Source organism: Columba livia, chromosome 13 (genome assembly GCF_036013475.1).
Source record: "Columba livia isolate bColLiv1 breed racing homer chromosome 13, bColLiv1.pat.W.v2, whole genome shotgun sequence".
Lineage (NCBI taxonomy): Eukaryota > Metazoa > Chordata > Aves > Columbiformes > Columbidae > Columba > Columba livia.
Window position 1 is genome coordinate 7,703,711 of NC_088614.1, and position 60,948 is coordinate 7,764,658.

General features: G+C 46.5%; 1 protein-coding gene and 2 long non-coding RNA genes across 4 annotated transcripts; 2 read left to right on the forward strand and 1 right to left on the reverse strand.

Moving 5' to 3' along the window:
- Nucleotides 1–13,233: 13,233 nt before the first annotated feature.
- On the reverse strand, nucleotides 13,234–48,186 carry LOC135575347 (uncharacterized). Of its 2 annotated transcripts, XR_010465927.1 has the most exons (4): nucleotides 47,809–47,983; nucleotides 31,876–32,049; nucleotides 15,667–16,629; nucleotides 13,234–15,111 (listed from the first exon to the last, which is right to left on the reverse strand). It is a non-coding gene; the product is annotated as an uncharacterized LOC135575347 (long non-coding RNA). The 2 variants fall into 2 exon arrangements; XR_010465928.1 differs by lacking the exons at nucleotides 13,234–15,111; nucleotides 15,667–16,629 and adding an exon at nucleotides 27,489–28,799 and having other exon boundaries at nucleotides 47,809–48,186.
- A 989-nt stretch (nucleotides 48,187–49,175) lies between these two features.
- FOXF1 (forkhead box F1) lies at nucleotides 49,176–53,395 on the forward strand. The gene is made up of 2 exons (XM_005504866.3): nucleotides 49,176–50,375; nucleotides 52,022–53,395. Exons 1-2 carry the CDS (start codon nucleotides 49,316–49,318, stop codon nucleotides 52,180–52,182), a joined length of 1,221 nt encoding a protein of 406 aa, XP_005504923.2. The 5' UTR covers nucleotides 49,176–49,315; the 3' UTR covers nucleotides 52,183–53,395.
- A 1,014-nt stretch (nucleotides 53,396–54,409) lies between these two features.
- LOC135575348 (uncharacterized) lies at nucleotides 54,410–59,640 on the forward strand. The gene is made up of 3 exons (XR_010465929.1): nucleotides 54,410–54,587; nucleotides 58,176–58,348; nucleotides 59,403–59,640. It is a non-coding gene; the product is annotated as an uncharacterized LOC135575348 (long non-coding RNA).
- The last annotated feature ends 1,308 nt before the right edge of the window (nucleotides 59,641–60,948 follow it).

A 60,948-nucleotide genomic window follows, 5' to 3' on the forward strand; every position in this document is an offset into this window, starting at 1 on the left:
AGCTGAGAAATTTATGCTATTGCAGCTATTAACCACTGGGATTGAAGGAACCTGGTGATACCACAACTGAGGGAGTTGTACACATGCATTTTCTGATGGTCTTATGGTGGGAACCTGAAGAACATAAAGATGACTTATCCTGAAAGACTATTTCAAGCTTTCTAACCACATTCAGTATTATTTGCTGTGACAGAGGCATGTAGCTCATGTTTAAAGAGAACTGAGGCTTTTTTTTCCTTTTGGTTGGAGGATGGTCAGATAAGAACACTGACAAATCAGCAGGTCTGACAATTACTTACAGCAGCTTAAGTCCAAAGCCCAATAAAAGCTTTTCAAATACCTGTTGATAAATAAGCGTTTCTGTAGTCTGCTCACTTACCACATATAAAGCTAACCCTGGAAACATGGAATGACTGAACAACATGGAAAAAAGGCATCACAAGACAGCTATCAGATGAACACAGCAAAGTCCGCACACACTTTTGGCCAAATTTCTCTGCATTTCAATCTGTCCAACCCAGAAAGTGGTATATGGGGGGATGGTACAACCAAGTGAAATAAAATCCCTCTCACTCTTCTGAAACTGTGTGAATTGCAAAGTTTCCCAGCTGAAATCTTCCATTAGATAGATCTGAGGATGCTTATGCCCATAGAGACCACCTTTGCACAGACATTAACATCTCTAATGACAGGATCAGACCTACCATAAGATGACCCTACCAAGACCTCTATATTATGCACAATATCATCATTTGGAAAACATACACACATTTCATTGTTGGAAAATGTTTTTTCCCTGTACCTATTGACATGTTTGCAATACTCCTTTTTTCTACTTTGCAAGCAGCATACAGAGTGTGCCTTGGGAAAATATTTGCAGAAATTTTGGCAAGGGGAACCTCAGCTTTGCCCTGTGCTTCCTGCAGGTCCATGGACAACTCAACCTCCCAAACAATGGGCTCCAGCTCTTGACCCTCAATGGTCTGACCTCTCTACATTTCGGCTGCGAATGACTCTGTACACGCAAAACATCAGCTGTACTTTCTCAGCCCCAATTGTTCGAAACTGCCTGAAAACTTCCTATTGAGCAAATGGATTAAAATGGCCACATCGGTTTCCCTCTCCACCTGCTTGGTATCTACAAAACAACTCAATCAGTACAATTTGTAAAAGTTTCTACAATGGTGGTACATTGTTATTTCCTGCTTGCACACCTGATGATTTTGAGCCTCATGCTGAGTGGGAGAAAATAATTTTTAAGCTTTATTAAGACTGCTAGTTGGGCTGAATGGAGTTTGGAGGTGAGATAGGGATGTGAAATGGTCCTTTAAGGTGATGGGAATGAAAGTAAAAGCATCAGAGCAAGCAGAAAAGGACCGTGTTGCCTAGGTTTGGAAACTTGAAGTTTCAGGACCCCTTTGGGCTGAGGTTCATTCTCTGGATGTGTTGTTCTTCCCTGATGGTGCAGCAATATAATAATTCCCTAACAGCTTTACTCAAGTAAGTCTGAGCCATTGCATCTGCCTGCTGCTCTTTGCCTTGTCCCTTTTCAACAACCTTCCCCACTAAGGATTTTCAGAAGAAACCAGTTTTCTTTATCTTATAGAAACAATTTGCTTTTTGCTGGGGAAAGGAGGATATTACAGCTCAGCACTCTGATATCCACCTCCAGCCAATGGGAAATAGCCATCTCCCTCCCTGGAAAGGCATGTGTCTATTAGCTGCACACCTCTAGGTTAATTGGTGGCTGATCTTGATTCACTGGTGAGCCACAGGATTGCAGGAAAATATCAAAGAGGATAGAAGTGACTCTGTTCTGTACAAACCTCCCTTATTTGAAGATGGTCCTTCTCTACGAACATCCTCAGCGTGTCCTTTGGAAAGCGACAAGTGAACAGCTGCCACCCTGGTGTTCCTGACTGTCCTGTGCTGAACCCAGGGAGTGGGTTTGTTTTTCTTTTCCCTCCTGTTGTGGAGGAGTTACACAGATCGTGACCTCCACACTTCTCCTGGCTTGTGTGTGTGTTTAGCAAAGCTTATAAATTAAGGTGTCTTTTGAGCAACTGGATGAATGCTGCTTTAAGCAGAGAAAGGTAAAGGTGGTGCTGTATTTCTACTTCGCCAAGGTTGGAGAAGGCTGTTTGCTCAGGACTGGACCTCTTTGGCAGCCTCTTGTAGTTTGGGTCTATTTTCTGTTTACAATTAAAAAAAAAAAAAAAAAAAAAGAAAAAAAATTTCTCCAGTTCTTTGAAAAATTGAAAGCAGAAGGCTGGAACTGTATATGAAAAACTGGAAGAAAACTTCCTCTGGAAATCACAGGCTGAGGTCCCGCGTGAAGTGATGCCATCTGCCTGATTGAACTAGTCCAGCAGTGGCCAACCTGCAGCTCCTGCTTCTCCTGCCAGTTCCCCAGCTGCTGTGGCATTGAGCCATCAGGAGCTGCTGGATCAGGCATCTCTGGTCCCTCGGGGACCCATCTGTATAATCAGCCTGGTTTGATTCTGCCAGAGAGCACTGGAAACCCTGGAGACCTGCTGGAAACCCCCCGGACTCCCATTTTTTCTCAGGCTTTCGAAAATGGGAGCTGAATCTTGATCAAATGAAGCTGTGCACATGGTCAGCAGCCCTGGGAAGGTTGGGAAACCTCTATTCCTGCATCCCCAGCCTGTTCTTCAGCTCTATTTCATGCAGAGATCTACCACTGTTGACACCCTGTGGATCCTGTCCCACCTTGATAAAACAGCTCTCCTGCCATATGCTTCAAGTAGCTTTTTTTTTTTTTTTTTTTTAAAGAAAACTGGGATTATCAAGGTTTGGATTAGCAAGCAATTTCCTGAGTTTCTCAACATCATAAATGAGGTCAAAAAGGTCTTTTTGAATGGAACCCATTAATCTCCTTGTTGTTAGCAAGGAAACGTTGAAAAGTGCAGGTGTTAACAGTCGCTGTGTTATTTTTGGGAGAATGTGAACTGAAACACTCACAGGAAGCATAGTATTCCCCTGCCAGCATCCTGGAGTATTATTTTAGGCAGCAGAACTAAGGGTTATGTGCAGGATTATGCTTTCATCACACCTTTAGGGCTAGAGCACTTTGTGGGTAAGAATTTTGCCTGGAGCGTTTCTTTTCTGTCTCTTTTGGTTTTGAAAAATTAAAATAATCACTGTGGTCCACATCAACCAGCAGTGTTATGATGCAAGTCATGGGACTTGCAGGATAGAAGTCACACCAGATAACAGGAGGGATCATCTCAGATTGCTCCAAAATACAGCAGGATGGGGGCATTTGTTCCTCCAGCCTCTCTTTGAAAGGTTTCTTCAGCAAAGCCGTTTTACAAATATACTGCTGGAAATGAGCCCAGGTAGGAGCTTTTGGATCTGGATCTGACTATAGGACCAGACTCTGGAATAGGTGAAATAAATGAATGGCAAGGGATTGGGTGCATGTGGAGGTTAAGTGACAGGATGAGGGTCACCAAGTACGTCGGTAGCAGAGGAAATGTGAATTAGGAAGCGTTTCAGCCATCAAACTGCTGCTGCCTCCTGTTACAGACTCTTCTGGTTGAACTCACCACCCTGTAGCTAAAGCAGGATTCACACCCTTGTAAAAATACCACAGGTTTGTCTTTCAGGTGCACATCTGTGTTCACCAGTTGAAAGGTTTCCAAAATGTGAACTTCTGTGTGCAGTGGACAGAGCTTTAATACATTCTGATGGCAAAGAAAATAGGGAGAGAGAATAAAATGGGAGAAAAACATCCAAATTAATGTGAAGGGTAATGAGTAGTAAATCAACTTTGTTGAAGCATGGCTTTCCAAGTGTTGATGCCTTAATATTATATGGCTGTGGAATTGTTTGTTCCTGCAAAGAATGACCTTATGTGGATGCCTCTGCGTAGCCAGACAAAGTTAACAAAGCCACATCACAGGATAAACGTCAGGAGTCATTGGTGGCTGGGTGAATGTGCTGGCTGGAGAAACTTTCCCCAGTGACATGAGACAGTTATACAAAGAACCATGTCCGTAGAGATTCATAGGGAAACCATCCAGGAACCCTCAAGAAATTAATGACCCTCAAGGATGAAGAGCTTGATGTTCCTTTGTGATACAAAAATGCTGAGTGGAGGAGCAAAGTCACCCAAAACTTTCCAATTTATTTGTTTTGGTTTGTTCTCCTTTTTAAAGGAGTTACTGGAGTACATCAGTGCTCTGGCCAATAGAACTGGTAAGGAAAGGCCACCCATGACCTGAAGTTTTCCTGTCAGCTGATTGAAATGTAGAATATAATCAAACAAGAATCTCATTTAACATGTAAGAAACTCACTTCCCAGCTCCACCAACCTGGCTGGCCAGGCAATTTTCTTCAAAATATCTAGAATTTGAGATGGGTTAGTCATCTCCAGGCACAGTTCCAAGGAGCTCTTTATTTGCTACAAGTTCTTTTTTAGGGTTTGTGGAGTTTTGATTAACAGAGGAGGCACAACTTTTAAACTGCAGAAATTGCCTTGGCTGAGGAAAGTGTGGAGGCTCAAGTTCTGCTCCAGTCATGCCCATGGACTTTAAATTGGGTGGTGGGATATCTGGGTGGCTACTAAGTCTGCAGATATACAATTAAATGAGTGTTTAGCTTCCCATTGCCTCAATAATTATCAGATTTGCATCCAGTTACTATAATTATGTGACTAATCAGGTGCATAGTAGGACTGCCTCAATTTTAGAGTTTAGAAATGCTAAGCCGGGGTGGGGGGGGAAGAAAAACCAAAACCAAACAAACAAAAAACACAGTACAGAAGCTCCCATCAATATAACTATAGCAAATGTGTAATACAATCCAAACTGAATATTTTTTCCAGAAAACAGACTAGTAATGACTCAAATTTTATTCCTCTTTTTACTTACTGTGTTAAAAGTTGTTTCCCAAGGTGATGCGTATTTTGATAGGCAAGAATCTTAGTACCCACCAGCCCTGTCATATTTCTGATAGGGGAACCAGTGATTGCTGACTGCTAAAAGGCAAAGGGAGGATAATTTCCTAGTAACCAAAGCCATAAATACTTGCTTTCACCTTAAATGGGATTAATAAAGATACTCCCTTCTCTTAAATGCACTAATTTAAAATAATGCACTAACTCCCCAGCACATTTTTTTTTTACCTGACATCTGTTCAAACATCTGCTCAGCAGGACAAGAATGAATCACATTACACTGATTATATTTGCTTAATTCTACCATGTAGCCTTTGATCCACATCAGGTTGACATGCCAAGCCAGATACCGCGAAACCCAAACTTCAATCTGTGTGTTGTTGCGCCGAACAATTACAACACACAGATCTCGATTGTTGGCCACATCGATGTGAAAAGGAGAAAAGCCATTTCTTGTTCTCAGGCTGCTGTTCCCGAACAGATTGTGTCTGTTGTGGGGAAAGCTTTTTGCATATTGTTGCTCATGCTTCTCGGGGGTGAAATCTTCTTTTCCTCATTACATCATTCCAAAAGGGATGCTGCAGCAAGAGAACAATCACAAGTAATTTGATTTTTTTTTTTTAATTTTTTTCCCCTGTGTGTGTGCTTTAACCTTTGGCATTTGGTCCAAACGAGCTCTACACATGTGACAACTCTCCATTGCTATATAGGATTTCCAGCGTGTGCCCTTTCCAAAGGGCTGTTCAGAATAATCCCCTAGATATGTGACCCAAAAGGTTTCTTTTGATTAAAAAAAATAAAAGGAGGAGGAAAGAAAAATTGAAAATCACCTAAGCCAAATTATTTTATTCCATGGCTTTAATTAGGTGGTTGGGAGCACACCAAAATTAAGTTACCGCGCATTTGGAAGCATTTCGGGCAGCCGTACAAATTACTTAGTTAAAAGTAAAAGCTTCAGAAATCCCATGGATTATCTGGAGGCCCAACTAAAGCTTCATGGGACAAGCCAGAAGAGGAAAAGCTGTTTTTATTTACATTTGTTGAAGTGCTCATCGGGGTAGAATATACAGTGCAGCAAGATGATAGTCTTCTCATATTTTTAAAAATGTGTGTATATAGTTTGGTGGTTTGCTTTTTTTTTTTTCCCTAAAACGGCATCAAAACTGCTAGAGTCTAAGGCAGTAAAACAGGGAACTTCAGAACTAGAAAAGAAAGCTGGGAAGACCAAAATAAGCTCTCTCTATCCAGTATATCTTGACTATTTTTTTTTTTAATTTAGTTTTTTTCCTCACAAGTTTTCTGTGATGTGCTATGACAAACTGGAGATCTTCCACCACCGACATTATTCACTAAAAAGTTGACTACACCTTAATTAAGAACAGTTCAAGGGCTGGGATGTCTGTAGATAGGCACAGCTGTCAACAAGGGTTGTTTTTTGCTCCAAAGGTAAAACAGAGCACACAGGTTGGAGAACATGCGAATACTTTGGTTTAGAGCATCTTCTTCTGTGTGCCAACTGCAGATGAACCCATAGGCTGGACCTCAAAGTATCTTTTGATGCCAGCTGAGTTTTCTGGTTGACTCATAACCACAGGCTTTTTCTTTTATTCTTATTTTGTTGCCCGTATTTTTGAGGGATGTTTTCACTCTTGCAAAAAAAAAAAAAAGAAAAAAAAAAAAAAGAAAAAAAAAAAAGATCAGCCCCAAACTGGCTAAAAATGAAAATGAAGAATGGATAAAGCCAAAAGAAAGAGAAACTGTGCTGTAGGAATTATCTGGACATCCCATCTCCATCAGTAAAAAGAAGGGAAAAAAAAAAACAAAACCTCAATAAAAATCCATGCCCAGGAAAGCAAATGACTTCTCCCAAATATCTTTGGTTTGTCAAAACCTTGTTCTTTTGGAAAGGGGGAAACATTTGTGATGAATACTTTCCAGCTAGTTTTAATTGGGATATCACTGGCTTATATTCCTTAGAGGTTTATGTCAGGGTCACCTCGAGTCGGGGGATGAGGAGCCTTTTGTAGCATCAGCAGGAGTCCAAGGTAAATAACAATGGATGTTAATGACACTTTTTGTTTCCAGCCCTGACATGCTGGGGAGCCTAGTTCTCTCCAAGGGGGAGCTCCAGGCATTGTAGTTTCTCCATTTTGACGTGTTTTGGTGTTTTCTCAAGCCAAGTTTCCTTGCTTTTGTCCTGCTCCCCTGCTCCTTTCCTGCTACAACTCACACACACAAAATAAAGCTGTTTATAGTGCCTAAGACGCCTCATAAATAAACCAGGAGGTCTGTAAGAATTTACTGGAGCCCTGCTGGTACCTACCAGCCTCTTGTGTTTAGACGTGGGTGTCCTTTGAAGGGATTTTTAGGTCCTTTCAGGCATGAGGGGTGTTTGGAAGAAGTCTAGGAAACATGTGGGTGCTGGAGGTTTGGAGCTTGATGCCTCCAGGTTTCTAGAGTCCAGATAGATGGTTCCCCACAGGCTCCATCTCCCCACTTTTCCGATTCAAGGTTCACTTGTAAATAGTTTTTTGCAACATATTGACTCTGTTTTGGCCTGGGCCATTGCAAATCTGAGCCTGCCTCTGGGCTTTATCATCTTATGAACACTGAGACTCCTATGGAAAAGCACTGAATAATTTAGGTTGGAAGGCACTTCTGAAGGTCCTCTGGGCTGTCAAAGCAGGACCAGCTTTGGAGTTGCATGAGGTTACCCAGGTCCATCTAATATTTTTATAGGCAGGCATCACACTGGAAAGCCTTCTGTTAGAGCTGGCTGTAATCAGAGATTTCTGGTTGAAAGGCTGAGCACTTTCAGCATCCCAGAAAGCCAGATGGTTTCATTAATCCCCCCAAAGCAAGCTCTCCAGGCTGGGTTTGGAATCAGCTCAGCAGAGAGACATGGTGGATTGAAGCTTCCATTCCTGGTTCCAAAGAGTAACATTCAGAGCACCTTGTCCAGCTCAGGAGGAAGGGGGAAAAGATTAAATATTAATGAAAAGCAAAGATCAATTGGCCAGTTAAATCATCCAAAAGCAAAGCAGATGCAAAAGGATGACAGTTCCTTGCTTTTTTTCTGGCCAATTCTGTTCCTCAGGATTTCAATTACCAATCTCAGTGCCTGGAGGTGGCAGGAAGGGCTTAAATTGTTCCACGCAGAACTGCAGCTCAGATGGGAGAAAATTTATTTATTTTTCCTGGGGAGGGAGAGGGTCACGGTGATTTCTTCTCGCTGGGTTCCTTGCCATGAACAGGCTACAGCAGGAAGTGTGGGCTCTTGTTGGGCTTCCAGAGAATTTACTTTGAAACCTTTTGCAATGCCTCTGAAAGTAAGAAAAATGTTCTCATTCATTAATGCTCTGGTGCAAGAGGGAGGGTGAGGAGAAGGAAAGTACATGGTCAACTAGAATAAATGCAGCATTGCTGGGATTAAAGGCAGAGAAAAGGCAGGAGGAACCATCATTTTTCATGGGGAAAGAAAAGAATTAAACTTTTAAAAGGAATGGTTTTGCCAGAGCTCAGTGCAGCCTTTTTAATTTTATTATTATTCTAACTGTTGTGAGTTAAAAGTGATCTTATAAGATTTATTCTAGTCTGTGGTTTTGGATTCCTAGCTGATAGCTGACCACCTCTGAAACATGAGAAAACCAGACTGGATCAAACCTCTACCCATGTGCGGATCAGTCCGTGCACTTGCCCTGGTTGTAAGTTTGACAGAGTGGGGGAAATTACATCCCCATCTGTAAAGCTTCTGTCACATCTTTTCTTTGTCACCTGAAAAGCTCTTTATCCAGGCTTGAGGAGTAAATTCCTGTCCTAATTTTTTATATATATATATATATATATATATATATATATATATATATATTTAATTCAACTGGATCAAACAAGTTTTTCTCCTGCGTCAGTGAGCTCTCTTCTGGACATGCGTGATGGTTCCATTTTCTGTTTTGGTGGAAAGAAGTCGCTGGATTTTTTTTTTTTTTTTTTTTTTTTTTTTATTATGTGTGAATAGGAGTGAAGAAACAATCGGAAAAAGAGTGATAGCTTCAGAGATGGGATTTTGTTTGGTGTAGCCAGGGATACGCTGCAGTGTCGCCTCTGCAGCCTTTTCTGTCCATCCTCATCACCTCGGTGAGGAAGGCAGGAGATGGACCAACTTTAGACCACACGTGGCACCAGGCTCAGCCCATTTGCCTGGAAAAGGACCTGGCAAAGCCAGCAGCAAAATGGGTTTTCTCAGCTTGCCAGCAAAAGAAAAACCATTATCACATTCTTCATAGCCATAATTAAGGTGAGATTAAAAGGGACCATGTGAAGCTCTTGAAGTTACATGGGGGCTGATCAAATGCCTTTATTACAATCTCACTTAACCTGCACATGCAGGAAAAGGAAAGCTTTTGTGTGCAAAAATCTGATTTACCCCTCATAAGCTGACATTGGCATTTTACAGTCTCCAAAGACCTAAGTTTATATGCATATATATACTTCTTTAAAACTTGCAAAGGAACTTCCCTGTTTTTCTGGGCATAGAAGCTTGCAGGAAATGTATCACCACATGAATTATTTTTTTTTAACTTCTCCAGGTCTGTAATCACTTAGACTGTGATGCCGAACCCTCTCTTTACACACATATTCTCATTCCATTTTACTCATGCTGTTCAATGTATATCATATCACTAGAAAGAAACTGTGGATGGAAGTGACAGGACGTAGTAATAAAATCTTATCCACAGAGCAGCTTCTTGCCCTGGTTTTGCTTTTGTTGCATGAACCAAAGCAGAAATTTCCAAGAAAATATAATTAATCTCTCATAATAAACATCCCAAACCTTCTTAAGGGTCAAGGCATTAAAAAGGCATTTTTTTTTTTTTTAACTTTAAAAGAAAATCACAGGGAGACGATAATACACCTAATCCTGAAATTGTTTCCACTGAATGGGTCCCATCCAGCTGAAATTTTGTCAGCAGCAGTTTTTCCATTGGATTGTGTCCTGTAGGGACAGTTTTACTGAAAATAATATAATAACAATTTGTATGAGTGTACCTGTGTTTGCATAAATCACCAAACAGGATCAAAGCTCTGTGGCCACACTGTCTGACATCTGTCACTCAAAGGCAGTGGCTTCTCTTGGGACTGGACATGTTTAGCTAAAGGTATAAGAAGTGAGGACAGCTTGGTGGGCAGAGAAGTGGAGCAAGATCATCTTAAAAAGAAAGCTGGTAGGGCTAAAAGAGAATTATTCCAGTGCTTATTCCCATTATTCCAAACTTACTCCTGTTGGATGGGGCTGGAGAAGATGGGACAACGATGAGATGAGGCTCCTCTCTAAGAAGCAGAGCTGGATTTTACACTTCCAGTCACATACATACATGTTGTGCAATATGGAAAAAATGGGTTAGTGCCATCCACATGCTTCTCATGGCCCTAATTCCAACCTCTGAAGTCAGTGGGAAACTTTCCACCCACCTCGGGAAGACCGGGGGAGGCCCTGCCAGCCGTGCTGTCGTCAGGGAGATGTTCAGTCCCCGCCTTGACCGATGTGCAAACCTCACGTTGGCCACACTAACAGGAAGGCAAATGCCCAGGGGGGTCCTTAACACGTCTGTCACCGCTGTCCCCGTCTGTTCCCGTAAGGCACGGAAAAAGTTGCTGCTCTCCAATGCGTTCGCATCCTCTTGAGGTTGCGTTAAGGGTGGGACTATCAAAACCCTTTATCCGGACCTAATTCTGCTCATGGTAGCAGGGGGTAACTCCAGCAACTGGGAGAATTAGCCATGGGCTCATACTGCAATTTGCTTTTTGCTTAAGAATCAATGCACTTTTTTTTTTTTTGCTAAGTTGGAACACTGCGAAAAAACATAAAAGCTCAGAAATCAAAGGTTTCCTGTTATAAATAATCTTGTATCCCTTAGGCATTGAAGGGGAAAAATATAGCCAAGATTAGATTAAAAGATTTTGGGGGCTTTTTGTGTCTTTTTTTTTTTTAATTAAAAAAAAATCTAAAAATAACCTGTTGGTGGGAGGTCGAGGTAAACATGTTTTTTTGCAGTTGTTTCAGAATATGTTTATTAGTATAGAGAGTGTCAGTTTGTCTTTCTGGCATAAATGTTAGAAATACATGTGTCTCCACCTCCAGGGATCCTGAATTTCATGCTAATGAGGTTCCTTTTTCCAGAATGAAAATGTTACACTGGTAAATGTGCAGTGCAAAGCTGATGTATTTGTTCTCTTTTAAAAATCAATTGCATGACATGAGGAACTTTAAATCAGTGGAAACAAAGCTGAGATCCAAAAGTTCTAAAAAGCTTTTAAATATATACATGCTGATTTTATTCACACTACCTGTCTGTACTCAAATTTGTAACTTTTCCTAGTAGTAGCAGAGAGGACAGTGGATTATTGGACTCATTTATATATCTGGTACCCTAAACATCCTTAGGGCAATTTTTTTTTTGCAGCATAAGATGGTGAGGTATAAAAAAAAATAATAATAGTTTGTTTCAGTGTTATTGCCCGATCATCTGATTTGAGGTTTCCAGCTTCTGAGAAATAGCAAGCAGGTGTTCCTTACACCCTTTGTCTACAATGCATAATTGTCTGCCAAATCTTTCTCTTCTTTCAGCTTTCTCTTTTCCCAAGCTGTAATTCAGGTTTTTCTCCAAGTGTGGAAATCTAAGATGACAGTGAATTTTTGTCTGCTGTTCTTTAATTTATATGGGTCTTTGGCTTCACCACTGAGCTGCTGGGTGGCCTTGGGCAATTCACTCTGGTTTCCATGTGTTGCTATTCTCGATCCCAGAAGAAAATTCTCTTGGGCAGAACCCTGCAGTCCGGTCATTCTCATCCATGGACTCCTTTAAAGCCTCCAGTTTGTGTGGCTGTACAAATAATACCGTACCACAAGACACCATGATGCTCTTCAGAGAGCCATGATGGTTCCCAGGAACATAGCTAGATGGTGTTGATAATTAGTAAGGGATGTTCAAGCCTATTCCTTCTATAAATAGTGTTGGAGAGCTTTTTTTTTTCATATTGATCACTTGTAAAGATTCTTGATTCACAGTAAAATACCCTATGTATGGCAAACCTCATGCCAAATATTGGTTTTCCTCTGACACCCAAGAGTTACTTTTTGGCAGGACCAACACTTAGACTCAGGAGGAGAAAGAAGAGATAAAGTATTGGATTCAGGACAACATTTTCCAAACTTTTGGGGATTTTTCATGGCAACCGTAGCCTCAGTTCTCGTACCTTTTGCCTCAGCATCTACAGGGGTTTGCAGTTCGAAGGCACAAGCAGCTGAGACTTGGTCATTTTAGAGTGATTATGATCTCCTGCGATTCCCACTGGCAGGGATTTCCATTCACTTGTGTTAATAGAAATGAGTCCAGTGATGTAGGTATCAGTAGAAACAAGTGTCCTTAGGTTTTTTTTTTTTTTTTTTCTGGAAAACCTCCGAAATATTTTGGTAAGATTACGTTTCTGTTTTATTTCCAGGTTTTATAGTATTATAGATAGTAGAAAGTTAAATAAACTAGTCTCAGTCCTTTGGTTTGCACTTATTTTTATATCTACCATTTCCATGAAAATCAAGAAAAAACACACACATAGGGTCAGAGTCTTATTCCGTATCAGATTTGCCCAAAGTTAATTGAATTGTAGGGAATATCTAAGAATGCTGTGAAAGTAACTTCTGGAGAGAGTAACATGAATATGTCTTGAGATAAATTTTCAGTGGGTATAAAAAAACAGTATGTGTGCATCAGAAGACTATTTATCCTTTCATGTTTTCTTTTCTTTTTTCCCTTAAGTTCATATATACACAAGAAATGCAGCTTGAAGTAATTTTAGCAAGTTGTTCTCTGGTGAAAATTAAAAAATATTAAAGGCATGTGCCAGTTTGTTGGAATGAATTACCTTTTGATACTAAATCCAAAGAAAGAAATTCTGCTTGGTAAAATGACCTGGTGCAAAATTTTTTAGATCTTGCACGTCAGACTCACAGCCGGCTATATTATGATGTGATTCTTTATTGCACAGCTGCAATAGCAAGTTATTATTAAAAGGATTAATGGTTAGAATAATGGTAATTCTCAGCAAACTATATAACATGGCAATATTGTGATATGCAATGTGAAAACGTAGTCATATTACGATAAAAAAATCTTGCACACTATGTACACATCCATATGCACACATATGGTTTCATAATATATCCTAGATTGCAAAGAACAAATGGAATTTAGGAATGATTTGGTTTACAGTTCCCTTAAGTAACATTATCTTGTTAAAGACATTAACCTCAGGCCTTTACTGTTATATATTTGCTTTTATTGTTTTCATCCTGGGGAGCAACCTGTAGGAGAGACGCTCAACAGGAAAAGAAGGTTCAAAGGGCATCAAAACATTGATTTTCAAGATGGCTGAACAGCTGTCTTGGGAGCACTGTGCAATTATGAAAAACAGACATCTCTGTTTAGCCTTCCTTATTATTAAAAATCTTTGTATACCTTTCAAGCACTAATAAATGGGGTGAGATTCAGCCTGGCTTCATCGATTTTGCTCCATGGGCTTCAGTACCCTCGCTAAGCAGAATTTAACTAGATTGAATATATTCTCCCCCCGTGCTATATGCACCCAAGCGCTGTCAGAAAGGCTGATAATGAGTCAAACAGCCTTTTTCCAAAAAGGTTTCCCGCAGCACGCCTATAGTCGTCTACACAGGATTTGTTATTTCTACATACCTTTGGGGCTTTTAGTGTTTGTTTGCTGTGAGTTTATGGGTTAAATACGCACAAATCTTAGAATATAACTTTAGGAATAGTGTTTCCATTTAAGTTGCTTGACGAGTCCAGTTTAAAACCCCTCTGGAAGCCTCTGCATGTGCTCTCCAGAATTGTTCCTATTCTTTAAAGCAGGTGTTCTTCTTTGGTTGTTCTTGCTGAAGGCCAAAGAAGCTCTTTAAATGCCTTTGGCAAACCGTACACTGGCTAACACGCTATCTAGGGGCAAATTATATCGTATGATGAGTTGCATTGTTTCCAGAGCATTTTCCACAGCTCCTCACCTGTTCTTTAAATGAGCTGGGGAAGGGGCCATGCTGTATAGTCCCAATTGCATCTTCCCCTCCTAGGCTCAGCTCTGCAAACACTCTGAGCTTAGTAGTGGTCCTAAGCTGCCTCTGGTTTGACTTGATGTGCCCATATGTGCAAATACATGTTGGCTCCTCCATTGTCTTTCCTGAGTGTGTGTCTGGAGTTCAGCACCGTGCTACAGGTAGAGGCAGGTTGACGATGGAAGAGCCTGGACTGTCTATGGAGCCCTGACTGCCAAGACAAAGCAAGTAAAACAGCGGTGGTGCTGAACTATAATAGACAAGACTATGAGAAAGGGATACTCTGGGGGAAAACCCAGCTACTCCCAATGGCATAAAAAAAGCCCCAAAACTCCAAACCAACCCACAATGTAAAATATATACATTCTTTGAGTTCCATTGCAAAAGTCATTTCTTTCCCAAATGAAAAAAATAAAAGAGCTTCCTCTGGAAAGTACTTGGTACGTAGATGCCCCAGATGCTATGACTTGTGAGCTCTTGCCTCAGGGTTTCCAATCCAGGGCAGATATTTTATGTAGTCACAGCTTCAAAGGTCATTCTGAGTATCCAATGTTTTTTTTCTCTATTTGCAGTTGTCTTCCATTAGTTAAGGCAAAGACTCTGTCAAGTGATGTCTATTCAGGAAGTCATGGCAGACAGTTCACCGGGACAAGCAGGGTCTTCAAATCTATCAGGTCTTCTTTCAGGCTACTTGCAAACTCAAGCACCAACCTCTTTAATCAGTTACAGCTGAAGGGTTATTTCTTTCCCATGACCACAAGAGATAGAGACTGATTTGGAATAGAGAAAAAACAAACAAACAAACAAACAAGCCTGAAATTGTGGGTTCTGGAACAAAAAATAGTAGCTGAGATGTGCTGTCAAATGGTGTTGCTGTCATTGCTTCCACCAGTGTGTTTGGGGCTCTGTCTTCTCTGCTGTTCCCCGAGGATGTAATTAGGATGCAGCACCATAAGTCTCCATTCATGGAGTCTCCTGGAGGCCAGCAGCTGTCCAAGGGCTTTTCCTTTTGTCTTTTCAATTGCCTGAGACTTGGGAGTTTGGAGCTATTCCTCACCATCATAACAATGTGCTGCAGAGAGAAAAAGAACAAATCCTGTGGCAATCAATTGAGGAAAACTGATGTTTCCTAAGGCAGAGATGAATAATTGTGTAGTCAGATGCTAGCTTTGTTTTTAAAATATTTATTCACAATATTTAAGAACATGATGACTGTTAAAAACATTGAATTGTGGTTTGTCAATGAATGGTATTAGGTCTGTCTTAAAACCAAAAGTTACAAAAATAGCTGAAATACAAAGATCCTGGAATGGCTTATTTGAATATATGAAGTCATCAAAATCCCTTTTTTCCCTGCTTATCCAGCCTGCTTCTATGATTTTTTCCAATGTGCTTAGGACAAAACTGTAGAATTGTGTTGTTGGATGCTGACTGGTGGAAAATGGGTTATTTAAATTCCAGGAAACGTCTGATTTTTCAACTACAACTGGCTTCTAATTAGGGAAGAATCCAGCTGTCAGCCAGGGGAGGAATTATGAAATGTGAAAGTCACTGAGGGAGATGGAGAACAATTAACATTCTCAGCCGTGTTGTCGTCATTGTACTCTCCAAACACTGGGCTGCTCACCTTGCAAACGTTTGTGGTCTGCGCGATGGACGGATCCTGTGGGAGCTGCACATGACAAGAGAACAGCTTGTTGCTTAAACTCTTCTAGGGTCAGCAAAAAGTCATGGAGGCCTGGAGTTTCTTCTCCTTGAAGTCAATAATCAAAGGTTTCAAGCCAAGTGAGTCAGGTTGTTCCAGCACAGCTCTGTTGGCTTCAGTGGGATGTGCAGTCACCAAGGACCTGACACACTGGCCTTGGTGGAGTTGGGATTACTGAAAAGCAGTTCAAGATTTCTCATCAGCCTAGTCAAAGCTGCATGTTGTGGTCCAAGGCCTCAGGAACCAGAGCCAAGCTGGGCTCTTGCTGCTGTTGTGATGGGAGGAGAAATTGGAGGAGAAAGGTGAAGCCATGAGGTAATGGACAGGGTTATAGTTGGGTTGGCATGAAAAAAACAGTTGTAGCTGATCAACTAGAGCTGGTCCAGATTTGTGATTCTGCAGAGCTTTTGGTAAAACCACCTGGGTAAGGGCAGATCATCTTGCCCTTAGTGCTTGAACTTGGGTTACAGTGGCTGGTTTCTTGCTTAGTCCATGGAAACCAGTGACTGACACTGAACTATGGAGCTCTATCCCAAGGTAGCCAACCCACCCAGCAGGAACTTGTATGAAGCAGTTTCGGGAGATGTTATCTTGTGCTGGACTGTGATTGTTATTGTTTCCTTGATTTGTACCTTCAGTTTGGATTTCTAACAGACTAGTAATCAAATGGAATGTATTGATATATTTTGAATGGCACTTAATTTAAAGCTGCCTTTGTATTAATCCAATTTTGTGTTATACATAACTCTATGGCACTATGGTATTGTGCCCACATGCCTTGAGTGAGAAGCCAGTCTTGTGAGATACAAGATACATGCATCTCCCATCGGCTCGCAAAGGTACTGGCAGGAAGACAAAGTAGCTTGGAAGAAGTTTCGATGTTATCTGAAAAATCAAAAAAATCAAGAATGTGTTATAGTTGGAAACAATCAGCAAAGATAATGCGGGACTCCAGGAGTTGGAGAAGAATCAGCCAAAAGGTGACCCTGAGGGAGTGTGTATGTGTAAATACAGAAAGCACTGAGTGTTAGAAACTGTGGTCATTGCCTGGGACAACGATGACTCCTTGGACAGGCTGGGAAAGGAGAGAAAATCATGCAAGTTCTGCTCTGCTGCTTTCGTTGCCCAAGCTGGACGTTAGTTACAGGAAAGCTCAAGCCAACAAGTTGGAGCTGAACACCCTTGTCCAGATCCAAGTTTCATCCACTTGATTTTGTGCTTGTTTATATGGGAACGACTTGGCTAGCATCAGCACTTTTTGCAATGTTGCAAAATCAGTGGAAGTGGGATCAGAATTTGGTCCAGCCTGATCTATAGCGAGTCAATTTTACTACATTGTGTTAGAAACTCAGAGCTGAACTTATGGTCGTGTTACCTCTCACTGGTTCTTAGATGTTGGACCATGGGGCACACAGTCATCCTCTCATCCTGTGAGAACCTCCCACAGGATTGGACCTACAAAGGGTGTGCTGGATTCCCCTTGTTTCATTGCTCTTTTCAATTCATCCAAGTGAAATCCCCAAGACAGGATGGGTTTGCTTCTCCACTGCCATGCAGGAAACAGCATGAAGACCTCCAAGCCAAGCAAAGAGCCCAGCTTTCAATGCTCAGATTTGACCCTTCCAGAAAACACAGGATGAACTGAGAACTTGGATTCTAAACCTGGATATGAGCCTTGGCTCAGATCTACTGATATCAGTCCTATCTCTCTTTTGGGGGTGAGATAAATATTTAAGAGTGCTCAGTTGTGTGTTTTTGTAAGGAATATGTATAGTCCTGGATAAGAAGATGAATCGCTATTGTGAGATAGTGCCTGGAACACTGTAAAGCAGCTATATTAAGACTATATTTGAGGAACAAGTTGAATAATTATTTGAAGATTAAATGCCACGTTTGTCCATAGAGAAAATGTTAATAGCTCTGTGGCTGTCACCTTTCCAACGTGAACAGTTTCACAGGAAAGGACTGATAAACCAGAAAAAGAAGCCTCAAGGAACAGGGCAGAAAGCCTGTCCCACTTGCAGTGCCAGTAAACCAAATTACCATTATTTGCTGATTAGATACTGTTGTCTTGGTAAATAAGAGTGATAAGTACAAATTAAGAAGGGGCATTTGTGGCCAAGGCTAGTTAGCACATGGTGATGGTGAAATACTGTGTTTCAGTCCTGTGCACAGTGCACAGAGTTGATTGGTAGTGGTGATGGGCAAGATGAACCATGGTGCAACCTCATGCAAAGCCTGTGAGGTGGAGCAGGGCCTGGAAAGGCTGAAAAGGTGGATTTTGGAAGAAGAAGCCTACCTCTTTGTTGTGGTCAGAAAAAGGTACAGAAACAGGGAAGGTGAAGAGGTTTACTGTATCATACAGATGGATGGAGAATGTGTGAAACCAAGCAGAAAGATCGTGCAAAGGACTGCAAAAGACCATTCCGATGTAGGTGGTGTAACTGGAAAGAGCTGAGACCCTAAAGGCTTATATATTTATAGTTGAAGTTACTAAAGGACCATCTCAGAACAGTGAGAACACTATGTCTCCTTATTCCCATTGATTCAGACTTGTGTTTGCTGGAAAACAGGACTTGGTGACAGCACAGTTGGCAAAATGTGCTTGGAGGATCTGGTACAACATGGCAGCCCCTGTGTGGGGCTCAGCAGTCAGTGAGCATCCTCTGGGAGCACATTTCCTTAGCACGGAGAGGATGCTTCAAAGAGAAAACATACCACACACATTTCCTAGCCTTTCATTCCCCTTATTTTTGGAACCAAATAGGCTGTGAGTGTTAATTAATTTGATTATATATATATATATAAAAAATACAGATACGTATGAAGCATAAGCTTGGATGTTGTTTATGTGAAATTAGTGCAGACGTTGCTGTGGGTAGATGGTGAACTGGTCACCAGGTGACCACAGATATTTATTTCTTGGTCTGCCAGACGACTTGAGTTTAAAGCATGTTGATTATTAATCATCTGTGTTAACCTGTTTGTTAGGTTAGGACCAAAACAAACCACCTTAAAAAACTTGAAGAAATAAAATAACCTTCCTCTACCTTCCACCGGAGCAGCCGTCCATCCAGCCCACTAGATTTCCGAGCTTGGAATGAGGTTTGAAGCAGAGAGAGATGACATTACACACAGCCTGTCAACACATGCTTCCAGAGCCCAGGCAAAGCAAGACAGTCTCTTTCATTACAGGTGGAAAATTGTTTTTTAAGCAAAGCTTTCGGAAGAATTACAACTGCGTGTGCGCAGCGGAAGACGACGTTTTTTGTTGAGCTGTTTCAGCTGTGTTTCCGATGCGCGTGGTCCTGTGATATGGGTTTGTTTGCTGGGATGGGATGTCGGATAAACAGGTAGTTTGTACTTTGGTAGAACCTTCCTCATCCTCGGCCAGGGAAGCCTGCTGAAATCCAAGATACGAAATATGAGAGCAGATTCCTGAAGAGGTGTGAGTTGGCCTAAGTCCATGGCATTGGTGGAGTCATGCTGATTGATGTCAGCTGAGAAATCTGCTTCACAGTGTGATGCATAGATAATATCGCTTTGCCTTGTTCTTGGAGGGATGGGAAAAGGAAAAAAGGTTATAACAAGGATGAAATTTTCATGGTTTTGAACAATAGCTTTGGAAATTCCTATTCTCACAGCTCATGGGGAATATAGCTTCTCAGGGGAGAGAAGATGACATACCTTCCTCCAGTTCCATTTTGGAAAAGTCTGCCTTCGTTTCTTCAATTCCAATCCAATGACACAATAAAACAAGTCATCAAGCATACCTACTGCTGATGCCTTCTGCATTTCTCACCCTAATAAAACATCCAACTGCTGATCACCCCGGACTGTGGACTTGATCTGAGGGCAGGACTGCAGGCGGGTGTTCTTCTACAGCTCTGATGCTGGTCTTGCTGTGGTCCCCTGGGACCACTGGAGAGGCTGAAACCTGGTGCATCTCCCAGTGCATCTCCTGGTGCATCCTCCCAGCAGGCTGCCAAGACAAGAGATGTTTAGAGGAGCTGCCAGAACAAGAGATTGAACCAGGATTTGTGTATTTTTCATCTCTGCATTGCTTCAGAGCTTGTCCTAAAACCATGGCTGGCTCAAAGATGTAGGACTTTCCTGGCATGGTTCTGCTCAAGGAGCTGGATGGTTTTGACAAACCTTTGTGGAAAAGAAACATGCAAAATAAAAGAATGTGACCTTAGGTTGGTAGTTAGTAAAGATACAAGGTAGCCTTATAGTGTGCTAAGAAATGCATAATTAATCTGTGGAACTTGCCACCAGAAGACACTGCTGAAGCCAAAGGACTTAATTATTTCAAACCCAGCCTGTAGGGTTACGTGAACATGGCTGCGTTCAATTTTGTTTGTTTGGGAAAAAATCAAAACCACAGCAGTTTGGATGAAATGAAAGCCTACAGGTTTTGATGCAGGACTGGAACCTGAGCCAAAGGGTAGAAGGAAGACAAGGGAGATTTGTGACAGGTTATTCCATAACTTCCCAATTTAGGGTTTCTTCTTGGAAGTGAGATACCAGAGAACAGAAACAACTGCTCTAATCCAGTTGAGAAATTATCTAGGAACATGCAGAGCTGAACTCCTTGGTTTCAAGAGGTAGAAAGCTGCTTCCTTGCCCCCTCGCTAAGCTCCTGAGCAAAAGGCCATTGATGTTTTCTAATGCTTTTCTTTATCTCAGCCTTCCCCCATCAGCAGATCTCTGCTGTGCACTTCAACTTGAACTTGACCACAAGTCAACAGGAGGCCTTGATAGACAGACAGATTTTTTTTTTTTTTTGCATGTCTTTTCAAGCCGGTTCCCTTCAACAGGTGTTTGCTGTGTCTGAGGTTACTCTGTTTATATAACCCTTGTTCCATTTGGAAGGATGAAAAATATCACTCGGTTTTATTGTAAACAGACTTAGGTTCTCTTAAACACTAAAAGGAAAGGTTACAAGATTAGTCAGAGGCTTCTCCTCCCCATCCAGCACCACCTTGCTTTGCTCCCCTTTTGAAAAATGCAGAGGAACCAGCAAAAAAATCCCCCTTGCCCTGATGTCGGGGTGCATGGTGAGGATGCTGCGGGGAGGCGAAGCCTCCCTGGGGCTCCAGCCCTGCACAGAGCCAGGGACCGGTGGGGGTTTGCTGCATGGGGGGTCTTTGCGTGCCACCTATCAGTTTTCAAGTACAAACTTGGATGAGTGTCCAGGTTTTATCTTCCATTCCCTGCCAACAATTCTCATTTTTTTTTTCCTTTATTTTTTTTTCTCTTGACAAGCATCCATGAGTGAAAGCCCCATCACGGAAAGACAATCTTTTATAATGACAGAAGCAGAGCCAGGGATCTGTGTCCAAGGGCTGAGATGCTGCCCTGATATGAGAAAACAGACCAAGGGTTGGCCCGAGCTTGGTGCAAGCATAAGGTGCATTTGGAGAAGAGATGTGAAAGATGGAAACCACTGGGATAGGTGTGGGATGTGGCAAAATCAGGCTAGAACAGGGTGGCTTTACTGGGGTCTCAGTGTCCCTAATGTAGACACAGCTCCCTGTGCCTTTCTGCAAGAGGTTGGCACATAGCACGGCCAAAACCAGGACAACCTGCCCCACAGTGCAGGTTTTCTCCAAGCTCTGCAGAAAACCCCAGTGATATGTATAAATGAGCTTTTTGAAAAGCCTGTGCTGGAGTCCTCGCACTCAAAAAGGGGCATGAGCATCTTGACAGGGCCTCCTAACATAAGGCATGTGTGCGTGAGCCCTGTGATGAATCATCGGGGCCTGGAACGGAGCTTTATTTAGGATGCAGAGTCAGAGAAAATTCCACCCTTGCCCTGGGAGTAGGGGAAAGCAGGTGTTTTTTTCCATAAACTGTCCTTAGCCCTAAAGTTAACGGCCATAAATTAAATAGGGGAGGGGAATAGCAGATGTTACTCTAGGAATCCAAGTGTTATGTGTGAAGGTGAAAGCTAAATAGAAGGGTGGGTTTTTTTGCTTTTTAAATTAGAATCCAAAGAAATATCTGTACCTTCTTCCTTTCCGGCTGACAGTTTGGTCACAAGGTTTTGAGAAATGCACCTTTTCCACCTTCCTCCCCAGGTCTGGCCTCTGCTGCCAGATCAGTCCCTAAGCACATTGCGAGGGATTTATTGCAGTTAAAGAACCCCCTCATATTCTTGATGAGATCTATTTTCTGCCTTTTTCCCTAAAATCCCCCACTTCCCCTCCTTGCAGTCACTCTCCTCCAAGAACCCCTGATAAGGATGCACTGGGAGCCTGGCACCCAGAATCGCCCATTTCCCCAGCTTGGTGTCCCCCATGTCCCCTGGTTTACCTAACAATCTGTGTAAACACAGGAAACATGGTTATTTTAAAAAAAAATCTGTATGCAGCTGTTTTGCAAGAGGTGTTTCATCAGGCAAGACTGGACTGATGGGGACATGGAGGGGACACAGCTCGTGTGATGTCCTCAGGGCTCTGCTTAGCATCCCTGTGATGGGAGGGGGAGCACAAAAGCCCCTGGGAAGCACCTGGGGGTGGGAAGAAGAGGGGTTGCTGATGGGAGAGCATCTCAGTCCCACCTAGGTGAGTGGAGGGTTTGGGGCCAGGTGGGTGGGGTTTGTGGGGCGGGGGTAGTTTGCTATTCAGTGGGCTGTGGTGTGCAAGGAGAGCTGCAGATCCACTGTATAAATAAATGAGGAAACTGAGGCACACTGGAAGGGCATTATGGGAAGGACAGAATCTCTCTGTTCCCCTGTGTCCTCCAGTCCCAGACTTTGCTGGAGCAAACTGCAGCTCTTCGCTAAGCCAGCCAAAGCCTGCAGCTGTGCAGGCAAAAACCAGGAGCCCAGACGCCGGGGCGATGGGCTCAGTGTGTCCCACTCGCAGGCTGCCCTTTGGCTTCTCACAGATGAGTGAAGCTGGTCTAGATTTTTCCAGCTGAGGTGATTTTGTGTTTTGCAAGGGCAGAACTAAATGCTGCTAAATATAGACACAGCTCATACAGAACCATTTGGCCCAAGGTCCACGCTCCGTGATCACCTCACCTTGGAAAAAGCTGTCCTTTGGACATGGCTTCAAACTGGGCATTTAGGAATACCCCCGGAATACCCTCAGCTTTGCAATTCTGCATAAATTGCTTTAAATTGTTTCTTTGCAAACAAGGTCAGCGACACGGGACCATTGGAGAGTCCAGTCCTGGAGCTCGGGAGGGGGCATCTTCAGCTGCCCCTTTGGACGTTATTTCCAGGTGCTTTTGTGAGTAGATACTGCAACTCCCAGCTCCTCCAAAGCAGGCAGGAGGAAAGGAAGCGGGGGAAAAGAAAAGGGGCAAGAAAAAATAGAAAACCAAAAGCCCTGGGGCTAAATTGAAGCCATTAGTAGCCTGGAACTGATGACAGCGCAATAAATTACTAATTAACCTTCAGGGTGAGTTCAACACCTTGGGGATAAGTGTGAAAACATGGAGTAATAAGCCCTGACAAAGCCAGGGAGCGGCAGCTCCCACTGGGCCAAGGCAAGTAGGACTTGCCTGCGCTTTGTGGGGATTTCTGCAGGTTATGGGGGGCAGAGAGCAGCAAAGTGGGGGCACTAGGGCTGGGACCTGGTCTGGCCTCAGCCCTAAGGCCTTAAGAAAAAAAATAACCACATTTCTGCCTTGTTTTTGCAAAACTACATCTTACTCGGATGTCTGGTTTAGTACAACCTTGCTTGAAAAAAAAAAAAGCCACCCACCGATGGGAAATATCTTCAACTGCAGGGAACGAGGGCTGGCTCTGGAGGATTTTGTTGCTGTTGTAATTACACTGATGATCAGTGCCTTGGACTAATCATATATTGCAAAGGGGTTTATATATATATATATATATTAATATATATGTATATGTCTTACTGTGTTGCAAGAAGCGGAAGAAGATCATAATTACCCCAACCTGAGCCTAGTCCCTGCAGGTTTTCTGCGGTTGTTGTTTGGATTTTATTCCCCTGCAAGGGGGGGAAATGCAATCCCGACCACCCATGGAGTGAGCGGGGCTCTTGGAAACGTGAACATGACAGGGACAGGGAGCTGTGATCGCTGGGGACCAGGACGGGGAGCTGTGATCGCTGAGAAATGGGACAGGGCTGTGGCAGGGGATGATCCCCACCTCTTTCCTGGGTGAAGATGAAGAGGCAATGGGTACTTGAAGCAGCAGATCTCTTCCCCCAAAGCCACCCCAATCTGTACAACCAGGAGCTCTGAGACCCCCTCTTCCCTTTTTATTTTTCCTCCTGGTGCTGGAGCAAGTATTTGCAAGGTTCATTCTTTGGCATCTTGCTGCTGATCAAACAAGGGACTATGCCAATAGTATTGCATCAAGACCTTTTCAGTTGTAATGGTGTATGACATTTCTGAGACCAGATATGGCTCAACTAATCATATTTTAATAGCCCTACCTTTTAGGAATGGACTGTCTTGGAGTGTACACAGTAATATTTTAATTTCTGAGCTCTGATGAGCATAATTTTGAGCAGGTATTCAGTTTCTGTATGTTATAAATTGTGCTCCCAGATGTTCAATGCCAACGAGCTATAAAGCGCAACTTCACAAATATAGTATTTAATACCAAATGTCAGTTTGGGTGTTCCACTCAATTTCCTGGAAAGATCTTTAAACTCATCTTATTTAGCTTGAATACCCAATCAGTTCCATACTCCAGCCTGAGCTATGTAATTCCGCATAACTAAGTTCTCTAATTTCTGAGATGCAAATGTAGAGCAGATGTAAAAGTGAAGTGAAGGGAAGGGGGGATGTTCCTACACTTTCAGCAACACTGGCTATCGGTGCCCATTGGATCAGAGAGGGAAAGGGCTGTCAGGCTTTGGACCCAAACCGAGGGCTGTTGGAGAGAAGGTGGGTCAACCAGATGGCCCTCAGCCCTGAGAAATCAGCCTTCTGTGGTGGTCATTGCACAGTGGGAATAAATGGTGGACCTGTCCTATTAGCAAATCTCTGTCCCATTAAATGAACCTGAGCTATCAGGCTCAAAGGAACACTGATATTTTGGGGGGCTGAGGATAAAGGCAAGCTGTTGGCTTTCTTGGCAGTGGGATGGGACAGGGAAGAAGCTGTGATCCTCTGAGACATCTCTGAGGTAGACAGAGTTGACCTCTTGTCCCACGTGATGTTCCTCTGTAGGTCTGTGGCCATCAGTTACCTCATCACCTATGAGTAACCTCTTTGATTGGCTGAAACATCTATAATTGCTGCCCATACAGTTCCTCGCACTGTCCTGGCATCACTCGTGATGGGAATTAGTAAAAGCAGAAGAAAGACCCTTTTCTTCCTCAGAGCCCTGGCTCCTGCCAGCCCATGGCTGTCCCCTCCACAGACACTGCAGCTCTGGTCAAGCCCAACACAGTTCCCCCAACGACCCAGTCCACATGGGTCAAAATTTGAGCTGGGGGAGCCATAGAATCATAGAATAGTTTGAGTTGAAGGGATATTCAAAGCTCACCCAGTGCCCCCCCTGCCATGAGCAGGGACATCTTCACCAGCTCAGGTTGCTTAGAGCCCTGTCCAGCCTGGCCTGGGATGTCTCCAGGGATGGGGCATCCACCACCTCTCTGGGCAACCTGGCCAGTGTTTCACCACCATCAGTGTAAAGAATTTCTTCCTTAGGTCTAGCCTGAATCTCCCTCCTTTAATTTAAAACCATCACCCCTTCCTGAGGGAGCAGAAGCAGACAGACCACCCAGTCTAAGGTCTCACTGGTCTGGCAGAGAATGGGGGGGACAGCATTATCTATCACCACGGGCTCTTTGAGGACTGTGAAGTTACTTGACTTTTTTTCTGCTTTAAAAAGAAATACAATAAAAATATGATTCTGGCTGCACCTTCTAAAGCAGAACTGACCAAATACCATATATAGTATCAACTAAGGACAGCCACAGACTTCCTTCCATCTCTGTAAGCCATCCCCTTTCCTACAGCACCATCCAAGTTGCATTAATCATGGGCTTCTTCAGCATAAATGGGATTAATCTTCCCTCTCACCATTTCCCTGATGTTTTGTAGCAAATCTTGGATGCGTGCGAAATGCCGTGCACCTCACAGGCACAGTGGGGAGGCAATGCAAAGGAAATGGGAGCTATTTCTATCAGGTCAAACCCCACAGTGTTTCCTGCTCCTCCAAGCAGATCAGTCCCAGGTGATCTGAGCCCAATGCACACTTAGGTCAAAAACACTCACTTTCTCCATGTTTGCTTGTCAAAAAATAAATAAATAAAAAAAAAATGTTTGCTGAGTGACCCATCCTATTTCATTGGTTTAGAGATCTCAGCAGCTTCAAAGGCTACTTCTGTGTTCTGGGCTTTGGGCTTTTGTTCTGAAAAAGCTCAGAGCGAGCTTCAGAAATTGAGCTGAGTGAATGTTTCCAGCTACCTGTCGACATCTTTGACTCCCTGGGAGTTTCTTCCTTTTCTTATTCTCATATGCATTTGCCAAAGGACTCCTTGGAGATGTGCTTAGTGTTAAACAGACGTATAATGTAATGCATGTATTCATAAACCATTAAAAAAACCCCAAACCCTTTGTGCTTTATCTAAGCTAATAACAGTCTTTCACATGGAGGATATAGGTCCTTCATGTCATGTCATAGTGTCATTATAAACAAAACTCCTTAAAATATCTTTTTCTCCTTTTTTTTTTTTTTTTTTTAAATTTTAATGGGAAAACCACTCATATTCTGCCACATGAAAGTAGATTTGCCTTAATATGTGGCCATGCTGATTACAAAGCCTCGGAGATCTTTAATTAAATCACTTGGGTTTTATGTATTTCTTTCAAAGAAAACCATCAAAATAGCATTTGTGACTCATTACAGTTATAACAGCGACGCTATCATCTTTGCCTTCTTATATTACTTATTTTTGATCAAAACCGCTGCGTGCCACACATACCTTTAGCAGCTTGTGAGCGCATATCTGAGGATGCTCCCCAGCAGCACTGAGGCACGGCTGGTCTTGGCATCCATCAAATAGAACCAGGCACATCTCTAGCTGACTCCCCAGCTGATCCCAAAAGTCCCAGCAGAGGAGCTTCATGAATACACAAGCTTAATTTATCAAAGCTTGAGGATACCCTAAAACCCCTTTGCTCATTTGCCCACAGTCCTTACAGGACTCCTCATCAGTGGCGACCTCAAAAAACACCCTTCACATGATAATGTCTGAGTGACAGGAATGTCACATCCCTCTTCCTATTGATGTTTCCACTTATTGAAGTTGAGGAGAAAGCAGTCCTGGCCTCAATGCTGTCATGCTGGCACGTGTCCCCTCGTGTTTGGGTTCCAATACCACAGGACATCCCTGTTGCCTGGCAAGTGGCATGTGGATATAATCAGCCTCAGGCAATTTATTTTTACTACTCTGTATAAACACCATGCTGAAATTGTCACTGTGATTTAAGAGGTGGCAGATTTTTCTGTTACTGATTTTTTTTTTTCTTTTCTTTCTTGACACCTTCTACTCCCTCTCTGGAATGGCAATGTACAAGCAGCTTTCACCAAGGATTTCCCAAGTGGTGGGGCATGTTGCTGAATTCTGAGCTCTGTCTCTCCAGGCTTCCCTAGATGCTTTCTTGGAGACTGCAAGAAGGAAAGGACAAAAATTATCTTTCTCTTTTGCCCAGCAACCATTTTGAGTGCTGAAAATAGAAGTATCGTTTTAAATGAGCCGCTCAGAGAGACATAATCACCGAATACAGATGAAATCACTTAAAAATTTTGAACTGGCAACCTCATATATTTTAATTACAGACTACAGTGATATTCTGCTGAAAGCAATTATGTTGTAGCTCTTCCCACACACACAGGCAGTCCCAGTTGTGCTCCACAAAGACTAGTGGTTAAACTTATAAGGCATCGTGTATGTATTTTTTTTTAATCTATTTTTTTTCATCACTTTGAAAGAAGGCAAGGGATTCACTGTTCTGGATACAGCCTTATTGTACATATGTGAGGTACATTTAGGTAGGCAAACGTAGGTACATTGATTGCAGCAACAGAAGCACGTATCTGCCGCAAGAACAACTTTTTTCCTCCACTTCTTGAATGGCCTCTTGTTTTTGCTGTGAAAATGGCCGTCCCTGCTTCGTCAGTACTTTTCAAATTTGCCACGGCCAGAAAAGATACCTCTGTTTAAAATCAGAGAAACGATCCACTAAAAAAGCTTCAAATGCAAGATATCTATTTCACTGGGTTGGACTGGCCAACGAGCATGGCTTGCTGAAATGTGGTCGAGACACTCAGATACAGTTCATGCTACTGATACCCCTTGCTCGCCCTTCAAAATTAGCCCAGATGAATGGGCCCTTTTGTAGTGAGGAAAGAAACGGGCAGAAATCACAATAATCTCTTTCTAGCCAGGCTTCTGGAGCACAGGGTGAGTCAACAGGCTCTGCCCGGTGCTGAAGAAGAAGGAAAAGAGCAATTTCTCGCGGTTTCCTTGGCATGTTGGAAACTGAAGGAGATCTTCTTGCGTGCAGCTCATTGCACCTCAGGCTGGTCGCTCCCGTTGACTCTATTCCAGCCATTCAGGCTCTGTGAGCCTGGGGACTGTGAATCGCACCCTTCACAGCCCAGCACCGTGGCCAAGAAGGTTTGTCCTGTGTCCTGGTACCCCTCAGGTGGCAGGAGGTGGCAAACATCTTCTGTCTTTGGAGCTTGGTGGCTTTCAACTTTTCCACGCACACTTCCTGGGCCAAAGCCTTCTCTTTTGGTGAGGAGTTATACTTCTTTCCTGTTATTCTAAAACTAAGTACTTTGCACATTTGGGAAGTATTATTAAGTAATAGTCTGAGTGACGGTCTGTGGTTGGAGTTAATTTCTTCCAGTTCTCAAAGTGTCTAATTACACTTTCTTCAATGCTAACTGTATGGATTGCTTCAAATGTGCAAAGACCTCTTGTTTAAGTTAAGAAAATAAAACCCTCAGTTCATCCCTCTAGAGTGAAGGTCTGGGACTAAAGACATAACCCAAATGTCTTCTGATTTCAGCATTCTTCATGGTTCTGTACATCTTCCTCCCAAGTACCCTTGAAAGAATAAAAACCAACAAGCCAGATAATACCTGTTGTAAATGCATGTCATCCCTTTTATACAATTCCAGTATTCCCCAGCTTAAAGCCAGGTCTGTCTTCAACTTAGACCTACACCAAGTGAAGACATGATTAGGCAAATGTAGGCAACCCCATTTTAAGGAGTTGTACCCCACTTCAGGTGCAATCACTGTGGTGGGGACGTCATGACTGGTTGCCTGTTCCTAGTCCAGGGTAATGTGAAGTGGGTATTGTAAAGTGAAGTGGGCATTGGAAAGGCCTTCAGGCTGGTGCATTTCGTCTTGGAGCTGGGGCAGGGTAGGAGGACTTATGTGGGATCTCTGACACACCTGAAAACAGCAGTTTGGTGAGCCACCATAACTGGGCTGCATTTGAGATTGTTTTTAGTGGTTGATAGAAGAGAAACACACCTTTCATGTGGAGACAGCTCTCAGGAGGGGGAAAAACATCTATTTGGAGATACATTTCTGCCTCTTTGCTATGGCCAGTTTAGAAAAACAAACATATCCTGCAGCTGATTTTTCTGATTACAGTTTAAAACACATAAGGTGAGTGGCAGGGGAGACATGACACGGGCAGAGCTGCTGGTGGGGCTATGAGAGGAGCCGAAAATGCACGTTGCCCTTCAGTGGCAAAGAGACAGGTTCTGGGAAGGCACCAAGAGCTCAGTCAATCTCTTGACTACAACTGACCATCACATAAGCCTCAATTCAAACCAATCACAATATACTTCTGGTCCAAGGATTTTGTCCATCCTTGGCTTTGGCCATGTTCAACATCAGGATTTCATGGTTATCAGATCATTTCCCCATTGTCAGACCATGGAGGGGAAAAACTAACATGGAGAATTGGGCAGAGTAGGTAAGATGCGCTCATAGCAATGCACAGGGCTTTGTTTTGCACAGCTAGTTTGACGCAATAACCTGGGCTGATGCTGCTGATTCAGTCGCCGTGTTCACTGACTTCTCTGAGGGATGGACATGTCCAATTTGAATGGCGGCCTGCAGGACTAGACGTGGTCTCCTTCAAGACTGGGCGAACTCACATTGTGATTTATTTTTCTTTCCTGGGGTTTGTGACTGAATCAGATGGGAGAGAGGAAGTGAAGGTTTGTTCTTTCTAAAGATTTATTTCATTACATCTGCAACAAGTCAAGAAGAGAACAGGGTAGAAAGGCTTTTGGTTTTGGGCCTGGAACAAAGCTCAGTACTTGAGATAAACAAATAGGGGGAAAGGAATTATCAGAGAAAGAGCTGGCCACAGACTTTGTTATGAGTTTTACTGTAACAAGCTGAGAAACTTTGGTAAATTAAACCGAACTGAAAGCAAACCGGGCTTGCGGGGTAAAAGGGAAGGCATATGATTGAGGTATCTCACATAAGAAAATGGTTGGTCTGTCTGTCTGTCTGTCCTTCTCTCCTACATTGCTCTTATGTGTGGAGATACTTGACATGACAAATCTTGGGAGGGCCCAGCAGGTTTCTCGGGTACATGAGTTGCCACACCGTTGACTTTGACAGCCATGAGCAAGCTCTGTTAACTCATCCATCAAATGAAGTAGTGATGCTCTTGTAGTTAAACACCAAGATACCCAAGTACCAGACAACATGTAGGAACTGATGCAGCCAGGAATTGCATTCCAGTGTGTTTTACCTGCCAGGTGTGGTGTGTGGTTATACACACAGCCAGAAACTACATTTACACACAAGACTTTTCTCAGAGTTGGCTGCAAAATTTTCAAGTATTCTATTGCAAGTAATTTTCAAAAAATGTTGCTGAACAACGACACCTTGTCCAAATTTCCACTTCGGTAAGCAGGTGTTAATAATTCTTACCTAGTGCTCAGGCCAGTGTAGGAGTTCAATTAGTCTATATAGGTCAGCAGAGGTGGTGAAAAATAACAAAAGATCTGAGTGATACAGCGTTTGTTAAAATAACAGAATTTATTTCTCTGTGAGGGGAAAAAAAAAAGCTAGAAAAGATGAAACCTTCATTTCCACAGTGTTAAATTAACAACAGCAAAAACCACTCAAAAAGAATAAACTGCATGTTAAGTAAATTTAAAAGAATTACTATAAAATGAATGCCAGCTTGCTTTTCTCGTGTTTGCAAATACTGAGTCACCAAAATCCTTTATAACACCTCCTAAAAAGCTTTGAAGAGCTTGCTGGTCACAGCTGCCCTCCATGTATCCTTAGGACCACAGTGTCCCTCAGGACGTCGGTGGCTGGGACTCTCAGCAGGACAGATAACCCCTCCAGAAGGCAGCTCATCCCACTGCAGGTCTGACAACATTTCCCAGTTACCTGTGTTGAGTGCTCCTTATCTGACTGATACCCTGTCAACCCCACTTGGGGCAAGGCTGGCGAGATAGCAAAGTGGCACAATTAGCAGTAATTAGCCTAGTGAGAAACCTACAGGTCAGTGTCTCCTGGTCCCTCCAGAGAAGCTGGTGAGGTTGGGTGGCCATTGGCCTAGTAGCCACAGGATGAGTTTTGTGTTGCCAGTTCCGTCATGTTGTTGTGTGTGATGGGGCTGGGATAAGGGGCAGAACCCCCAGGAAAATGGGGGGATGGTGGAGGTGCCTCCACCCTGGGGTGGGAGGGTGATTGGAAGTCTCACACCTCCACACAGGTGCACAGGCAGGCCACCCCACAGCATTTAGAGCCATTGGTCTCACTAAAACTGGCCAGGCTGATCTTGCATGGGGTGGTCCATGACCATAAAGGACCTTGCAAGGACCTGCTGCTCCTCACTGGTCTGCCTGAGGTGGGGAAATCTCAGGCTGGTGGGAAATTTGGAGAACTGGAGAATATGAGTCCCTTTAGTACAGTGATACTGGGGGTTTTCTAAAGCAACAAAGCCCTTGAGGTGACCCAACCACGAGTACACCCTACAGAAGAAGAGTAGAAAACCTCAGTAAAGATGAGGCTTGGGTTGTTTTGTGCACACACAGTCTAATTTGCATCGTAGCCCAGCCTGGGGCTGGTGGACAGCTGCTCCAATTGCTTGCTCCAAAAGTCAGCTTTGCCTACGCTTCGTGAGCACTCACCCTTGAGCTGAGGGTTGTCCTGTTTCCAACCCGCAGCTCCGTCCTGCAGCGTGGTCAGGGTTGTCCTCCCTCCTCCTGCACACACATGGCTCGTGCACGGTTAAAGCCCTCGTGCACGACATCTCCGAATTAATGGGTTGGCCATGACAGTCACTGGTGTTGCTGGCCAGAAACCTGTAAAGCAGAAGGAAAATGGATTTGGTGGCTGAACTACAAATACTCAATAAAGCACAGCTTGTTTCAGTGCTTTTTTATGTGGTTCTGTGCTGACTTTTTGTCCCCTAATTCACAGCAGAAGTGAAGCAGAGTGTAGTAGAGATTGAGCATGAATCCTTTGCACTTGGTTAATGGGAACAATTACAGAAGTTTCTTCTTTTTCTTTTGCCAAGCTGCGATATGAAATCATTTGCTGGGTTTCTGTTTCCATGGAAACAATTAGTTTCATACCATTTTTGTATTACACATCAGTGAAGCGATTAACTAAATGAAGGCAAACACTTCATAAATGTATTGTCTCACGCAATAATCAAGTAGCTACCAACTACCACAACTAAAATGCAACAAAAACAGCTCTGTAAAACACGAATGTGTGAGTATTTATTGATCTGATATAGCACATCATTTATGAGCCAAAACTACCCAAAATACCAAACGTGGGTGTTTAGATGTTGCAACCTTCACTGGCTTTTGAGTAAACCTCCATTTTCTCAAAGGGTCTGGTCCCCTTGAGCCATCTCCAGGAAAGGGTTTAGGGACCTGTTATGTGCTGCAGATGGACTTCAGCTGCCGATGATGCCGAGAGCTGCCCATCAGCTGCCAATCTATCTTGCAGGCTAAGGCAAGCCAAGGGCAGATGAGTTGCAGGACCCCCTAGCCCTGTGTGCTCACAGGGACGTGCCTGGTCCCCAGCCTTTCTCCAAGGACTCTCTACGTATTTCCTCCCTAAAACAAAATATACAAAGAGTCCACCCGGCACAGAGTGGAATTCAGGACTCTGCCCATTCCCTTCCGAGCACATCTGGGAACCTTTCGCTCACAGAGCCGAGCAGCTGCACAGTGAGAAAGGGAAGGAGGGAGAGGAATGGAGAGTCCCATGCTCTGCTATGGAGGAAAGCGAGGGCTGGAACAGGAATTGAATTCAGGGATGATGTGGTGGGTGGCTCTACCCCGAGGATGTTCAGCGGGAAATGGGAGGACAGGATCATGGGGAGCTGACGGGCAGCGATGACTCCCAAGACTTCAGGCTTAGTATTTCATTTCTGAAAACGAGTCACTCAGAAGTCTCTGTAGGAGTTGAGATAGCTTATTTTAATGAGTAGTTAAGGAAGAATTCACCATGCAACCCTCTATACTGGACAGTGGATCCTTATTTCTCTGAGCAACGATTTGTCTTCATCTCCTCTCTTGAGATCAAACCTTAGAGAAAAGGAAATTACCTTTTCTCCTTTGTTCAGGATTTATACACAAGTAGTTGTGGAAAAATAAATAAATAAGTAAATAAATAAATAAATAACCCATTTTCAGTTTAGCCGTTTAAGAATATAAGAATTTGGCTTGGAGCACTCTCTTTTTTCCCCCTCTCTTTCTGTGTGTATTGAAATATCTTCTGGGAAAGTGATGTGATGGACATAGAAACAGTCTCTCCCTGTTCCTGATGGGCAGTCAGAACATGTTCAGTGACCTATTTCACTGTTATTTCTTGGATTAAGACAATTAGTTGGCCCTTCCAGACAAACGCAAACAGAAATTTCACAGGAAAACGTCACATGAAATAATTCTCTGACCTGATTCCAAAGAACACCATTTCCGCATGAGGGGGAATGATTCATCAATGAGTACAAAATGGACCCCAGCTATCCAGTGCAACGGTATTTTCTGTCATCCCTTCTGCTGACAAGCTAGCAGGTGGTGAATCCTCACAACATGACACAAAAAGATATGTTCTGTGATGGATGAAAGGACCACACAGAGCTGTATCCCCATCCAGTTGAGGTGGACACCTATCCACTTGCATCTGACAGAGCTGTTTCTCCCCTTCTCCTATGTACCCCACTGCTGGATGGCTTTTTTTCTGATTTATACTTCCCTTTGCCTATAACACAGCATCTCAGTTGCAACTCATGCTGTAAGCATCTTTGTTGTCCTGTGAAGGAACCAAGAATAAGATGATGCCTAGCAGGACTAGCCGCTCTACCCAGTCCTGCCTTGGTCCTCTTGGTCCAAACTGCATGACCAAAGGTGCAGGATATGCATGGACCATGCTCATTCAGAAGACTTTAAAGCCATGTCTGTGCCTGATGCACGATTACATGCTCACAACACAGATGGGTGGCAAATCGGGAGAGAACAGGCTCAAGTCTGCACTTAATGGCCAGTGTAAACATCCCCCTGAAATCTCCCGGCAGAACCAGCCCCAACTGTCTCATTGTTATTCCCCACTCCCCTTTTACCATCCAACCTCCTGACCTTGCAAAAATATGTCTTTTCAGGGTCAAAGCTTGAGCCTGGAGCAGATGCTGATGCCTGGGATCAGGGGTGGGTGGCCCAAGGGCTGGACAGTGCAACATTCCTCTTGCTGTGGTTGAGATAAGGCAGCCCCACACCGTGATTTACTCCAGCAAAGCGAAGCTTGAGTGAATCCTGCATGTTCCCTGGCAGATGAGGCAGGAAAAATCCTGTGCAATGAAAACCTTTCAATCTGCCAATAATGGTTTTCTTTAGAAAAACATGTAATTATATACAGCTAAAAACGCCATGCTGGTCTGGACCACAAGCCATCACTCACAGCCTACAAGCCCAAACGCTCTGGAATGTACCAGGGACTGAGCTCATTTATTTCTGCCTTGGTTAACCCTGGGCCGAATTCTACTGGTTTTGAAACCTTCTCCTGGTTGGACTTCAGTAACAAAGGCGAGACAAAGAGCAGCAGCACTGTCGAGTGAGAAGAGCTTGTGTGAGATGCTTAAACTTCAGGGCTTGGGAAGGGTCAGGGCTTCAACAATGCACATGCATCTGCAGAAACATTCACTCTGGCAGAGCAATGCCAGCCCCTGGGACACCTGGTTCAGATGCTACCATCCTCAGTGAGAACTTGGAGCTACCAACCAGCCACTTTACCAGATGTGACTGGTTGTTCCCTTCATCCTTCTGGGTTGGACTCAGATGATGGCTCAAGATCCTTGCCTAGGAAAGGCATTTCCAGCACTGGTGGGTGATTGTTGAGAAATACGTTCAAGCAGAGAGATGTCCAGATTAGTCTGAGTTATGACTCCACATCTAAGGTCACACTGAGAATGTGACATCAAAACCAGGACTGAATTCCTCGAATATATAAAAAAAACTTCATTGGGTACAACAGATGACTTTGGAATTTGAGCACTTCTTTTTTTCCCATATATTCTATTACGCAACTTCTCCCTAGAAGAACACCCAGTTCTCTTCTTATGTTTTTTTAAACAAACTAAGAGAGGTAATACTAATAATCTGGTCCACAGCCTGCGACAGTTTCTTTCGTTGCTTCAGCGTGGGACAGCAGATGTTCTTAACCCTATCTGAGGAAGCTCATGGAAATGAATCAGGTAACAAATAGAAAACATACAGTTTACGCAACAGCATGTAACTGAGAAATCTTCCCTTGGCGAAACAATAGGCCCATTGTATTCCCCATCGGAGCTGTCGGTAAACTCTACTAGTCTGGGGCTGTAACGAATTAAAGGCTTCTCTGCAGCAGATACAATTGCTGCTAGTTACTAAGAAAAGCACGTTTTCTGGGTGTCTGTGGCACGTTAAATGCATGCGTTCGTGTTCCCAGCATAGTCAAAACTTGCAAAATAGTAGAGAGGAAGGTGATTACCAGACTTGGGTGAGTCAACTCTATAGTGATTTCTCCTGTTCCGTAGGATACTGTTTCTCAAGGACATGGTAGTAGGGATGCTTCCAGCCAAAACAGCTGCTGCTTTGGTAGCAGAGCTTGACAACCTGGTTGGATGGACACAAGTGCACTGGCAGCTCTTCTGCTGCCTAGATTATCAATATTCACAGTTCTTGGGCTCTGTCCTTGGAGATTTTCAGGGTTCAGCCAAACAAAGCCATGGCTGACCCCATGGACCTGCTTTGAGCAAAAGGCTGGGCTGGAGCCCTCTGAGGTCTCTCTGGATCATGCAGATGCCTGCTGAGGCTGTGACACTGGGACAGTAGGTTACAGCATGGGGTACCAAGGCATCCAAACTGGCTTTGGGCAAGGTACTAAATCTTCCCTTGAATATATTTGCAGCTCTAGTCAGTCAGCTTGGCCTATATTGGATGTACACCCATCTTTCGGTTGGAAAGACAGAGGTAGATGCTACTTGGCAATAGATGTGGGGCATTTCCAGTGGAGTCTGCACCAGCACTGTAAAGCTGCAGCTATTTGAACACCAGAAATGGTTAAAACTGATCTGTTAACACTTCTGACATGACTGTAGTAACAATTAAGGCTGTGAGACAGAAGAGATCAAATCCGGGTGGTGGAAATTAGGAAGCAAAATGCCAAGAACAATAGCTAGAACAATGTCATGAATTTCCTTCACCACGGCACCAAAACAGTGTGACACGGAATATTTTGATGGGTCTAAATAATTCAGAGCATTGGTTTCACTTAAGAAATTCCAACTAAACATGCTCGATGTTTGTGTTTTCTTTCTAAGTGTTAGGAATGGTTTGAATTGCTATCAAGGGTGCGCATCATTGGAGTGGATCCTGGGCTCCTGTATTGCTGCTCCGTGGGCTCCAAACCAGTAAACAGCTTAACAAAGCTGGGAAAAGGGAGCCTGAGACCTGTGAAATAGGCTTTCTCCTGCGTTCACTTTCCCAGAGCACACACATACCATGTGTCATGTTGAAACTGGATGCACCTGCTAGAGGAGCTGTGTGGGGGCAGACATTATACACCAGTTATAAATCCTTAGGCTATCAACAGCCTTTAGTAAACATTTGGACAATCCTTCCTACCTCTCGGTCGTCCAAATATTTGCATCACGCAGGGCTGCTAGCCGTTTCCTGACATGCTGCGTATCTAAGAATATCCCCGGATCGTAGGTCGGTTCCAGCGTGTTGTGATGGATAGTCTTATTGGATGAAATAAATGGCTTGGGGAGAAAGAAAAAAAATCTATCTGTCTCCTGATAATAAATCCAGGTCAGGATGGAGTGAAACAGCTTGCAGTTGTGGATGGTATTTTTAGAGAGCCTTTAGAACCTGCTCTGTAGCACCCAAGGGTTAATGATGAACAGCGTGGAGCTCAATTAGTGGAGATACTTCCCTTGGTGACTTGGACTGCTTTGGAGCAGGCTCTCAGAGAAATGGTTGAAGAGGGTCCTGAAAGTTCTTCCTTCCTGCTGTGCTGAGCGCAGGGTTGGAAATAGCCTGAGCCAACTTTGGATATAAAATAGGAGCCTGCTCCACCAAAGGCAGGTTTGGCAGCTTTTCCTTCAAACCAGAGCATCTCCCAGATGAATCACAGGAGGAGATCATTGCAATGCACAGAGCTTGTAATCTGTGTGCGAACCATTTAATGCAGCACAGTTGCCAAATAGAAATAAAACATGGGGTTTTTTTCTCTTAATGCAGAGAGAGGAAAGCAGCCTGGATTCTGCTTTAGCGGTAATAGGGTTTAGCAGTTAATTGGGTTTAGCAATTAATAGTCTTAAACACAAAATCCATGTTTTGTGATTAAGACTACTGTGCTAAATAATGATGTTAGGAAGATTAAGCCTTGTGACACAATAATTCTAGTCTTCTACTCAACACATGGCTGGTACTTTATGGCTAAATATATGCTATAATAAGTCCGTGGATTTTCTGATACTGTAGTAATGCAAATAATCAACCCTCAGCTTAACTGCAAGATACAACTGCCCAGGGTGCACTGTGGCTTGGCCACTGCATCTTCAGTTCAGACCTTTTGTTTTAATCTTCTCTCTCTCTCTCAATAAACCCACCAAACCCACTACAAGTAAAAACAAGGCGGCTTGATATCATGCGATAGAAAATATGTGCTGTAAATATGTTTTCTGACTGTGATATGGGGATCACCCCCCTGTTACCACCAGGTAATCCCCCTCTACCACCCACCCCGCTTTCTCCAGCGTCTCCTCTCCCCCCTCGGTCATCACTTCTTTTTGGGAAGCCCAAAACTCCAACCCCTCTTTGGACAGACTAAACAACATCTGCAAAGTCGCCTTTCTCCCCTCCAGCCCGCCCAGGGGAAAAGAGCCGGTCCCAGATGGACAGGAGAAAGCCGGTGTCACCGGGGAGGGCGAGTGGGGCTCCCTGGGGGTGCCAGAGAGCAGGGATGTGGCGGAAGCATAAAGCACCTGTTGGGAGGCTATTTAAGGATTAGCCAAGTGCTGACAGACAAATTGGCAAGATTAATAAGAGCAATCAAGGCTGTGTGGGCTCGAGTTGTGAGCTGACATTAATGTGACATCACTTTCATCTGCTTTTGCCTCACACCGCATAGCCGGCTTGCGGCATCATTAGTGCTTCTAGAGAGCACCACAGTCGGATGTGGGGGTTCGAGGAGTGGGGGGATGTCTGTGGGTGTGTGTACACGTGTGTGCACGCGTCTGTGTTGGGGTAGGGGACAGCCCTTTGTGCCCATCCTTTACCTGGTCCCCATGCAGGGGCTGCCCGCTGTGACCAGCGCAAGGGCTGTCCTTGCTCCAAGGCAGGTACCAGCCAGGGGTTGTGTGTTTTGGGGGAACACTGGGCCCCCCCAACCTGTCTGCCCCCTATTCCCGGCACCTCTGCAGAGCCTACCTGTCTTCAACAGCACAGGCTTAATTTGGTGACATTTACTCCAAAGGCATCTGCTCTACTGGCTTTGGGATTTTTTTTGCCCTGACCTACTAAGTCACTTAATGTCACTGCAAAAAAGACGATGTTTCTCCCCTCTCCTCCCCACCCCAAAAAGGAAAGAAGTAAGATGAAAAAAAAAATAATAATAACATAATGGAATGAAGGCTAATTCCAGGTGCGAAAAGAGAACAAAGAAACTCCTTTGTGGTCATGCTAAGCCCCATGCTGGAAATCTCCCCTTTCCACAGGGACATGGTTTGACCACCTGATGATATTTTAAGAGGGAAAAAGTTATTTTCAGAGCACTCCTTTGCCCCCACAAACCTGGGAGAAATTCCCCCTGCTGCTCTAGTGCAGCACAGCCATGGTAATGTGGGAAACTTTGGGTAGGGAAAACTTTGGGTAGGATTTCCTCATTTTCCCTTTTTTCCCCTTGTTTTTTTGAATCCCTTCCCTGCTGAAGTTCCGCTCACCCCAAATTTTGTTCACATCCCCTTCAAACGGCGACTTGTTCACACTCCAATTTTCTTTGAGCTTTACTCAATGAGGAATCATAACAGTAGTAAAACAATCTGAACGTACAAATCCTCCAGGTCTGCCTGGTTCTGCCGGAGAGGCTGCTCTGTTGAGAGCTTTTGCCCACAAAAGGAAAGTGTTGAAAAGGAGCAAGATGCCAAACGCTGTGCGCACGTTTGCTCACAGAGCTCCTGGTGGGGGGAAAAATCCACTTGCTGGGACCCAAAGTTGATCCCTCCATGCTGGAAAACTATTAAGTGGGGGAAAAGTCTGTAAAAATCTAATTTTTTAAACTATCACTATCAATAGTTCAAGTATGCAAATGAACACGGGGATAGAGGGAGTTGGGAGGGGGGGCAGGCAGGAATAATTTTGTAGAGATTAATTTTTGTTAAGAAAACCAGAATGAGATCGACCCCAAAGCCAGACACTGAAATCAAAGTAACAGGGTGATGATTGCTGCTCCCCTCCAAAAAAACTTCGCTATTTCTGTTTTTGTGTAAATCGATTGATTAATTCCTGTTTAGTTAGCATTTATAAGGACTGGATTTTTTTTGTTGTTGTTGGTACCATCTTAAATGGGTAAATCACCGGGCTTTTTTGAGCAGATTTCAGATTCCGCCTAATCCCACCCGGCAAAACCCCCCTGAGCACATCGTATCCCCACCGCGCCTGCGGTTCCCCCATGCAGCTGAGGTTTTGGGGGACACGCACCCGTTTGCCACGGGGACACGGAAACTCCCCTGCGGGGTCCGGGGAGGCTCGGGGAGGTCGAGCTGAACCCTCCTTCCCCTGCCCGCCTCCAGGAGCCCGGGGCTCGTTTTCGTTGATTTTTATGGGTAATTACTGAAGATGCTTTTCCCCGCAACGCTCTTCCATCCCTGCCCGCAACACCGGGAAATGCAACCCAGACACCGGGGAGACAGGGCAGCACGGTGGTCCCCAAAAATCCCAAGTGCCTTTCTGCTAAAAATAATTAGTTTAAAAAAAAAAAAAAAGCATTTTTTCGCTTCCAAAAATTGATTAGGTTTGAAGTACACAGTTTAGACCAATCCGGCAGCAATATCCCGGGCATTCAGTGGTCTGTTTGTAATCTCAGCCTTTTTCATTAACATAAACACTACTTCAACAAAAATACACACGGCCACCTACTAAGCCAGTGAAGCAAATGCGGATCCCGTCGCGGCGCGGGGGTTAAGCCGGGTTTAACGGGCGCGGAACGGCCGCGCATCCCGGGGAACCGCGGGGGAGGAGCTGCGTGGAAAACCTACGAGAAAAATCGATGTTAAACCCGAGTTCTCGTTCGTGTCCCTGCCCCGGGAGTTTGCAAGATACCCACCGCTAATTCCCCTCTCAGGGAAAAGATTAGGGAAACAATAAAACCTCTACCCAAATCCCCCAAACCTAAACCCGGGGAGTTTGTTTTTCTTCTCCCAGCTTGGCGGGTCCAGGGCCGCGGTTCAGGGAGCGGGCGGCAGGTACCGGGGCGGCCGCAGCCCGTGTTCCAGGGAAACAATTTTATCTTCTATGTCTTGTTATGGGTTTTGCTTTTCGTACTTGCTTTCTTGCTTGTTGTTGGTTTTTTTGTTTGTTTGTTTGGTTGGTTTGGTTTGTTTTAATTTGGTTTTGTCTTTCTGTTTTTGTTTTCTTTCATGTTTTCTCTCTCTCATTCTCCCCTTTTCTGCCTTTGTCTTTTCTTTCTTTTATTTTACTTGTTTAATATTTCTCTTCTCAACTTTTTCTCTTATTTCTTTTTCTTGTTTTCTCTCTACCTTTCTCTCTTTTTCTCTCTTCCTTCTATTTCTCTCTTTACTTCTTTCACTCTCTCTGTCCTTCTTCCTTTCTTTCTTTCTTTCTTTCTTTCCTTCTTTCCTTTTCTCTTTTCTTTTTCTTTTTTCTCTTTCTTCCTTTTCCCCTTTCTCTTTCTCTCTTTCTTTCTTTTAACCTTTCTTTCTCTTTTGCTGTCTCCTTCTCCTGTCTCCTCCTTTCTCCCTTATTTCTTTGTCTTTTTCTCTCCCCTTTTTTCCCTTTTCTTTTTTTCCCTGCTTTTCCTCTTTCTCTCTTTTTTCTTTTTCTATTTTTATCTTTATGTCTTTCTTATTTTTTGTTTCCCTCTTTTTTCTTCACCATTTTCCTGTTTCTCTGTTTCTTTCACCCTTTCTCACTCTCTTCTTAATTTCCCAGTCTCAATTTCTCTTTTGCTTTTTCCTTTCTATTTGTTTCTTTTTCGTGCTCTGTCTTTCTAGTTCTCATTCTTTGTCTCTTTCTCCTTCCTTTTTTTCTTTCTTTACGCAGGTATGTACATAGTTCTGTATGTCGTTCTGTCTGCTGTCTTTCTTTTTCCTCCCTCTGCTTCCTTCTCTACCCTCCAGGACAGTTTCTCTCTACTCCCCCGGTCCCGTCTCCTTTGGGGGGGGAAAAACCCCTGCGAGGGGAGAAAACTCCTTGAGCCCGTAGTGATTTCAGTGCAGCATTCAAATTCGATCGTTCGCAAAGGAGAAACGAATAATCCCATAAGAAAAATAATTATGCTGCAACCTAAGCCCTCGGGCAGCATCTTTGCCCCCAGGTAGCCCGTAAAATCTGCCCAAGAGAGGGATTTTTTTTTCCAATGCCTTGGCGACCAGGCAGAAATTCCCTCATCCACCGATTGCAAAGGGGTTAGATTCAAAACTATTTTGTATGTTCGTAAAAGTGGGATTTAAGGGAGATTAAGAGCGCGGAGCTGAGAGTGCTCTGCAAACTATGCTGGTGCGGTTTTTTAATTCAGCGAGAGATTCTGAGAACAGGAAAAGCAAAACCATTTCTGGACTCGTTCGTTATTCGAATGTGTAGTGAGTTTTGCGCCAGGTTTGGTGGCTTTTTTTACAGGTTTCTTCCCTTTTCCTCCTCGACTTTCACACACACGCATCTCATTCCCAAAAAAACCCAGATGCGGGCAGATGGATGGACCCGCTCCCGTTATCTGCTTGATTCTCACAAAGAGCTTTGCTGCAGAAATCGGTTAATTTCGGGGCATAATAGCCAGTGCTGCGGAACGGAAAGCCTTCGCACCTGGGGCTCAGCAGTTCAAGTATCCACTGAGCATCTTTCCCGGGAATGCCAACAGAGAATGTTATTCCCTGCAACACATTTTTAAAGCACACCCCCCCCAAAAAAAAAAAAACAAACAAAAAAACCCAAAAACGCTTATAATATTTAGCTAGGGACGGGCTGTGCAAAACGGCTCATTTTACGATGCGCTTTTCTGTTTTACTAAGGAGACAGGAAAGATGAATAACAGAATTTTTTTGTGTCTTTTAAGTCTCTGCGCTGGTTACTGCGAAGCAAAGGGGGGTTCGAATCTGCAGCACCCCGTAATGTGGCTCCAGAGCCCGCTGGTGCACTGCAGGGCTGTCAGAGCCCACCAATTAAGTGATACATCATTAGCTGGGAATTTAGTAATTTAAAAATAATAATAATAATAATGCTAATAATAATGCTAAAAAATAGTTTTTGCGGGGAGAGCTTCCAAGGAAAGCCCTCCCTGGTTCTCTGCAAAGAGGGGAGCAGGGAGAGGAGAATGGCAGTTATTTACAGCGGGGATTTTTCACGTTGTTTGTGAACACGAGTCCCAAAACTCCACCTTTGAGTAGGGGAAAGTGGGGAAGGGAGTTTAAATGGGGGATTTATTACAGAAATAAGGTCTAAAAAATCAGGAGGTTGCCCTGGCTGTGCGGGGTGACCTGAGTCCAGACAAGGGGTGTCCCTGGGACGGGCAGCCAAAGGCAGCTGCAGCCTCTCAGACCTGGGCCTTGGCCAGTGCAGCCCCCCGTTCCCCTCCTGCCGTGCGATGTCCCTTTGCCTGGGGGCTGCCAGGCCGCTCTGCAGCCCAGTCCCCCTCCCTGCAGCAAAGAACCCAGAAAAACGGCCCACGGGTGTTTATCCCACCACAGAGATGCTCTGGGGCTCCCTCCAGCAAAAGTCGCTTTTGCAAAAGAGCGGGGGTGGCCTGGTTGGTTCCAAGACAATGTGCCAGCTCCGTGTGCAGAGACCAGAGGGACAAAGCCCCTCTGCTGCACCAGGGACTCTCTCGTACGCCGGGGGCTTTCCAGGTACCTGAGGAGGTCAGTACCTCCCGGCAGGTCGCTGTCCCCACCCGGAGTTGGTGCCAGGCTGTCCTCGCTCTGCCCTCAGCAGAGCTCCGCTGGCAGCCGTTATTTTTGTCTCATCCCTCCCCACGGGCGACAGCCGCGTCCTGCGTGGATGGTTCTGCTTCCACAACCCCCTCTCCCCGATAGACAGGTGACAAGGGGTGGTGGCTGTTGAGGGACCCCGATGCTGGGACCCCAAGGATATTTACCCTGGAGAGCGCCCGGATTTTGGTGCTTCCTACCTCGGTGGTCCCGGGAAGGATCACGATGCACACGGATCTTTCTCCCCCCAGGAGTGCACCCGGACCCGCAGCACCGGGGACCGATCCGGGCCCCCCGGTTTCCCCCGTGTTTTTCACTTAGGAACCCGCACCCCCAGAGCAGGGGACCAGGCTCTGCTGTCCCCAGGGAGTGCGCACCGAGGGGCAGCACAGGGAGGTCGATACCTCTCAAAACCCGTCGGGTTTGTTTTCTTAATTTCTCTATATTTCAGCATAGACGGGGCCGCCAGCTTCACTGTTACTTAGCCCGACAATAAACCGTCCCCGCGGCTTTCAGTACCCGCGCAATAAAATAATTCTTTCCTCCTTGATTTGTGCTATTCCGTTGTAACTTCTCTCAATTCTTCGTGCAGACGAATTTTGTGTGATACCCCGAAACGAGGGACCGATGGTGCTCACCCGCCTGACGCTAAAAATGTCCCCCCTCCGCCAGCACCGGCTCACCAGTGCGATTTAGACTTGGTTTGGGTTTAAAGCTGGGGTGAAAGCAACGAAAATAATTCAATAAGCTTGGAAACAAGGCTGAGCCCTGGGGAAGCCCCTTGTCCTCCCCATTTGGTGGGGAGTTCCCGGCCCGGCCCGACTTTTCTCTCATAATATCGGGAGTTGGAGGCGATTCCGACCCCAATAGCGGAGTGGATCGCAACGTTTCTCCGCTGTCCCCGTTTTACCACTAAGCCGCCGCGGTTTTGGGCTAAGAAACCTGGAACTGGTTCCCCATTTTGTCTGCTCTGCCAAGGAGCAGGTAGAGGGGGGCATCCCTTCCCGAGGGTCCTGTTTGGTTTGGGGACATTCCCAGCACCGGGACTCGTCGCTAGAAGAGCTCCCCCAGGGCAGAAGATTTGTCAGAGAAAGTAGGAATGTCTCTGCAATGCCAGCCTGGATTTACACCTGGATTTACACTTCGGGTCGCTTTTAAGGGCGAACTTTTTTGCTGAGGAGTGGCCGGGAGCATCGCTAACCAGGTCCCAGCTCATCCCCGCTGTTTCTCTCGGTACCCAGGTCTTCGGTTCTGAATCCCAGCCAGCCAAAAAGCATAATCTCTCCGGGAAAGTATTCTAGCTATCCGTCCCTGAGCATGGATATAAATACCCGGAGATATTTTGAAGATCTCTGTGGGAAGCGATTGTGTCTAAGTGGTAGCGCTCAGAGCTTGTTATCGCTGGAACCGATTTGTATTGCGGGAACTGGGTCCTGCCAGAAAACTAAAAAATTCTGTGCTGAAGCGGGCTGTAAATTCCTGTGCTGCAATATTTCATCGAAGGACGTCATGGAAAATGTGGGCTTGGCGGGGGGGGAGCGGGTCGTAACTGGCAGAGGGGTGAAAAGGAAGACGAAACGGGGGAAGTGTAAGATTTTTTTATTGTTTTTTCTGACCAAAGCCTGAACTTCTGCCTGAGACGCAGCGGCTGCCAGGCAGTCCGCAGCCGCCTTAGGCGCTCCGCTTCGCCCCCACTCGCAATTTCGGCTTTTTCCTTCCCAAAACCTCCTCCGGGTCCCGCTTGGTCCTGAAGACCGGGCTGTGCCCGCATTGAGTCCCGAGGATGCGAGGGGCCGGACTCTGGGTGCAACCGAGAAAGGGCCCCGTCCACAACCAGATACACGCACACGCGTGAGGCAAAGCTTTGCCGTGTGATGGACCCGCTAAAATGGTTGGAGGGGGTGCGTGTGTCCCCCCGAATACCACCTTTCCCTCGACCTCAGGTCCTCGCTCCTTATCCCCAGCCTTGAGCCCCTCGTTTACAACGCACCCCCTTCGGTCTTAAATAAACGTTTAGGGACCAATTTGCCGCGGATTTGGGGCCAGCGGCCACGGGGATGGCCACGACTGAAAAAGAAATTTAAAAAAATTAAACAGCAGAGGGAAAAGGGCCGGTGCTGAGGAAAAGGGGGGGGGGAAGGGGTGTCCTGCGGGTGGTGTTAATGCAAAGCAGGGGCAGCGGGGAGTGGGACATGAGGCGGTCACTCCCCTCGCCCTGGGTGGTCCGGGCTAGCAGGAACACCCCGGCCCCTCTCCGAGCAGCACCCAGCCCGCCTATAACAATACCACCTATATACATTTCCATACTCGGATTACACCCGGCCTGGTTGCAAAGTTGACTTCACTTAAGCAATTAGCTAGTAAAAATACCTTCGGCGCAGGAAAAAGGAAGAATGCTCGGACTTGCCTGTTTTTACACAAAACACTGCCGAGTTTCGGGGCGGGGGAGGGAAGGGGAGAGGGTTTGGGAAGGAGCCGGTTGGGAAGTGCAGCGGGGCCGGGGGTGTTCGCGGGGAATATGCGGGGCTGGGACAGCAAAACGGGCCTCGAACGGTGCCGGGATTAGCAGGGCTAATTGCTCTAGATTTTTTTTTTCTTTCTTATGTACTTTTTCATCTTCCCTGTATCTATCCCCCATCAGAGGCTGTGGGTAAACCTGATTAAAAACACACAAACCATCAGCAAACAAAAGCAAAAGAGAGGCCCGATCATCCGCGGGGGCAAATTTTCCTCTTCAACCCAGAAATTTTCCCGTCCTCTCCCCGCCAAACATTCATCCGAGGCCCATCTTGAATCTGAAAGTGCTTCTGGGACCTGTGCGGAGCTTTTATTAGCAATAAAGCGTCACCACCAACCCCTGTCCGTGTTTTTCTCCCCTCCATCCCTCCAAGGCCAGCACGGTCCCTCCAGCCCCGGACACCGTCATCCCCCTCGTACATCAGACTCGGCTTTTCCTCCCCAAAACTCTTATTTCCCCAATTATCGGTTTAAAACCTTCCAATGTTTCTGCTCTTCCCACGGAGAGGCCTATAAAACTCGGGGCGATTTATTTCCATTTTTAGCATTCGCTGTTTGCAATAAATACATCAGAAAACAAATCTTCACACCCAGAAAAGATACTGCTAGAGGGAGAAAGGGTGTTCGTGGAGACACTGATATTATTTTAAGGGGAATGGTTTGATTTTTGGAAGTTTTGTGGGTTCTTTGTTGTTGTTATTGGGTTTTTTTTCTGGGATATATATTTATTTCCTAGTGGAAACGCTGCTGGTGTGACTGTTTTGAGCGTGAGTTTTACACGAGCTCTTTGTGTTGCTTTTCGAGCTCAGTTCCCTCGTGTTTTCTGGGCAGGTGGGGGAGATTCAGTCGCAGAGCGGTGTAAAGAAAACCAACTTTTTTGCGGCCCCAGGTGGGGACACTCGATGCGGAGCAAAGCTCAGAGTCAGCGATGCGGTTCCCCCGCAAAAATAAAAATAAATGCAGCGAGACGCGAGAATGGTTCATTCTGCACCAACCGTCCCGGGGCTGTAAGCACCCGGAGAAGGTGATCGCTTCCCGAAAAATTGATTTTGGGGCTGGTTTTTCCCCCTTCCCAAGCAGCCGCTCCCGGTCGCCCCGGACGGGAGGAAAGAGCGTCCGCCGCCTCCCCGGGCAGCCGGAGCGGCCCCTTCTCCTCCTCCTGAAGGGAAAAGCTCCAAAAATAACTGTTCACTGCTCCCATCCCCTCCCCGGGTACCTGTCCCCAGCCTGGGGTTTGCCCAGGGCTCTCCCTGCCTGCCCCCGAAGCTCCCGCTTCCCGCTTTCCCTCCGGGAACAGGAGGGCCGGTGTTTTCTACGAGAGGATTTATTTTTCGGAAAGGGGGCAGACGATGGAAGGGGAAGGAGAGACGGCAGGGAAAGTAAAAAAAAAAAAAAAAAAAAAAGAAAGAAGAAAAGCCCCTGATGTGAAATCTCTCTTGGTTGTATCACAAATGTGACAGGCGCCCCGGAGGCTGCTCACAACTGCTCGCGAATAACGCGGGGAGCGTTTGGGAACCCGATCGGTATCTCTATTTTAAAAGGTATTAAATTATCATTAAAAACTTTAAAAGCCAATATGGAAGATGGGGGCCTGGGGGGGGAGGGGGTGTCTCTCTCTCTGTGCAGAGGGACAGACCCACAGCACTGCGGTGCGGCCTGCAAGTTGGGGAAGTTTTTTTCTTCTTTTTATTTTTTTTTTCCCTTTCCTTTCTCTCTTCCTTTTCCCAATCTTGAAAGCGAGCACGCTGCAGCAGCCAGCACATCTGCTCCGCTCCCAGCCAGCAGCCCTGGAAGCCCAGGCTCCTGCAACCCCAGCTCCCACCCCCTGGCAGCGCAGGTTTTCACGAGGGATCCGCAAGAATGTGACAAAAGTTTTCAAGCGACTTACCCTGATGAGTGAGTGACAGGTCTCCTGGTGGAGCGATGCTCGAAAGGTTTTTTTCTTTGGGGAGTGGGAGAGAAAAGGGGGTCTCTGACCTCCTTCCTTCCTATTCTGCGTCCCCCCACCCCTTGTGTGTGCCCGTGGCATCCGCCGGAGCGGAGCATCAGGCTCCTGGCATTTCACTGCAAACGTTCAGCACAGATTTATACAACCCCCCCCCAAAAAAAAAAAAAAAGAAAAAAAATATATATAACACACCCTTATCCCTAAAGCAGCCTCGGAGCAGCCGGGGGGTCGGAAGCCCGGACCGACGGCGGAGGCAGAAAAGGGCATTTCGAGAGGCAGCAAAAGTTTTCGCCGATTTCTTTTTATTAAAGCACCCCCGATCCCGTGTTTACATTGCGCAGTATAAACATCCTGCCCGGGCCCGCCGGGCTTAAAAGAGCGCACGAAGAGGGGGTTTAAAGTGGGTGAAGCTCCGCGCTGCGCGGAGGCCGCGGTTCAGCAGCGCCTCCGCCGCCCGCGGAAGCTCCGCGCTGCCCGGCAGGCCCGATCTGCCGCGCCTCGGCCCCTTCCACGGCCCGCGTGGGGCGCTTCCCACCCTCCCCCGTGATTTCCAGCAGAGGGGAGGAGGGCAGAACGGAATGGGGGGGGGGGGGGAGGAGGGAGAAGATGACACCACCCCACGCAAGCGCCGCGGACACGCGTGGCACAACCCGCCCCACTTCCCCCCCTCCCATACATGCGGCACACCCGGGGTGGGCAGGGATGCGTCGCGGAACCCCCGGGTCGGGTAGAGTGGCGTGGAAATGGCTCTTTAAAAACTGCCCACCAGCTGGGAGCGGGGAGCGGAGGGGGGCCGGGACAGGACGGCGGAGGGGGCCGACCGGGAGGGCGTGGGGGAGCGGGTCGGGGCGGGGATCTCCTCTCCGCTCTTACGTCTGTCAAGAAGCAGCAGACGCCGCCGCAAGAGATAAAGTAAAAGGCGAGCGGCGGGGCCGGGAACAGACTTGACAGCCACCGCAATGGGAAGCAGCTCCACGCAGCACCGGCCCAGCTAGAGCCGGGGCGAGGGGGGGACGGCGGCGGCCCCGGGAGCCCGGCCCGCCGAGGGACAGCGGGGCAGGCGGAGGCGTCTGCCACCGGCTTCTTTTCTCGCAGCAGCAGAGCTCCGATCGCTTCCACCCGCCCCCCCATCCCGCCTCCCTGCGGCCCCCCCGACCCTCCGCCTCTCGCTCGCCTTCTGCAGCCGTGCTCGGATTTAGGGATAAAGTGAGAGGAGGAGGGAGAGGAGGAGGGGGGGGGGGGTGTCGTGTCGTCGCTTCCATTTGTTTATCCACGGAGGAGTGAAGTCTCCCGGTGGAAAGAAACCCCGCCGGCGGGCCGGGAGGAGGCCGGGGGTGGGGGAGTGAGTGGTGGCGGAGCCCCCAGCAGCGTGGCCTTTTTTTGGGGGGGCGCGTAGGGGAGGGTGGCGGAGGAGGGCCGGGGCTGGCCGCCGCGGACCTGGCCGTAGATGACTGCAGAAGCGCAGCAAGCTCTGTCCTCTCAGCCCCCTCCTCCTCCGGTGCAGAGCAGCTACGGCCCCATGTCCTCCGTGGCCGAGAAGCAGCCGCAGAGCTCGGCCATGGACACCGCCTCCGCGGCGCCCGGCGGGGCGACCGGCAGCGCTCCGGGCAGCGGCGGCAACCCGGGCAGCGGCGGTCCCAAGGCGAAGAAAACCAACGCGGGGATCCGGCGGCCGGAGAAACCGCCTTATTCCTACATCGCCCTCATCGTCATGGCCATCCAGAGCTCACCCTCCAAACGCCTGACCCTCAGCGAGATCTACCAGTTCTTACAGAGCCGCTTCCCTTTCTTCCGAGGCTCCTACCAGGGCTGGAAAAACTCGGTGCGCCACAACCTCTCGCTCAACGAATGCTTTATCAAGCTGCCCAAGGGGCTCGGACGCCCGGGCAAGGGCCACTACTGGACCATCGACCCGGCCAGCGAGTTCATGTTCGAGGAGGGCTCGTTTCGCCGCCGACCCCGCGGTTTTAGGAGGAAATGCCAGGCGCTGAAGCCCATGTACAGCATGATGAACGGGCTCAGCTTCAACCACCTCCCCGAGAGCTACGGCTTCCAGGGCTCGGCCGGTGGGCTGTCCTGCCCCCCCAACAGCCTTTCCCTCGAAGGGGGCTTGGGGATGATGAACGGGCATTTGTCCAGCAACGTGGAGGGGATGGGCCTCGCCGGACACTCCGTGCCCCACCTGCCCGCTAACGGTGGGCACTCCTACATGGGCAGCTGTACCGGCTCCTCGGCGGGGGATTACCCGCACCACGAGAGCTCCGTGCCCGCCTCCCCGCTGCTCGCCGGCGGGGGAGTGATGGAACCCCACTCGGTTTATTCCAGCTCGGCCTCAGCGTGGGCACCGTCCGCCTCGGCGGCCCTGAACACCGGCACATCCTACATCAAGCAGCAACCCCTCTCGCCCTGCAACCCCACGGCAAACCCGCTCTCCTCCAGCCTTTCCACGCACTCCCTCGACCAGTCCTACTTGCACCAGAACAGCCACAATACCGCCGAGTTGCAAGGTAAGGCGGGGACACGCATGGGAGAGACCCGGGGGATACCGGTGGTACGGGAGCGATCCGCAGTCACGCGTGGATTCCGAGCTTCGTGGACAGTGTTAATGCTGGGGAGGAGACTGTCGTCCCCCCTGCTCCTCGCCTTCCCTTCCCAGGGGTAACCGGGCAGCCGTCGGGGCTCGCCCCGATGTGGGACTCGCACTACGGGACTGGGCACCGCCGGGCCAAAGCTCCGCTCCCCCGGGAGGCTGCTCTGCCGCCCCAGGCCTAGAACCGATGGGCAAAGGCAGGCGGGGAGCTGCGGGAATGCAACGTCGGGGATGAGCCCGAGGGGGTCTTCCGCCTCCATCGAGACCTAGAGGCCTGTGGAGGGAGAAAAATGGGGGATTTCTCCACCGACGTGTCCACCATCCTCCCCGCTCCCGCTATCAGCTCCTCTCGGGGTTGTGTTTCCCAGGCCCATCGCCTCCCTCCGCTCCTCCGCCCATGCGGAAGTCGGTGGCCCGGGCCCCCCGTTCCCCGCAGCCCCGGCCCGGCCTCGCCCCGGCCCCAGGATGGAGGTGCCGGGGCTGGATCTGCCCTCGCTCCCGGGGAAGGGGGGAAGACTGTGTTTTGTCCGGGAAGAGGCCTTGGGAGGGACGGGACCAGCGCTGGGCTTCACCCTGCGGCCCGAATTCATCTCGGGGTTGGGAATGGCCTTTTGGGGCACGGGGGAGTCTTGAGAGCCATGGTCGAGTGAAGGGGCAAGTTTTGGGCGTCCCTACACATTATCTCGGGCCTTCGGGGGAGTGGGAAGCGCCTGGCAGAAATGGGTGTGAAAAAGAGTATTAGCGGGTCAGAAACACGAAGCAAAGCGGGGAAAAAAACATCAAGTGGGCCAGTACGAAGTGGCCAAGCCCGGGCACAGCACCGGGCCAGGGGCAGCGCCCGCCTGCGGGCACCCGGATCGGTCCCCGCTCGGGGTGAGCGCACCCAGATCCGCTGGAAAACAGCAAAAATCCGTCCCGAGGAGCCACCGGGCCTTCCCGCGGCCTTAACGGAAACGCTCCGAATTAACACCCAAATTAACAGCGGCGGGGAGCGGGGGCCCCGGCCGGGAGCTTCTCCCCAGAGCACCCCAAATTTACAGGGCGTTTTTTTATCCCGAAGTGGCGGCAGATAGGGCAGGAACAGCCCGGCTTTCGGTGGCGTTTCGCTTTCGGCCTCTCTGCCCGGTCTCTGCCACCGGCCCCGCTGGACGAATATGTTGTCCCCGCTCCGCACCCCGCGGACATTCCCCACAGGAGGAGGAGATGGGAAAATCACCCGGCGCCTTCAAGGGGGCAAAATGGGGGAAAAAAACTAAACCCACCCCAAAGTAAATCCCATTTCCTCGAAGCGTCCTTGGTCCGCACCGTCCCAGGCCTGCGGAGGTTTCCTCCGCCGCACCTGTCCGCACCCGCGGAGCCCCGGAACTGCCCGTGTATTTGTGTGCTTGCAAAAATACCCTCAATTTCGAGCTGACACCCGGGGGCTGCGAAAAGTTTGGTGGGCTTTTTTGTCTTTTTAAAATTTTGTTAGTCCCAGACGGCGTCTTTTCCCCCTCGTGCTCAATCTCCTCTACTAAATATAATTCCGATGGTTGACAATCTTTCTCCCCCTCCATCCCTCAGGCATCCCGCGGTATCACTCCCAGTCTCCGAGCATGTGCGACAGAAAGGAATTCGTCTTCTCTTTCAACGCCATGGCCTCCTCCTCCATGCATTCAGCGGGCAGCGGCTCCTATTACCACCAACAAGTGACATACCAGGACATCAAGCCGTGCGTTATGTGATACGGGGCGGAAAGAAAACACCTCCTGGGGAGGGCGAGGCCTGACCAGGCCATCAAGCCCCCCACCTCCAGGACCCTCTCCGTGGAAGGGGGGGATCTCTGCAGACTGGCTTTGTTCAGGAGGGATAAACAGGAGCACCGGAGCTGAGCATCGGCCCGACCCGACCTCCAACGCGGGTCTTTAATCACCGACGGTCTCTGCCTTCTTCTGCTTCTGCGCTTGGGGTTGGGTTGAGAGGAAAGCGAAAAACAGCCCTCCTCCCTCCCCCCTAAAAAAAACCCGACTGCGAGTTCGGGTTAAGGGTTTGACAAATGAGGTTATTATGCTTCTTAAAAAAAAGAAAATTACTAATTCAGTTTGTAATTGGCATTGAGCGATGCCACCATCCCGGCTGGCAGGCGCAGAGTCGGATCGGGCTGAGGGCGTTGGAAAGGACCGGACTTTAAAGCCAGCGCATCCCGCGGCCCCTCCGCGCTGCACCGCGGGGAGCAGCGGAGTCACTGCCCGGATCCCCCCGCCCCAGCCCCTTCGGTGCCGTCTCACTTCGAGACCCTTTTTCAGATATTTTGGTTTTTTACTTTTTATTTTTTTTTTTCGTTTCGGCCAATACCCAACGGGCAAAAAAAATCCCTCAGAGGGATTTTTTTTATTTTACCTATTTTTTGGGGTTTTTTGCCTGCAGGATCAGACCCTATGCAGAGAGAATAAGGCACTTTGAAAAGAGACAGCCATGCTCATTCTGTTATTTATTCTACTTGTTGTTGTTACTAATAATCGAGACACGAGTAGTCTCAGCTGATCAGTATTAAATCGGTGAATCTCTGTTGGCAATATTTGCCATATAGATTTTTTTTTTAGTTAACCTTTGTAAATTTTAAACCGATCATGGTCTCTGTGTAAAGACAATCCTCCATATGTTTTTATAGAAATATATATATAATGAAGGATTATTCCCCTCCCTCCCCCTCTATATTTTTTTTCGCCCTGACTTTGTACAGTTCGGTGACACCTATTTTAATTCTTTCTGCACTGTATAAAATTGTAATTATGTGTTGTCGTTGTTGGTTTAATTTTTTTTCGCCTTGCCCTTTTGTGTACGTTTTGTCCCCTAAAGAAAAAAAAAATCGAACCCAAATAAAACATGTATGTTATTTGTACATGGGCTTCACGGTTGTATGAGCAGCAAATAAACGAGCACGCGGTGTAACACGCCTAATTATATCTGAGGAGTCTGTGGCTTCCGCCGGGCTCCGCGGAGCGCTCCGCAATGGGCGGAAAGGCCGCGGAGCGCCCGGTCCGGCCGCTGCAAGTCTTCATACGTTTCGTGCAAAAATTCCTCATCTCGAAAGGGCCTTTTTGGGGTTTGGCTGCGGCTTCCGAGGGCTCCCGGGTCCCCCTCTTTGGCTGCGCAGAAATATTTAAAATACGGATAATGAAACGAGGAGGGAGGAAATCCTGAGGTGATTTTTATTTTTATCTTCTTATTACTATTGTTATTATTTTTCTCCCAAGGAGAAGGTGGAAGGCGGCGTTTGACAGCTCGTTGCCTCTTGCTCGGAGACAACTCAGGGATGCACCCGCGGCTCCTTTTCTCTCCTCCTCCATCCCGGGAGAGACACACCGGCATTTCTGGGGCAGCCGGAGCCTCCGCTGGGAACGGCGAGAAACACGCTAAAAGTTCTCGCGTGAAAAAATGGGAGAAAAAAATATTAATAATAAAAATAAAGCAGATGAACTTCCACACCACCTCCGTCCTGCGCTAAATCCGCAGCGAGGGAACACAAGCCCGGCCCATCTGCATTAAGAGGTCTTTTTCTGCGAAGTTTGGGTTTATTTGGTCTAATTGAGAATACTAGCACATCCAGAAAATTTTGCTTTAATCTGTGGGGCAATATGTCTATATCAACGCTCATGGCAGGAATATACACACACATAAAAAAATAGGTGCATGCGAATTGATCTGGTTATTGGCTGTGTGCTTCTGTCCTTATATTGGGAAATTAGGTTACTGAATACTAATTAGCCAAGCTGTGTGTCATCAGCTTAATTAAAAGCAAAGTTAGCTGTTAACAAAAAAAAAAAAAAAACAAACCAACTTAATTATTCTTTTAATTAAGGCAGGTGGGAAAGGTTTTATTAGAGTTGGTGGAGGCCTTTCTTAAGAAGCAGGTTTTTGTTGTTTGGGTTTAGTTTTGGGGTTTTTTTCCTAAGAGTTTTTTTGGTGGGCGTTTGGTTTTGTTTGGGGGGGGGCAGGAGGAGTTGTTTTCTTCTTTTTGAGAGCAGATCTGCTTAAGCTAAGAGCAAGAAATCAACCCGCAGCATTTATTGGCGTTTCTCCTGTTATTATGCCTTTCTGGGCTGATCGTTCCCTCCACCGTCTGCACCGCTGCCCATCCCTGTTGGAGGTGAGTCGCGTTGTTCTCATCCTTTTTATATACAAGCTGAAAACTGAGGGGTTTTTTGCTCCCGAAGCACATATCTCTGCTAGGTGTGGCTGAGATAAAGGCCCAGGGTTAGGAGTTTGGTCTCTGCCAAGTGATTCTTCCTTCTTTGTAATCTCACTGTCACTTCTAAGGTTCTTTTTTCGTCCTTCAAATTAATTTTGGACTTTCTTCTTTGCCTGCGGTGCTGATGCCTTCACAGCTTGGCAGGCTGGAACCTTGCAAGCCTCAGGTCCAGCTTGAAAGGGGTTTGATATCTGGTCCCCAACAAAGGTTTACATGATTTACTTTTCTCCCTCCCGTCGGTTTTCCAACCTGGAAAAACAGAACCACCGCATTCCGTGGACGCCACATATTCCTCAAGCCACTGAGCACAGTCTAAACAGACAGGTCTCCATCTCAGACACCTACAGCAGGGAGGAGAGGATGAAACCCCACAGCCCTTCTTCTGCACAAGACAAACATGCTTTTTCCCCACACTTATTGTCCCAAGGGATCGGAGAGAAAAAAAAAATCTAGCTGCTATCACAAGTGTTCCATTTGTACAAGCTCTGCTTGTATGTTTGCAGGATCGTTTGGGAGCTGGTAGGAGGTGAGGAGAAAGAAGTTTTCTCAGAAATTCTGTTGGAGCCTTGTAGGAGCAGATGAGACATAGGCTTGCTCAGAAATGTGGTATTTGCTCACGTAAGGGCCCAGATCTGATCATGGTTTGGTATCAACAATCTGCTCACTGCTCCTCGTCACCCGCTTCCCAACTTGTACGGGATAAAACAACACAGTTTTCTTTTTTTAAGTTTTATTTCTGCTATAGAAAAGAGTTTCTTATTGCAGATACCATGTGCAGGCCCATGAGCTTTATACAGGGCTGAAATTTTGGAGCATGATGAGAAACAGGCCTTGGTGTCTCCAGCTGGGTTCGGCACAAGATGTATCCCTGGCTCAGGAGACCTGGGGGGTCCCTGGGTGAGCTACCCCCAGGCCTGTGTGCTGCCATAACAAAGATTAGGATGGTGAGGCAAGTTGACAGCCTTGGTGCTTCTTTGTGCTCCCCCCATCCTTGTAGGGCCACCATGGAGCCACTTTTACTGCTGTCACTTGGCCCTTGCGTCCCCTGGTGTGCTTATGGGTGGCGCACGGTCCCATGTGGGGCACAGCTCGAGTGAGGGTGAGATCACGCAGGGATCCCAAAGCGGGGGCATGCACTGTGGAGCCCCTGCAAAAAGAGACGTGAGGCTGGGTCCCCCGTGGGGTAAACCCACATTTAGTGGGGGACCCTCAGGGTGACCTGTCGTTCTTCGCAGGGGGGCGGCAGGGGACAGGGATGCCGATGAGGAGCCTTTCGGTGAATGGGGGGGTTTGGATGGGTCCCTGCCGAGGGCTGCGGTGCCGGCTGAGGCGGGAAGCCGGGAGATTCTGGGGGGTATCGAGGGGTGACAGCGGCGGGAGGTGCCGTTCCCGTGGCGGCAGCGCCACCTGCTGGCGGCAAACAGGCAGCACCCGCGCCTCGCCCCTCCCGCGGTTTTCCCCAAATTGGGCTTAAAACCCGCCTGCTCCGGCTGCTTCTGACATCTTCTCCACGGAGTGAGTGTAAAACGCTTGCTTATTTTTTTTTTTTATCCCTTTTTTCTTTCTGGCATCCAGAGCTCTGAAGGCAAACGTCCCTTTTTATTCAGATTTAGCATCACGATGTTAGTGGTTGAACCTGTCAGGTGAAACTCGTTTCTGGGTCACTTCTGGACCAGGCCTGTTCTGTGCCTAGGTGGGACAGGTAGCAATACTTGGCATGGGATATCATGAAGTAGCCCATGAATACAGAAACTCAGCACACGATGTTCTCGGATGGGGTTGATGACCCAGACTAGCAAAAAACTGGGTACCTTGGAGACTTTACTGATCTTTACCAACTTATCAGCAGGTAAAGGCTCAGATCCATCAGAAAAATTTTGTTCCCGATTTCTCCCTTAAAACCCGGAAGTTTGGGACCTTGGGGGATCTGAGCCACAGATCTTGTCACTCTTGAAGAGGGGACTTTGATTTCTGTGTCCCTGAAATGCTTTTTGCAAGAGCACACCTGAACATTTGTTCCCTTGCCGTGCATATTTACGAGCACGGCTGCTGCTCTGCAGGAAAAGACAGTGCTCGGGTGCAACTGTGGGCTTCACATTTGCACATCCCTGCCAAGAAATCTTTGCCACTGGGAGCTGTCCTCAGGAACAAAATACCTGATGCAGGCGAGTGTGTGTTTGGCTGATGAGACCCCCTGATGAGCAGATGTTCCCAAGTGCCAGCAGCGGCTCTGCAATCGTGAACTGATGTTATTCATAGAAAGTTGTCAGATCGGCTCAACAAGTGAGGAAAGGCATGCGGCTCAGTTGATTTTTTTCTAAATAATTTTCACTGCCAGTGTTCATCTTGCTTGGTAAGGAACTAAAAATCAGAATATTATTACTGAAAGGTGACAGGAGTGAACCTTACTGTTACTGAGCATCTGGGCTGGAGACCCGTCTATCTGCACAGGATTTTTGAAACCAGTTCCAGTTATCACGGGTTGCTCGGATTCATCAAACTTCTGATTAATGTTTTAAAGCCACTCTTAAAATGAGCTAAACATTTGTAAGGGAGACACAGATCCTTCAGAAAAATTCACTGAGGTGGATCATTGTGTCGTAATAATGAATTTCATCTGCTTGGACAGTTCTCACAAGTCCTCCAAGTGATCCCAAGGAGCCTGGTACAAGCATCAGACAGCAAGTGACAGTCCTAGAGATCAAACCATCTCTATTAATCATGGGAAGAGATGTGGGGCCGTTGGCAGTGCCGCGTTCCTTCAGCAGTTCTTACACTGGTGCATTAATAAATACATGAGCCTAAACATAGTTGTTTATTTAAAGCAGCAGAAGTTGAAAGACCCAGAGTGGTACAGAAAGTGCAATTCTGCGGCTCAGCTCAGCTTCAGGCTAATTACTGAAAAAATAAGCAAACACACCTGGGAAAGCAAGATGACAGGACCTGGAAAGTTTTGCAGGGACTTACGGTACCAAAGTTCACTTGGAGCAGAAGTTGCTACAGCAATTGTGTTGCTCTGCGGTGGTGAAGAAAAGCCACTGCAGAGTGATTGCCTCCCTCAGAGGGATGGAAACACCACGCTTCGGAGTCTGAGCAGCGCAGGTGCCTGGAAAGACTCTGAAAACATGATATCCCTCTGGAAAAACTGCAAGTATTGCTTGTCTGAACAATTATTCACTCAAAAATACTAAGGAGTGGCAGCAATGGATACACTAATGACTAGAAATGTAGAAGCTTTTGCAGCATTTCGTGAATGTTTCCCTTATTTTCCCTTCTTTCCCTGCTCTCCCCCCCCCCCCCCCGCCTCCCATCTAACAGTCCTGCATGTTTGCCTTAGTCCTCAAAGAAAGAAAAATCACCCTGGTTTAGCTCTATGTGCTCCTGCATGGGATGGGTGGACTGTAACACACTTCTGTGACTTGCTAGACCTCTGGAGGAGGGTCGTTTTGGGGAAAAGTATCTTGATTTCTGTCTCATTTGTCACAGGGCAAGAGAGCTGCGGTTTGTCCCTGAACTGAAAAGAGGCTGGTGTTGGGTACCTGGAGCAGGAGGATCATTCAGCAGGGCTGGCGAGTGGCTCCAGCAGGAACATGGAACCAGGGACTGTGACATCGCAGCTCTTCCTTGGGAGGCAACAAGATGCCCATCTGGGACATCAGGTACCCATCACATAGAAGAGTGCAAAGGCTATCACACTGTGTTTTTTTTTTATTTGAGAGAAAGAGCTTTTGATGAGTTTCTAGTCTGTTCTCTCCAGTTGTTTTCCAAAGTGGTAGGAATCACCAGTTGCATCTTGTCTATCAGGAGCCACCTCCGCCTTCCTCATTTTCCCACCCGTAAAACGGGGATGTTGCTGGGGCCACTGTAAAGATTTGACTAGATAGGTCTATATCCTGAACTCATTTCTCCCCGTGACTTCAGTGGGATGCTCAGCCCAGAACAATGGCAGGATACACGACCCTAAACATTTCTGCAGCGCTTTCAAAGATGAAAAGCAGTGGCTTTTCTACCTATGTCAGTGTAGGGGCGGGGAAATGCTTCATGATGTTTATAGCAGACATCACGGACATTACACATGAAAACATGGGAAATGGTGTCCTTTTCTTGGAGGGAGATAATCTTTAATAGATGGCAATGAGGAAATAAAAGCATTTGTACACAAACAGGCTACCTCACCAAGGGGTGTGTTTGCCCAAGTAATGTGGCCACAGTCACAGATGTTTCCTCCAGAGCCAGAACTGCTGCACAGGGCTGTTCCTTCTGAGGAACCGGAATGAGAGAAATCCCAGCACATGCTTTTCCTCCCCCTCCTCATCCCTTGCTGCAGTTGTGGAGAAAAACTCAGGCCCAGTAGTAGATTTTTTTTTATTTTAAATTTTTTTTCAATGGAAACATTCCCTTAAAAATGTTTGTTTCTTTGGAGCAGTAGAAGAGGATGAAATTACAAAAATAAAAAAAAAAAAGTCATGACTTGAAGACAGTATTTAACCATCCATTTTCTGAGATATTTTATTAGTCTGCAAAGATACCGAACTAAAGCCAGATTGCTTTCTGGGAAGGGGCAGGGGACTGATGTGCAGAGATGCCAGAGGGCTGGATGAGGACCTGGTTGTGGGATGCAGGAGAGGAATTTACTCCCTTCCCACCCTGATAGTGAGGTGTGTGTGTGTTTTTGTTTTTTTTTTTTTTTTAATTTCCTTTTTCTCTTGATAGAAACAAACACTCTCTGACTCTTGTCACTCAGAGACGACTACACAGCAACATGGCTTGTTTACTGGCTGTTTTCAGTGGATTGAAGCTGTGTGGCCTTGTCCTCATTCCAGGCAATGCATGGACAGAGCTGTCTGGAGGAAAACCCGACCAATTGTATAGTTTTCAGTGCCGAGTGGCAGTTAGCCACTTTGCTTTTATTGTTAACAGATCGCAATGTTGCCTTGCTGCTATGCCACACACCACGCTGTGACTAATATCATTCAACAAAAGAAAATCCCCTCCAAAATGACCCGTGTTCTCCAGCCGAATGGATCTGGTAGAGGCTCCATTCATCCAATCCTGTGGTTTTTTCTCTCTGCATCTCTCCCACAAGCGAGGATGGGAAGAGCAGGAGAATCACCCTGGGAAGCTCAAGTCCATGATGTAGCACCTCGGGTGGTCACTGTTGGATCCCACACCCTCTCAGCTGCCATCAGAGTGGAGCTGGGTTTGCTCACACTGACCAGTCTCCAGAGTTGTTCAGCATCTTTCCCCACCGAACCCTCCAAAAGAGGGGCGTGCAGGAACAACCTCACAACTTGTTTGTGCCATGAAAGGAGCTGGAAAGAATGCACCAAACCACATGACAAGCAAGGACATCGGGCTGCACAGAGAATAGAAAGACTTCATTTTTAATTAATTCTGAACAAAGTTGGCTCAGTAAAGCTCCTATTGTACTGCTGAACTTTTCTTCTCATCGCACAGCAGTGAGATGCCGGCTCCTCTGCTGCTGCAAGTGAAGGAAAATCAAGACTGTGTTAGGGATCACTTCATTTCCTATTAAAAGCAGACTACCCATCCATCACCAGCATTTCAAACTTTTCTGCAGCATCCAGGCACTTTGGCATTGTGGATGTTTTTATCATGAGAGTCTTACAAAGCAAGGATGTCCCCCTGTCCCTACAGAAAGAAAATGGGAGTTATGTGCTTAAAGACATCTTCTCCCCACTGCTCTGGGCACAAAAATGTTATTACAGAGGACAGGCTTGAAGATTCAGGACTCTGGAGTCCTGGACTGGTGCTTCAGTTGCAGCAATAAAGAGGGGATGTAAGGGCTGGTATCCACCCAAAATGAGGCACATCGACATAGAGGTAGCCTAAATCAACCTATGTGCTAACAGCAAGGCTACAACTACAGCAGGTACAACATGAATTATTGCTTGAGTAAAGGTTCTCATCTTTAAAGCCTGGTCATTCAGACTGTAAATTCTTTAGGGCCCAAACTTTGTGGTTTGATTGTCAGTAAGATATCTTGCATAGTCTTGGTCTGGGCTGAAGTAAAACATAAGCAGGCTGCAGTTCCTCAGGCTTCATTGAGATCAGAGTCCAAGGATTCACTAAAATGTATTCCATTTCAGAGTTTTGTGGATTTAGAGAAAAGTCAGAAGTGACTCGTGTAGCTGAAGTCTTCTCGAGCATGCAGAGAGCCTGGAACAATAGATCTAAGAGATCCAGGCTGTCCCATTCACTTTTTCTTCAAAATCTGCTGTTTCCTCAAGTAGGAACT

What these genes read in the sequence shown, in the direction of transcription:
- FOXF1 (XM_005504866.3), top strand. Translation starts at nt 49,316, where the DNA reads ATGACTGCAGAAGCGCAGCAAGCTCTGTCCTCTCAGCCCCCTCCTCCT. An exon ending in CAATACCGCCGAGTTGCAAG is followed by an intron (nt 50,376 to 52,021) that starts GTAAGGCGGGGA and finishes TCCATCCCTCAG; the next exon opens with GCATCCCGCGGTATCACTCC.